The following is a 71,082-nucleotide window of genomic DNA, read 5'->3' on the forward strand; positions in this document are numbered from 1 at the left end:
GGCAGACGTGGTACAGCATTGCTACACAGCAGCACATTATTGCCTTGTGGCAGCAGACAGTGCAGTATGACTGGTAGACATCATCGACGTAGTCCTGGGTGCTCTTTTAACCGGGCGCCTGGGCAAACATGGGACTGACTCAGCCAGGTCATTTCCCTTGTTTCGTCTCGTGGCGATTCAGGCCTACCGGCAGTGCACTGTCTTTTAACCTGCAGCTAGCAGAAGACAGTGGCCAGTTGTCATACTGCACCATTTTCTGCCGAGCACCCAGGAGATGATGACGGCTAGCAGTCGTACTGCACAGTCTGCTGCCAGCAAGGTGTATAAAGATAGATGAAGTGGCTCAAAACAAGAAATAGACCAGATTTTTTTTGTATTCATTTTCTCCTCCCTCCCTTCCTCTGTGAAATCAATGGCCTGCCAAACCCAATTTTGAGTTCTATCCTTGAGGTTCTGAGTTCTATCCTTGAGGGGGCCATTCAGTTTCTCGCAAACCCACCCCCTTTGTTGATTTTAATTCCCTGTAAGCCAACCCTATAAGACATGTCATCAGTCGCCCCTCCCTCCATTAAAGCAACAGCAGACAATCGTTCCGTGCCTTTTTTCTGTGCAGACCCCATACCAAGGCAAGCATGGAGGCCTCTCAGATCACATTGGCAATTAGGAGCACATTAAACACCACACGCATTATCCAGCAGTATATGCAGCACCAGAACCTGGCAGAGCGATACCGGGCGAGTAGGCGACGTCAGCACCGTGACGTGAGTGATGAGGACATGGACACAGACTTCTCTGAAAGTATGGGCCCTGCCAATGCATGCATCATGGTGCTAATGGGGCAGGCTCATGCGGTGGAACGCCGATTCTAGGCTCGGGAATCAAGCACAGACTGGTGGGACTGCATAGTGTTGCAGGTCTGGGACAATTCCCAGCGGCTGTGAAACTTTCGCATGCGTAAGGGCACTTTCATGGAACTTTGTGACTTGCTTTCCCCTGCCCTGAAGCGCATGAATACCAAGATGAGAGCAGCCCTCACAGTTGAAAAGCGAGTGGCGGTAGCCCTGTGGAAGCTTGCAATGCCAGACAGCTACCGGTCAGTTGGGAATCAATTTGGAGTGGGCAAATCTACTGTGGGGGCTGCTGTGATGCAAGTAGCCCACGCAATCAAAGATCTGCTGATATCAAGGGTAGTGACCCTGGGAAATGTGCAGGTCATAGTGGATGGCTTTGCTGCAATGGGATTCCCTAACTGTGGTGGGGCCATAGAGGGAACCCATATCCCTATCTTGGCACCAGAGCACCAAGCCGGTGAGTACATAAACCGCAAGGGGTACTTTTCAATAGTGCTGCAAGCTCTGGTGGATCACAAGGGACGTTTCACCAACATCAACGTGGGATGGCCGGGAAAGGTACATGACGCTCGCATCTTCAGGAACTCTGGTCTGTTTCAAAAGCTGCAGGAAGGGACTTTATTCCCAGACCAGAAAATAATTGTTGGGGATGTTGAAATGCCTATAGTTATCCTTGGGGACCCAGCCTACCTCTTAATGCCATGGCTCATGAAGCCGTACACAGGCAGCCTGGACAGTAGTCAGGAGCTGTTCAACTACAGGCTGAGCAAGTGCAGAATGGTGGTAGAATGTGCATTTGGATGTTTAAAGGCGTGCTGGCGCAGTTTACTGACTCGCTTGGACCTCAGCGAAACCAATATTCCCACTGTTATTACTGCTTGCTGTGCGCTCCACAATATCTGTGAGAGTAAGGGGGAGACGTTTATGGCGGGGTGGGAGGTTGAGGCAAATCACCTGGCTGCTGGTTACGCGCAGCCAGACACCAGGGCGGTTAGAAGAGCACAGGAGGGCGCTGTGCGCATCAGAGAAGCTTTGAAAACCAGTTTCATGACTGGACAGGCTACGGTGTGAAAGTTCTGTTTGCTTCTCCTTGATGAAACCCCCCACCCCTTGGTTCACTCTACTTCCCTGTAAGCAAACCACCCTCCCCTCCTCCCTTCGATCACCACTTGCAGAGGCAATAAAGGCATTGGTGCTTCACATTCATGCATTCTTTATTCATTTATCACACCGCGTTTTTGGGCGTCTGGGTGTGGAGGCTATGGAACTTGGGGAGGAGGGCGGTTGGTTACACAGGGGCTGTAGTGGCAGTCTGTGCTCCAGCTGCCTTTGCTGCAGCTCAACCATACACTGGAGCATATTACTTTGATACTCCAGCAGCCTCAGCATTGAATCCTGCCTCCTCTCATCATGCTGCCACCACCTTTTAGCTTCAGCTCTCTCTTCAGCCCACCACTTACTCTCTTCAGCCCGCCACCTCTCCTCCCAGTCATTTTGTGCTTTCCTGCACTCTGACATGATTTGCCTCCACGCATTCGTCTGTGCTCTGTCAGTGTGGGCGGACAGCATGAGCTCAGAGAACATTTCATCTCGAGTGCGTTTTTTTCGCCTTCTAATCTTCGCTAGCCTCTGGGAAGGGGAAGATCCTGTGATCATTGAAACACATGGAGCTGGTGGAGAAAAAAAAAGGGACAGTGGTATTTAAAAAGACACATTTTATAGAACAATGGCTACACTCTTTCAGGGTAAACCTTGCTGTTAACATTACATACATAGCACATGTGCTTTCGTTACAAGGTCGCATTTTGCATCCCCCTCAACCCTCCCCCTCCCCGTGGCTAACAGCGGGGAACATTTCTGTTCAGCCACAGGCAAACAGCCCAGCAGGAACGGGCACCTCTGAGTATCCCCTGAAGAAAAGCACCCTATTTCAACCAGGTGACCATAAATGATATCACTCTCCTGAGGATAACACAGAGAGATAAAGAACGGATGTTGTTTGAACGCCAGCAAACATACACTGCAATGCTTTGTTCTACAATGATTCCCGAGTACGTGTTACTGGCCTGGAGTTGTAAAGTGTCCTACCATGGTGGGTGGAATAAGGCTGCCCTCCCCAGAAACCTTTTGCAAAGGCTTTGGGAGTACATCCAGGAGAGCCGCGAATGCCAGGGCAAATTAATCATTACACATGCTTGCTTTTAAACCATGTATAGTATTTTAAAAGGTACACTCACCGGAGGTCCCTTCTCCACCTGCCGGGTCCAGGAGGCAGCCTTGGGTGGGTTCGGGGGGTACTGGCTTCAGGTCCAGGATGAGAAACAGTTCCTGGCTGTCGGGAAAACCGGTTTCTCCGCTTGCTTGCTGTGAGCTATCTACAACCTCATCATCATCATCTTCTTCATCCCCAAAACCTGCTTCCGTATTGCCTCCATCTCCATTGAAGGAGTCAAACAACACGGCTGGGGTAGTGGTGGCTGAACCCCCTAAAATGGCACACAGCTCATCATAGAAGCGGCATATTTGGGGCTCTGACCCGAAGCGGCCATTCGCCTCTCTGGTTTTCTGGTAGGCTTGCCTCAGCTCCTTAAGTTTCATGCGGCACTGCTTCGGGTCCCTGTTATGGCCTCTGTCCTTCATGCCCTGGGAGATTTTGACAAAGGTTTTGGCATTTCGAAAACTGGAACGGAGTTCTGATAGCACGGATTCCTCTCCCCATACAGCGATCAGATCCCGTACCTCCCGTTCGGTCCATGCTGGAGCTCTTTTGCGATTCTGGGACTCCATCATGGTCACCTCTGCTGATGAGCTCTGCATGGTCATCTGCAGCTTGCCACGCTGGTCAAACAGGAAATGAGATTCAAAAGTTTGCGGGCCTTTTCCTGTCTACATGGCCAGTGCATCTGAGTTGAGAGTGCTGTCCAGAGCGGTCACAATGGAGCACTCTGGGATAGCTCCCGGAGGCCAATACCATCTAATTGTGTCCACAGTACCCCAAATTTGAGCCGGCAAGGCCGATTTAAGCGCTAATCCACTTGTCAGGGGTGGAGTAAGGAAATCGATTTTAAGAGCCCTTTAAGTCGAAAAAAGGGCTTAATCGTGTGGACGGGTGCAGGTTTACATCCATTTAACACTGCTAAATTCGACCTAAAGTCCTAGTGTAGACCAGGGCTTAGAAGAGAAAAATGGCTTCTGAATTTTCTGTATTTTGGGGAATTTACCTCACAAACAAAATTTATCAAGAGACAGCGGGCTCCAGAGAGTCACAGGAACAGCTCTGCAATCCACAAAGCTGAGTGAGGGGCCTAGATTCCCCATGCAATTCCCCTATGCTCAGCATCTCCAAATGGCTACCTTAGGCAGCTCCCTGCCTAGTATGCTGGCTTTTGTGTAACCTATTCTAAGACACTTACATTGCCCCATAACTCAGGCTTTCTGGCTCACAGTGTCATTCCAGTGATTTTCTAGGCAGCTAGTTTAGACGCAGTGACATTCAGCATTGTAATACCTAAATCCCTTCACGGATCTCACTCTTTGTCTCCAAATAAGAAGGAGAGAGCAAAGTCCTCCAGCATGCAGCAGCCTCATGAGGCCGGGGGCCCTGCCTGCTTTCCTGGTCCCAGATGGCCCCCAGGACTCCTAAGGGAAGGATGAGCTAGTGAGGGACACTGCAGTTAGGTTGATTATTTTGTGCTATGTGATCTGAACTCTCTTGGGCTTTATCTGGTGAAGTGAAAGAGCAATAGTGTGTTAGATTGTGCAAAGAGTCTGTCTCTGTGTGTGAAATGCTTCACAACTACTGCGTGCCTCCAGAGAGAGTTCAGCTGAAACCAGCATGCTCTCCCCTTGGCGTGGAGTTTGGGAGATGCGTGTTTAAGCACGCGACAGTCTGGAGGGTCAGCTCTACACCAGGGGATTAGGCAGTGGGTTTCACAGCTGAGATAGGGGTAGAGTCCCTAAAGAATGTGCCCAGGGACCCCAAGATTGGGGCAGTGGGTGGGCTGTTCCGGTCCCAGAGGCTTGACTTCTCTGCAGATCCTAGGGCTCAGATGCTTGCATTCCCCTTACAACAGTCCACTGGCACCTAACCAGGTCTGGGATACACACACACACACACACCCCCCAGTAAACAGAAACCTTCTCATGGCCCAGCATCCAAACATCCTTAACTCTGACCATGTGGGTTCTGGTGAATATTTCTACATGTCTGAAATATTAAATTCAAAGATATGAATGGAGAGATCTCCCCCTCAGGGCTGTCATATCCCTTTGCCTTGGGCTGAGGGAGGCTCTTTCCTGGATGCTTCTCCCTGTTTCTGTATTTAGGGAGAGGCTCTACCTCCAAGGCTGCCACCTCCTCCTTCCTTTGCCTTGGGGTGGGAAGGTTTCTATTAATGGTTCTTCCTGGGCAGGGGAGAGGTTGTCTCCTGTTCCACATCTTCCACCGTTCTCTGAGGGCAGGATGGAGCAGCTGGTGGCTTTAACCAGATACCTGTGGCCAGGAGCTGCACAGGCTGGGGAGTGACACATCCCAGTAAACCCCAAACTCTCCTCCTAGGGCAGGATATTCTCTATGGGGACAGATTTCCTGCTTCCATATTTATAAAGCATCCCCACTCTGAACTGACTTAGCACACAGAGAGCCATTTCACAACTGGAGTAGACCCCCACTAGACCCCACCCCCAGCTGGGGCACCTCAGATGCCCTAACACTGACCAACAATTAGCAGAGGACACTGGGTGCCACTCCCCTCCCCAGCCCAGTGTGGCCACCCACCCTGTCCCCAGCCCAGCTGGGCCAATCCCTCCAACTCCCCCGAACCCTGCTGCAACCTCCGCCTGCCCCCCCCCCCCGTCACAAAGCCTGTGTGTCCTCCCGCCCCCACAAAGCCTGTGTGTCCCCCCCAGGTGCACTGCAACTGCCAGGGGAGCAGGGCAAAGGCAGGTAAATCGATACTGCCCCACTGCAGCTACTGCTGTTCCCCCTCCCTCAAACCAAGAACCCCCCTGCAGTGAGCCAGATGCAGCCACGTGGGGGTGGGGAGCGCAGGATTGAGGCAGCCAGTAGCCCCCACCCCCATACGAACAAGTCAAGGCCCCTGCACCGGAGCCCGCCGCCTGCAGCCACGTGGCGCTGCAGGAGAAGTGGGATCAGCAGCACCCGGGGGATCCCGAAAGCGAAACCAAACCTCGCACAGGCGCAGTAACGAGCCTTTACAGCTTTTTTTAAAGCCGATTGGGGAACCGGGAGCCAATCGCGCTCTCGGGAGGGAAATTAAAACCCAACCCACCAAACAAGGCAGAAGCCCCGCCCCCAGGGGCCCGCCCCAGGTCACGCACCAGGCTCCTCCCAGGACAGAACCGGCCACATGAATTGCAGGAGAGAAGCTGAGCGAGGCCGGCCGGGGTCTGCCTGGGCCGCTCCTGCAGCAGGAACCGGGGGTTTCCCTTCCTGGCGCTGACTCGGCTGCTGCTGGGCGGGGAGCAGCCCACGGGGAACATTCCAGCCTGCAGGCGTCGCTGTGACATGGGCCCCTCGGGCCCTGTGGCGGGTGGGCGTCCCCCGAGGGCGATGCCCTTGAAGGACCAGAGTCTGAGTGTCTAAGGAGGGATAGTCAGGCTTGGCAGAAATCACTGAGATATATGTATAGAATATTAATGGATAGCATTACAGCTAGTTTTAAGCATTTTTTTCCTTATTTATTGAGTTAAATTTTGACAATTGCACAAAAATTTCGGTTTTAGCATTTCTTTCCAATTGTTCTCCATTTCAGTTTTCACAGTTGCGGGAAATTATGGAGGGATACGTCAATAGCGAGTCAGAGCACAGTGATCTAATGCCCCTAGACACCGAGATTCAAAAAGTTGAAGCTTTACAACCATGAAAACACAGATGGTCACATCTTTGCAGAGTCACTCTCCTTCAATCAAACTCGAATAAGTTCTCAAGCAGCCTTGTTCTTACTTTGCATATCTGTAATTATCATTTATTATCAATTGAAATATTTTTTCATTGGTCTGTGTGTAGACAGCAAAAGCAAGGTTTGCCAACATTTATGAATAAAAGCTCATCCTTCCAAGCCTTGTGATAATAAACTCAGAGGCTAAAAGCTTGGTTAAGCTGGAATCAGTGTTTTCAAGACCCAATTCTCATTTACACTAATGCTGCTTTGGCTCAGTGGAAAGGGGCTGCAGCATCAACTACTTTCATGATTTTATCACGAGTCTTGCAATATTTGGTATGTCTGATGAAGCCCCAGCTCCTGGAAGCATGTGAGGAGGTGAGACTCTCGGCTTTTGTTTTCTAAACAAAGGAAGCATCTAGCTTTCTTTGTTGCAGAGAAACACTTAAAAATTTCACCCCAGTGCAGTATAAACCTCTGAGACACCAAAAGGCAAATAAAATAATACGAATATTTACTATTTATTATTATTATTATTATTAAATCTCATAATTTGGGGGGGGGCTGGCCTGCTTAAGATTTTTAAAGTACTGTGCCAGTGAGAATTCACACCATAAATCTCTATCAGTTACCCAAGGGAAGCCCCTTAAATGAGTGCCATCATTTATCTAAAACAGTACAGTGAGCTGACAGGGAAATGGACAGAGAGGACAAGCTATGGGAATGCACATGGAGCCGGGCTGTAGGCCCCAAGCGGGACATGAGCGCAGTCCCCCCAGGCAATTCCGGGCCCCAGGGCAGAACAGTCAATGGGCCCGTGCTGGTACCCGCATGCACAAGCTGCGCCCACATGGATTCCATCCGCTGGATATTTGGGTAGTGCTGCACCTTTGCTGGCTGGTGCCCAGCGAGATGCCGGCTGCCCTGCGGGGGGCGCTCTTCCGGCATGGCCAGGGATTCCACATGCCCACCCGGCTGCCTTCGCCATAACCGATACCACCCCACACACCATAGGTGCTGGCTTTTGGTTGTGCTGGTGAGTGCCGCATCCCGGCTCCACTCCCTTCCCCAAGGCCAAGCCCCCACTTTGCCCCACTCCACCTCTTCCTGCCCCCGCTCTGCCCCCTCCCCCTAGATCCCCTTCCCCGAGTGACTCCTGCACACTGCTCACTCCTTTCTGCCCTCTCTTGCCTTAAGCGTGAGAAGTGTGTGTGTTTGGCCCAGCCTCCCCCCAAAACTGACAATTTTCAGCATATTTATACACAAACTTCCTTCATATTCTAGTTATTGAATGTGTGTCTATCATTGGTATCCTAACAATGTCATCATTATTAAAATAGAAACGAACGACATCATTACGTTATCATGAATTACAGCGTATTAAAATCCTTACACTCAGTTACAAGCTGTCTTCAGTAACACCCCTGTTGGCTGTGGGAAGAAGGTGGATGGGAGGCACAAGCAGTGGGGAGTCTTTCCCCTCTCCCTTCTTCTTTTCTCCCCTCCCTTCCTATCACTCTCCCTGCCCCTTTCCCTCCCTCTTATTTCTTCTCTAAGTCCTTGCTCCCTCCCCTTCCTGGTGTTTCCCATTCCTTGCTTCCCATCCATGTCCATTTACCCATCTCTCTCTGCTCCCCATCTCCTGGTGGCTCTGTCTAGTGCCCGCAGAGGAGGTTCCCCCTCCTCGGGTAGGAAGGGTGGCCTAGTGGTTCAGGCACAAGCTTGGGGCTCAAGGGGTGTCCTGGGTTTGGTTCTCTGCTCTGCCACTGACTCCCTGCTGAGTCTTGGGAAAGTCACTTCACCTCTGGGTGCCCTAGATCCCACCTGCCAAATGATGCTACTGCTGACCCTGCCTCCTAGGCTGAATCCCTTCATGGCTGTGTGGTGATGGGGGAAATGGAGATACCAAAGTGAGTAGATTTGGGCTGAATTTCTCCACAGCCTGAGAGTGACAGGCAGCTCCCTGCAGGGGGCACGGGAGAGGGAGGGGCTCAGGCCAGCTCCGCATACAGGGGGGTCAGGGTTTCAGTCCTGCACCTTCTTCTGCGGTCATGGACTTCTTCTTTCCCCCCACCCCGCCCAGCGTGGCTCCTGACGCGGGGTGTTTCCTTCCCCTAATGTGCCACTGCACCCTTCCAGCGCGTGCGCCGAGGAGCCCTGCAGCCTGCTGGGGCGATTTCAAAGGGCCCGGGGCAGCCAGCTGCCACCAGCACTACCAGGCATTGGCAGCAGCCGCGACTGGAGGCCCTGGATGTCAGGGGGTGGGTTCCTGTTTGTGGGTTGCTAAGCAGAGACAGACATCCCTCTGCATCCCAGATTTACGCACCTATTCATGAGAGGGGTGTGGCTCAGGACACCCCTTCCTCCCTTGTCGGCATCTCCCATTGGTTACCTTACATGGCTCCCCACCTACTGAGCTGGCTTTTTTGAATCCCACTGTAAGGTGCCTGTGTTGCCCATGCATTATCTCGGGAGTTTAGGCCCCTGACTCAGCTCTGAGGGTCACAGTGCTGCTGTTCCTGTGATTGTCTCACTGCATAAAAATTACTCACTGTGACGCTCATCATTGCAACACTCGAGTTCCTTCATGGATTGCCCCCTGTGTAATCAGTCACCTCTCCGCAGAGCACAGCTGAGCAATTCCTGATTGACACGGGTGTGCACAGGACAGAGACCCAGCACAGGCTGGAGAGTGACACATCACACAGTAAAATCCGAACTCTCTTCCAGGAGGTGCGACATTCCCTGTCGGGGTTGAGAGGACACAACCAAGTTGGGAAGCAAATCCCATGACGCTGCCCCCAGCAACTGCAGCTCGGACATTAAAGTGGAACAAACAAGAAGAATTGTTTGTAATGGTTTATTTACAGTAAGTAGCTGCAAAATAGCAAAGTAAAAGGAGCTAAGAAGGAGCTTTAATGACCGCAGGAGCCTGGCCAGGAGATCCCCAGCTACTGAGAACAGTTTTCTTAATGGCACTAAAATAGCACCAATGGCCAGGAATTAAGATAGGGAATTAATGAGTGACAGTCTCACTTTCAGCAACACGTCATAAATCTCCCCGTCCCGCCCACATTCCCTTTCTTTTCATACTGTCCTTTTCTATTCATTATTGTTCTAGCCTCACTTTGCAGCCCTGGTTATTTTCCTGTGTCTCTCCTCCCTGTCACAGATCATCCCCCTTGGCTGCTCTCTTCTTTCCCTGATTTTATCCCTTCCACAATTGCTGAGCCCAGGCTGGGAGACCCCAATGGGATCTAAGGACACATCTGCACAAACCGCTCCCTGCTGCTGCTGCTTCTCCCCAGCCCCCCAAACCCTGATTGATTCATGCTGGGTCCCTGCCCAGCCCCCACCTCTGCCTGTCCCCAGCCCGGCTGTTAGTTCTGCCCCCTGCCCAGCCCCCACCTCTGCCCCTCAGGGCCCCTCTGCCCCTCCTGCAGCCCCAGGGGTTCCTTCCCCTCCCCCTCCCGTGCCTGGGGCTGCAGGGAAGAAGGGGGAGGAGCTTCCAGGGGTCATAGAGAAAAGGCGCCACGGGCTGGGTAGATGGGAGTCCTCCAAGGTCATAGAGATTGGGGTCTGTGAGCCTAGAGAGGCTGATTTCCGGTTCCCCCCTCTGCTGTGGGTCTCAGGGACACAGTCGGAGCCGGGTTCCCCACCCCACCCAGAGCCAGGGGCGGATTCTCTCCCCAGGGACGGAGCCCGGTGGGAAAGTGAAGATCGCGGCCTCGGCACCAGCATCGATAAATGTCACCTGCCCCCGGCCACAGTCCAGACAAACCCGGATCCTGCTGGGGGCCCGGCTCAGGGGCAGGGGGGTCGCAGGGGAGGTGAGAGCCCGGAACTGATCCCCCCACCGCCCCACAGCCCAGATCCCCCCGTCAGGGCTACAGCTGATCTCTCCCTTCCTCCCCACAGACTCTCTGGCCACCCCCACAGCCCAGAATCGCCCACCCCCCACCTCCACCTCCCAGCGATGTCTCCCCGCGGTGAATCCCTCACAGCCCAGCACCCAGAGCTCAGTGTCAAATCTCCCAGGGTTGTCGGGCAGTCGCTGCCGCGTGTCTCCCCCTCTCACACTTTTCCCATCCTCAGACAGGACGAGTTGGGGATGAGCCGTGTCTGGATCCAGAGTCACATTCGCTGGGGAGAGAGAATCAGAGCGTGAGGGGCAGAGCTCGGCCCTGGGGGAGGGTTTGATGGCGTCAGTGACAGAATCTGCCCCAGTTGGGGAGTGACTCAGGGAATCTCCTTCCTCCAGGATTTACCCATTGATCTCAGCACCGGGCTGGGGAGAGTCACTCCCCTGACAGAGACGGGTCAGTGACAGTGAAAGAAGCAGCTGGGCCAGGCCTGGGACTCAGAATCTTTCCCCTCCTGCCCCCACCTCTGCCCGGGGAGGGGACTAGAGACTCTGGCAGCCCCAGCAGATGGTACAACTCAGTGAATATTGACAGCGCTTCCCCCCACCCCACCTTCACTCTCACTGTGTCCCAGCTGCCCCTGTGCTGGACTTTGCTGTGGGGCCTCCCCACTGCACCCGGCCTGCTCTGAAATGTCACAGCTCGGACAGCAACAGGCCACACGGTACCATAATTGAACCTGCCCAGAATGTCACTGCTCAGCAGCAGTCGCAGCACCCAAGTACATTAGCCTGGGGCAGGGAGTGAGGGGGCTAAACAAGGGAAGGGGGTTCATGGTGGAAGCTATGAATGTCGGCGGGGCCAGGACAGATTAAGGTTTTGTGAGGCCCTGGGCCACAGCAAGTGAAGGCCCCTTCCCACCCCTTCTGCCTGCAGAACCCCCACTCCCCACACTCCTGCTGGGGAAATGGGGCCGGGGTGCAGGGGCGTGCCCTGCTCTGACCACCTGGTGCTCCAGCTGCAGAGCAGGGCAAGACCCCGCACCCCGACGCCATTCTCTGGCTGGAGTTCTGGGCGGATGGAGTGGGGCAAGCCCCCCGAGCCCTGACCCCACTCTCTGGCAGGAGCACTGGGCAGGCAGAGCGGGTTGGGGCACAGAGGCGCCCATTTTTCTGGGGCTCCTGGGCATAGGCCACATTGGCCCAGTGGCAAATCCGCCACTAGGGAGGAGGTACGGAATAGGTGGCTGGTGGAAAGAGGGGGCGGGTCATGCCAGTAATGGGAAGGCTGACTTGACGTCCTGTTTACCAGAGACGGGACCATGCTGGGGTCATGGTGGATGGAGAGAGGAGAAAAGACACAAGCTCCCAGCGGTGATCACAGGAGCTTCCCAGACCTGTATAATGGAGCCAGGGGAGCCCCTGTCTGTGATCAAGGCTCAGGTCCTCTGCTTGAGACAGGAGCAAGGGTCTCACACAGACACAGTCCCTGCTCACCCAGTCAGTGTGGGGTCACTGCAGAGCTCCTGGCTTTCTTCATGGGGGAAAAGATGAAGGAAGAAACAAAGGGACACTGGAGATCAGACATCAGCACAGGGAGACAGAACAAACTCCCCCTGGAGAAGTGGCTGTGGAGGTGATTGTCCCACTGGTTCCGTACAAGGGGTGGCAGCGGCTGGCACAGATCTCTGCAGGGTGCAGTGCACATGCGAGCGGTGGAGGGGCAGCAAGCGTAGATGCAATATGCGATGGATTCAGTATGGTGTGGTAGGACATAGGCACAAACCTCACCTCACCTTGTGATGCGCCGTGAAATGAAGGGTGCTGGGGAGGTCTGCCCTGAACTATCACGTCCACTCCCATATACAAAGAAAAAGGGGCACATTGCCTCATGGGAACAGATATTTGGACATTGATAAAATATGATCTTCAATTACCTTCTTCTATAGGTGCCACCAATCTTCTCCACCCTAAAACCAGCAACATAATTAGAGAGGAGAGCAGATCTGAACACGTATTGCATAATCCAATATTGTACAAACTAATACACTGAGGGGAAAAGAAAGTTATAAGTTCATCAGAACCTCCACTAGACTGCATGAGTGTGTCTCTCCCAGGGTGGATCTTCACTGCAGTTAGTCCAGAATCTTACCTGGCCGTTGCCCCAACCTGTTTAATGCGCAAGCACAAAAACTCTGACTCAAGTTTGATGGTGCTTTGCACCCAGGTTAGCTGGCAAGACTTTGGGTAGAAGCTAGAGCCCAGGTATCACTTTACTTCAGGTTGGTTACATGCCTACTCTGCAGTGTGGAGGGAAGATAATCATCTCAGGTGCTGATAATCCACCAGGGCCTTCACACAATCCCTCCTGGGCCATAGTTTTTTGGCCATTACCTACTTTACTACTGTATTGCTTATCAATTTTTCAAATTAGCTTTTGGTGTGAAATTCATCTAGTTTAGTCTTTCCCCACATTTTATAAAGTTACATTAACAAACAAACCCCAAAAGAATGATGATGATGATGATGATAAAAAAGCAAACAAATAACTAAAAAGGTTTCCTATTGCAACAATTTTAAAATTTAAATTTAAAAGCAAACAACCCCACCACAATTAAACAAACAGCCACATGAGTCTAAAATGGTACAAAAAGTTTCATTTCAGAGGAAGGATAATGATACTTACTTATCTCGTTATCTCGTTTCTCTGAAAAGGAAAGAGAAAGAAATCGAATTTTTTTAGGCATTTCCCTTTTCTTATGTTTTATTTTTCTTTATCATCGATAGGACAGTAAAGGCTGAGAGAAATCAACATCTTCTTCAGGACATCAGACAAGAGAATCCAGTGGTCCCTTCTGGTCTCACACACATGTGACTCTATTACATCTCAGTTTTTCAAATTAGCTTTTGGTATGAAATCTCTCCGCTTTAGTGGTTCCCCGTATTTTATACAATCACACTAACCGTTCCACAAAAGAATAATAATAAAAAGCAAGTAAACAAAAAAAGGTTCCATATTACAACACAATTGTAGAAGTTAAATTTTACAGTGAACTCCACAACATTTTAACAAACTGCCCCATGAAGATCCAATTACAAAAAAAAAATCCTTTTCAGAGTGTGGATAATGACACTTATCAATTTCTCTATCTCGTTTGCCTAAAAATTAAACAGACAGACACATAATGTTTGTTAGGTGTTTTGCTTTTTTTATGGTTTATTTCTGTTTATCATCACTGTGACAGGTAAGACGGATTATTTCTATTCAATCTCTTCTTCAGGAAATCAGACAAGACCAGTGGTGCCCAAACTTTTCCGATCACTGCCCCCTTGCAGTAATGGAAGCTGTCTGCGCCCCCCCTTCCGTTACTGCACAGTTGACTCAGCAGAGGTGCTTGGGCTGAAGGGGGAGCTGGGGGCGGAACTGGGGATGGGGGAGGAGCTGGGGCTAGAGGCAGAGCTGGCCTGGGGGAGGGGAGGGAATTTGGTAGGAACTGACCTGGGGGTGGAGCAGGGGGAGGACTGGAACTGTGGCAGGAGCCGGAGCTTAGTGGGGGGCACGGGGCGAAGCGCAGCTGCAGATGGGATAGGATCTGGGCTGGGGGCAGAGCGGGGCTGGGTGGGGCTCCCTCCCCTCTCCCCATGAGGGCTGGCAGGGACCCTGCCTTGCACCTGTTCAGGGCTGGTTTAAGAGAGGGGATTTAAGGGCTGCAGGCAAAGGGGGGCTCCCGCGAAAAGATCTCCAGATTGCCAAAAGTGCAGATCTTTTTTCAGGGCCGCCTTAGCCCAGGGCTGTGGGCTGCAGCCACTGAAGCCCCTGCATTCCGGCCCAGCCTGGCGTTGGCGGGGAGGTGGCTCTGCACGCTGGCATGTCATTCCCCCCTCCGCTGGGCTGGAGCTGCGCATGCCGGGAAGCTCAGTCCCACAGGCTTCCTTGACTTGCAGACACCGTCCCCGCAGCTCCCATTGGCCAGGAATCACAGTCAATGGGAGCTATGTGGGGTGGTGCCTGCAGGCGAGCACAGGACAGAGCATGGAGCCACGTGCCCCCCCTCCCCAGGGCCTGCACCACCAAAGGGGAGCTGTCCCAGGTAAGCGCCCCGCACCACAACCTCCTGCCCCAGCCCTGAGCCCTCTCCTGCACCCTAACTCCCTCCCAGACCCCACACTCGCAACCTCCTGCCCTGAGCCCCTTCCCACGCCTTAACTCCCTCCCAGACCCCATCCCCACCCCAGCCCTGAGCCCCCTCCTGCATCCTAACTCCCTCCCACACCCCACACCCCCAACCTCCTGCCCTGAGCCCCCTCCTGCACCTTAACTCCCTCCCAGACCCCACACCCCCAACCTCCTGCCCTGAGCACCTTCCCACACTCCAGTCCCCTTGGTGCCAGCCTGGAGCCCGCTCCTGAATCTGAAAGCCCTCATCCCCAGCCACACCCTAGAGTCCACAACCCTAGTCAGAGCCCTCACCCTGCCCCAATCCACAGCCCCCTCCTGCACTCTGAATCCCTCATTTTTGGCCCTACCCCAGAGCCTAGGGGGCCCCACAAACTCTAATAGTCCCAGGCCCCCAGAAGAGTTAATTGCGGACCTGTGCCCACTTGAATTTCCTCCACGTGCCCCTAGGAGCCTGCCCCACAGTCTGAAGACCTCTGAACTAGAGGATCCAGTCATCCCTTCTGGTCTTAAACAGTAAGACTCTTTAACTGTATTGCTTATCAATTTTTCAAATTAACTTTTGGTGTGAAATTCATCCTCTCTAGTCTTTCCCCATGTTTTATAAAGTATATTAAAGTTGACCCCCGCCCCCACCCCCCACATCTTCCCAAAAGACTGATAATAATAACCAAGTAAGCAAACTAAAAGGCTTCGTACTGCAGCAATGTTAAGTTAAATTTAAAATCAAACACCTCCACCACTGCTACACAAATTCCCACGTTAGAATCCAAAGAGGTACAAGAAGTTTCTTGTCATAGGAAGGATAATGACACTTACTTATTTCTTTATCTCGTTTGTCTAAAAATGAGAGAGAAATAAATAGATATTTTTGTTAGGTGTTTCCCTTTCCTTATGTTTTATTTCTCTTTATCATCAATATAACAGTGAAGGCTGAGAGAAATCAACCTCCTTTTCAGGACATCAGAGAAGAGGATCCAGAGCTCTCTTCTGCTCTTAAACTCAGTGACTCTATTGCTTATCAGTTTTTCAAATTAGATTTTGGTGTGAAATCTACCCAATTTAGCACTTCCCCACATTATATACAATTACATTAAACCCCACAAGAAAGAATAATAATAAAAAGCAAGTAAGCAAACAAGGGCGTTTGTATTGCAACAAAATTGTAAAAGTTAAATTTAATATCAAATAACTCCAAACCATTTAAACAAACTCCCACATGAAGATCCAATTCCCGGCCCCTGCCAAAAAAAAAAATCCTTTTCAGAGTGTGGATAATGACACTTACCGATTTCTATATCTCGTTTGCCTAAAAATTAAACAGACACATAATGTTTGTTAGGTGTTTTGCTTTTTTTATGGTTTATTTCTCTTTATCATCACTGTGACAGGTAAGACGGATTATTTCTATTCAATCTCTTCTTCAGGAAATCAGACAAGACCAGTGGTGCCCAAACTTTTCCGATCACTGCCCCCTTGCAGTAATGGAAGCTGTCTGCGCCCCCCCTTCCATTACTGCACAGTTGACTCAGCAGAGGTGCTTGGGCTGAAGGGGGAGCTGGGGGCGGAACTGGGGATGGGGGAGGAGCTGGGGCAGGGGCAGAGCTGGCCTGGGGGAGGAGAGGGAATTTGGTAGGAACTGACCTGGGGGCGGAGCAGGGGGAGGACTGGAACTGTGGCAGGAGCCGGAGCTTAGTGGGGGGCACGGGGCGAAGCGCAGCTGCAGATGGGATAGGATCTGGGCTGGGGGCAGAGCGGGGCTGGGTGGGGCTCCCTCCCCTCTCCCCATGAGGGCTGGCAGGGACCCTGCCTTGCACCTGTTCAGGGCTGGTTTAAGAGAGGGGATTTAAGGGCTGCAGGCAAAGGGGGGCTCCTGCGAAAAGATCTCCAGATTGCCAAAAGTGCAGATCTTTTTTCAGGGCCGCCTTAGCCCAGGGCTGTGGGCTGCAGCCACTGAAGCCCCTGCATTCCGGCCCAGCCTGGCGTTGGCGGGGAGGTGGCTCTGCACGCTGGCATGTCATTCCCCCCTCCGCTGGGCTGGAGCTGCGCGTGCCGGGAAGCTCAGTCCCACAGGCTTCCTTGACTTGCAGACACCGTCCCCGCAGCTCCCATTGGCCAGGAATCACATTCAATGGGAGCTATGTGTGGTGGTGCCTGCAGGCGAGCACAGGACAGAGCATGGAGCCACGTGCCCCCCCTCCCCAGGGCCTGCACCACCAAAGGGGAGCTGTCCCAGGTAAGCGCCCCGCACCACAACCTCCTGCCCCAGCCCTGAGCCCTCTCCTGCACCCTAACTCCCTCCCAGACCCCACACTCGCAACCTCCTGCCCTGAGCCCCTTCCCACGCCTTAACTCCCTCCCAGACCCCATCCCCACCCCAGCCCTGAGCCCCCTCCTGCATCCTAACTCCCTCCCACACCCCACACCCCCAACCTCCTGCCCTGAGCCCCCTCCTGCACCTTAACTCCCTCCCAGACCCCACACCCCCAACCTCCTGCCCTGAGCACCTTCCCACACTCCAGTCCCCTTGGTGCCAGCCTGGAGCCCGCTCCTGAATCTGAAAGCCCTCATCCCCAGCCACACCCTAGAGTCCACAACCCTAGTCAGAGCCCTCACCCTGCCCCAATCCACAGCCCCCTCCTGCACTCTGAATCCCTCATTTTTGGCCCTACCCCAGAGCCTAGGGGGCCCCACAAACTCTAATAGTCCCAGGCCCCCAGAAGAGTTAATTGCGGACCTGTGCCCACTTGAATTTCCTCCACGTGCCCCTAGGAGCCTGCCCCACAGTCTGAAGACCTCTGAACTAGAGGATCCAGTCATCCCTTCTGGTCTTAAACAGTAAGACTCTTTAACTGTATTGCTTATCAATTTTTCAAATTAACTTTTGGTGTGAAATTCATCCTCTCTAGTCTTTCCCCATGTTTTATAAAGTATATTAAAGTTGACCCCCGCCCCCTCCCCCCACATCTTCCCAAAAGACTGATAATAATAACCAAGTAAGCAAACTAAAAGGCTTCGTACTGCAGCAATGTTAAGTTAAATTTAAAATCAAACACCTCCACCACTGCTACACAAATTCCCACGTTAGAATCCAAAGAGGTACAAGAAGTTTCTTGTCATAGGAAGGATAATGACACTTACTTATTTCTTTATCTCGTTTGTCTAAAAATGAGAGAGAAATAAATAGATATTTTTGTTAGGTGTTTCCCTTTCCTTATGTTTTATTTCTCTTTATCATCAATATAACAGTGAAGGCTGAGAGAAATCAACCTCCTTTTCAGGACATCAGAGAAGAGGATCCAGAGCTCTCTTCTGCTCTTAAACTCAGTGACTCTATTGCTTATCAGTTTTTCAAATTAGATTTTGGTGTGAAATCTACCCAATTTAGCACTTCCCCACATTATATACAATTACATTAAACCCCACAAGAAAGAATAATAATAAAAAGCAAGTAAGCAAACAAGGGCGTTTGTATTGCAACAAAATTGTAAAAGTTAAATTTAATATCAAATAACTCCAAACCATTTAAACAAACTCCCACATGAAGATCCAATTCCCGGCCCCTGCCAAAAAAAAAAATCCTTTTCAGAGTGTGGATAATGACACTTACCGATTTCTATATCTCGTTTGCCTAAAAATTAAACAGACACATAATGTTTGTTAGGTGTTTTGCTTTTTTTATGGTTTATTTCTCTTTATCATCACTGTGACAGGTAAGACGGATTATTTCTATTCAATCTCTTCTTCAGGAAATCAGACAAGACCAGTGGTGCCCAAACTTTTCCGATCACTGCCCCCTTGCAGTAATGGAAGCTGTCTGCGCCCCCCCTTCCATTACTGCACAGTTGACTCAGCAGAGGTGCTTGGGCTGAAGGGGGAGCTGGGGGCGGAACTGGGGATGGGGGAGGAGCTGGGGCAGGGGCAGAGCTGGCCTGGGGGAGGAGAGGGAATTTGGTAGGAACTGACCTGGGGGCGGAGCAGGGGGAGGACTGGAACTGTGGCAGGAGCCGGAGCTTAGTGGGGGGCACGGGGCGAAGCGCAGCTGCAGATGGGATAGGATCTGGGCTGGGGGCAGAGCGGGGCTGGGTGGGGCTCCCTCCCCTCTCCCCATGAGGGCTGGCAGGGACCCTGCCTTGCACCTGTTCAGGGCTGGTTTAAGAGAGGGGATTTAAGGGCTGCAGGCAAAGGGGGGCTCCTGCGAAAAGATCTCCGGACTGCCAAAAGTGCAGATCTTTTTTCAGGGCCGCCTTAGCCCAGGGCTGTGGGCTGCAGCCACTGAAGCCCCTGCATTCCGGCCCAGCCTGGCGTTGGCGGGGAGGCGGCTCTGCACGCTGGCATGTCATTCCCCCCTCCGCTGGGCTGGAGCTGCGCGTGCCTGGAAGCTCAGTCCCACAGGCTTCCTTGACTTGCAGACACCCCCACCCCCCGCAGCTCCCATTGGCCAGGAATCACATTCAATGGGAGCTATGTGTGGTGGTGCCTGCAGGCGAGCACAGGACAGAGCATGGAGCCACGTGCCCCCCCTCCCCAGGGCCTGCACCACCAAAGGGGAGCTGTCCCAGGTAAGCGCCCCGCACCACAACCTCCTGCCCCAGCCCTGAGCCCTCTCCTGCACCCTAACTCCCTCCCAGACCCCACACTCGCAACCTCCTGCCCTGAGCCCCTTCCCACGCCTTAACTCCCTCCCAGACCCCATCCCCACCCCAGCCCTGAGCCCCCTCCTGCATCCTAACTCCCTCCCACACCCCACACCCCCAACCTCCTGCCCTGAGCCCCCTCCTGCACCTTAACTCCCTCCCAGACCCCACACCCCCAACCTCCTGCCCTGAGCACCTTCCCACACTCCAGTCCCCTTGGTGCCAGCCTGGAGCCCGCTCCTGAATCTGAAAGCCCTCATCCCCAGCCACACCCTAGAGTCCACAACCCTAGTCAGAGCCCTCACCCTGCCCCAATCCACAGCCCCCTCCTGCACTCTGAATCCCTCATTTTTGGCCCTACCCCAGAGCCTAGGGGGCCCCACAAACTCTAATAGTCCCAGGCCCCCAGAAGAGTTAATTGCGGACCTGTGCCCACTTGAATTTCCTCCACGTGCCCCTAGGAGCCTGCCCCACAGTCTGAAGACCTCTGAACTAGAGGATCCAGTCATCCCTTCTGGTCTTAAACAGTAAGACTCTTTAACTGTATTGCTTATCAATTTTTCAAATTAACTTTTGGTGTGAAATTCATCCTCTCTAGTCTTTCCCCATGTTTTATAAAGTATATTAAAGTTGACCCCCGCCCCCTCCCCCCACATCTTCCCAAAAGACTGATAATAATAACCAAGTAAGCAAACTAAAAGGCTTCGTACTGCAGCAATGTTAAGTTAAATTTAAAATCAAACACCTCCACCACTGCTACACAAATTCCCACGTTAGAATCCAAAGAGGTACAAGAAGTTTCTTGTCATAGGAAGGATAATGACACTTACTTATTTCTTTATCTCGTTTGTCTAAAAATGAGAGAGAAATAAATAGATATTTTTGTTAGGTGTTTCCCTTTCCTTATGTTTTATTTCTCTTTATCATCAATATGACAGTGAAGGCTGAGAGAAATCAACCTCCTTTTCAGGACATCAGAGAAGAGGATCCAGAGCTCTCTTCTGCTCTTAAACTCAGTGACTCTATTGCTTATCAGTTTTTCAAATTAGATTTTGGTGTGAAATCTACCCAATTTAGCACTTCCCCACATTATATACAATTACATTAAACCCCACAAGAAAGAATAATAATAAAAAGCAAGTAAGCAAACAAGGGCGTTTGTATTGCAACAAAATTGTAAAAGTTAAATTTAATATCAAATAACTCCAAACCATTTAAACAAACTCCCACATGAAGATCCAATTCCCGGCCCCTGCCAAAAAAAAAAATCCTTTTCAGAGTGTGGATAATGACACTTACCGATTTCTATATCTCGTTTGCCTAAAAATTAAACAGACACATAATGTTTGTTAGGTGTTTTGCTTTTTTTATGGTTTATTTCTCTTTATCATCACTGTGACAGGTAAGACGGATTATTTCTATTCAATCTCTTCTTCAGGAAATCAGACAAGACCAGTGGTGCCCAAACTTTTCCGATCACTGCCCCCTTGCAGTAATGGAAGCTGTCTGCGCCCCCCCTTCCGTTACTGCACAGTTGACTCAGCAGAGGTGCTTGGGCTGAAGGGGGAGCTGGGGGCGGAACTGGGGATGGGGGAGGAGCTGGGGCTAGAGGCAGAGCTGGCCTGGGGGAGGGGAGGGAATTTGGTAGGAACTGACCTGGGGGTGGAGCAGGGGGAGGACTGGAACTGTGGCAGGAGCCGGAGCTTAGTGGGGGGCACGGGGCGAAGCGCAGCTGCAGATGGGATAGGATCTGGGCTGGGGGCAGAGCGGGGCTGGGTGGGGCTCCCTCCCCTCTCCCCATGAGGGCTGGCAGGGACCCTGCCTTGCACCTGTTCAGGGCTGGTTTAAGAGAGGGGATTTAAGGGCTGCAGGCAAAGGGGGGCTCCCGCGAAAAGATCTCCAGATTGCCAAAAGTGCAGATCTTTTTGCAGGGCCGCCTTAGCCCAGGGCTGTGGGCTGCAGCCACTGAAGCCCCTGCATTCCGGCCCAGCCTGGCGTTGGCGGGGAGGTGGCTCTGCACGCTGGCATGTCATTCCCCCCTCCGCTGGGCTGGAGCTGCGCGTGCCGGGAAGCTCAGTCCCACAGGCTTCCTTGACTTGCAGACACCGTCCCCGCAGCTCCCATTGGCCAGGAATCACAGTCAATGGGAGCTATGTGGGGTGGTGCCTGCAGGCGAGCACAGGACAGAGCATGGAGCCACGTGCCCCCCCTCCCCAGGGCCTGCACCACCAAAGGGGAGCTGTCCCAGGTAAGCGTCCCGCACCACAACCTCCTGCCCCAGCCCTGAGCCCTCTCCTGCACCCTAACTCCCTCCCAGACCCCACACTCGCAACCTCCTGCCCTGAGCCCCTTCCCACGCCTTAACTCCCTCCCAGACCCCATCCCCACCCCAGCCCTGAGCCCCCTCCTGCATCCTAACTCCCTCCCACACCCCACACCCCCAACCTTCTGCCCTGAGCCCCCTCCTGCACCTTAACTCCCTCCCAGACCCCACACCCCCAACCTCCTGCCCTGAGCACCTTCCCACACTCCAGTCCCCTTGGTGCCAGCCTGGAGCCCGCTCCTGAATCTGAAAGCCCTCATCCCCAGCCACACCCTAGAGTCCACAACCCTAGTCAGAGCCCTCACCCTGCCCCAATCCACAGCCCCCTCCTGCACTCTGAATCCCTCATTTTTGGCCCTACCCCAGAGCCTAGGGGGCCCCACAAACTCTAATAGTCCCAGGCCCCCAGAAGAGTTAATTGCGGACCTGTGCCCACTTGAATTTCCTCCACGTGCCCCTAGGAGCCTGCCCCACAGTCTGAAGACCTCTGAACTAGAGGATCCAGTCATCCCTTCTGGTCTTAAACAGTAAGACTCTTTAACTGTATTGCTTATCAATTTTTCAAATTAACTTTTGGTGTGAAATTCATCCTCTCTAGTCTTTCCCCATGTTTTATAAAGTATATTAAAGTTGACCCCCGCCCCCACCCCCCACATCTTCCCAAAAGACTGATAATAATAACCAAGTAAGCAAACTAAAAGGCTTCGTACTGCAGCAATGTTAAGTTAAATTTAAAATCAAACACCTCCACCACTGCTACACAAATTCCCACGTTAGAATCCAAAGAGGTACAAGAAGTTTCTTGTCATAGGAAGGATAATGACACTTACTTATTTCTTTATCTCGTTTGTCTAAAAATGAGAGAGAAATAAATAGATATTTTTGTTAGGTGTTTCCCTTTCCTTATGTTTTATTTCTCTTTATCATCAATATGACAGTGAAGGCTGAGAGAAATCAACCTCCTTTTCAGGACATCAGAGAAGAGGATCCAGAGCTCTCTTCTGCTCTTAAACTCAGTGACTCTATTGCTTATCAGTTTTTCAAATTAGATTTTGGTGTGAAATCTACCCAATTTAGCACTTCCCCACATTATATACAATTACATTAAACCCCACAAGAAAGAATAATAATAAAAAGCAAGTAAGCAAACAAGGGCGTTTGTATTGCAACAAAATTGTAAAAGTTAAATTTAATATCAAATAACTCCAAACCATTTAAACAAACTCCCACATGAAGATCCAATTCCCGGCCCCCGCCAAAAAAAAAATCCTTTTCAGAGTGTGGATAATGACACTTACCGATTTCTATATCTCGTTTGCCTAAAAATTAAACAGACACATAATGTTTGTTAGGTGTTTTGCTTTTTTTATGGTTTATTTCTCTTTATCATCACTGTGACAGGTAAGATGGATTATTTCTATTCAATCTCTTCTTCAGGAAATCAGACAAGACCAGTGGTGCCCAAACTTTTCCGATCACTCCCCCCTTGCAGTAATGAAATCTGTCGGCGCCCCCCCTTCCGTTACTGCACAGTTGACTCAGCAGAGGTGCTTGGGCTGAAGGGGGAGCTGGGGGCGGAACTGGGGATGGGGGAGGAGCTGGGGCTAGAGGCAGAGGTGGCCTGGGGGAGGGGAGGGAATTTGGTAGGAACTGACCTGGGGGCGGAGCAGGGGGAGGACTGGAACTGTGGCAGGAGCCGGAGCTTAGTGGGGGGGCAGGGGATGGAGAGCAGCTGCAGATGGGATAGGATCTGGGCTGGGGGCAGAGCGGGGCTGGGTGGGGCTCCCTCCCCTCTCCCCATGAGGGCTGGCAGGGACCCTGCCTTGCACCTGTTCAGGGCTGGTTTAAGAGAGGGGATTTAAGGGCTGCAGGCAAAGGGGGGCTCCTGCAAAAAGATCTCCAGACTGCCAAAAATGCAGATCTTTTTGCAGGGCCGCCTTAGCCCAGGGCTGTGGGCTGCAGCCACTGAAGCCCCTGCATTCCGGCCCAGCCTGGTGTTGGCGGGGAGGTGGCTCTGCACGCTGGCATGTCATTCCCCCCTCCGCTGGGCTGGAGCTGCGCGTGCCAGGAAGGTCAGTCCCACAGGCTTCCTTGACTTGCAGACACCCCCACCCCCCGCAGCTCCCATTGGCCAGGAATCACAGTCAATGGGAGCTATGTGGGGTGGTGCCTGCAGGCAAGCACAGGACAGAGCATGGAGCCACGTGCCCCCCCTCCCCAGGGCCTGCACCACCAAAGGGGAGCTGTCCCAGGTAAGCGCCCCGCACCACAACCTCCTGCCCCAGCCCTGAGCCCTCTCCTGCACCCTAACTCCCTCCCAGACCCCACACTTCCAACCTCCTGCCCTGAGCCCTCTCCCACACTCCAATCTCCTTGGCGCCAGCCTGGAGCCCCCTCCTGCATCTGAAAGCCCTCATCCCCAGCCACACCCTAGAGTCCACAACCCTAGTCAGAGCCCTCACCCCCTTCCACACCCACACCCTGCCCCAATCCACAGCCCCCTCCTGCACTCTGAATCCCTCATTTTTGGCCGTACCCCGGAGCCTAGGGGGCCCCACAAACTCTAATAGTCCCAGGCCCCCAGAAGAGTTAATTGCGGACCTGCACCCGCTTGAACATTCCTCCTAGGGGCCTGCCCCACAGTCTGAAGACCTCTGAACTAGAGGATCCAGTCATCCCTTCTGGGCTTAAACACTATGACTCTATAACTGTATTGCTTCTCAATTTTTCAAATTAACTTCTGGTGTGAAATTCATCCTCTCTAGTCTTTCCCCATGTTTTATAAAGCTATATTAAAGTTGACCCCCCCACACACACACACACCTTCCCAAAAGACTGATACTAATAGCAAAGTAAGCAAACTAAAAAGGCTTCCTACTGCAGCAATGTTAAGTTAAATTTAAAATCAAACACCTCCACCACTGCTACACAAACTCCCACGTTAGAATCCAAACTGGTACAAAAAGTTTCTTGTCATAGGAAGGACAACGACACTTATTTCTTTATCTCATTTGTCTAAAAATTAGAGAGAAATAAATAGATATTTTTGTTAGGTGTTTCCCTTTCCTTATGTTTTATTTCTCTTTATCATCAGTATGACAGTGAAGGCTGAGAGAAATCAACCTCCCTTTCAGGACATCAGAGAAGAGGATCCAGGGCTCTCTTCTGGTCTTAAACTCTGTGACTCTATTGCTTATCAGTTTTTCACATTAGATTTTGGTGTGAAATCTACCCAGTTTAGCGCTTCCCCACATTTTATACAATTACATTAAACCCCACAAGAAAGAATAATAATAAAAAGCAAGTAAACAAACAAGGGTTTCGTATTGCAACAAAATTGTAAAAGTTAAATTTAATATCAAACAACTCCAAACCATTTAAACAAACTCCCAGATGAAGATCCAATTATCAAAAAAAAAAAAAAAAAATCCTTTTCAGAGTGTGGATAATGACACTTACCAATTTCTATATCTCGTTTACCTAAAAATTAAAGAGAAATACCCATATTGTTGGTTAGGAGTTTCCCTTTTCTTATGTTTTATTTCTCTTTATCATCAATATGACAGTTAAGACTGAGAGATTATTTCTGTTCAAACTCCTCTTACGGAGATCAGACTAGACCAGTGGTGCTCAAACTTTTCCTGTCACACCCCCCACTTACTAGTAATGGAGTCAGTCTCTGCCCCCCCTTCCTCCTCCATTACACCACGGTTGGCTGAGTTCAGGAGCTTGGGCTGAAAGCAGAGCTGGGGATAAGGGAGGAGCTGGAAGTAGAGGTGGAGCTGTGCTGTGGGTGAGGAGGGATTGCGGGCAGAGTTGGGCTGGAGGCAGGGCAGGGGGCGGAGTGGAACTGTGGCTGGGGCAGGAGCTGGGCTAGTGGGCTGAGCATGGCAGGGGCTAGGGCAGGGCGGGGGGGGGGGAGTGGAGCTGCAGCTGGGGCCAGACCTGGGCTGGGGGTGGAGCAGGGGACCGAGCGAAGCTGGGGTGGGATCAGAGGTGGAATTGGGGCAGAGCAGGGATGGGTGGCACTACCTCCCCACCCCCAATGGGGGCTGGCCTGGGCCCTGCCACGCGCCTCCTCCCCCAAACATTCCTTCGTTCACTCCTAGCAGGGCATACCCCACAGCTTTTGGACCACTGGACAAGAGGATCCAGTCATCCTTTCTGGTCTTAAACTCTGTGATTCTATTATTACATTGCTTATCAATTTTTCAAATTAGCTTCTAGTGTGAAATTCATCCAGTTTAGTCTTTCCCCACAATTCATGAACTTTCATTTAAAACCCCCACACACACCATGAAAAGAATGATAACAACTATAATAAAAAGCTTGAAGCAAACAAATGAAAAAGGTTCTCTACTGCAAAGAGAAAAGGAGGACTTGTGGCACCTTAGAGACTAACAAATTTATTAGAGCATAAGCTTTCATGAGCTACATCGGATGCGTCCAATGAAGTGAGCTGTAGCTCACGAAAGCTTATGCGCTAATAAATTTGTTAGTCTCTAAGGTGCCACAAGGCCTCCTTTTCTTTTTGCGAATACAGACTAACACGGCTGCTACTCTGAAACCATTCTCTACTGCAACAATTTTAAAACTTAAATTTAAGAGCGAACACCTCCACCACAATTAAGCCAGCTCCCACATGAGTATTAAAATTTTCTTGTCAGAGGAAGGATAATGACACTTACCAATTTCTATATCTCTTTTGCCTAAAAATTAAACAGACAGACACATATTGTTTGTTAGGAGATTCCCTTGTCTTATGTTTCATTTCCCTTTATGATCAATACAATTACAGCTGAGAGATTATTATTTCTACTCAATCTCCTCTTAAGGAGGTTAGACTAAACGATCCATTCATCCCTTCTGGTCTTAAACTGGAAGAGAAGGTTCAAGCTCTGGAGCAACAGGTATCGACCCTGCGTTGAATAAGAGAAACTGAAGATTTCCTGGATAGACATCAGGATATGATTCTACAGTCACAATGTTCTGATGATTCAGAGCAGGCTGCGCAGCGGGGACAGGAGGACGGTGAAGAAATTTGGCAGCATGTGACCTCCAGAAGAAGAAAGGGGAGCATCCATGTACCAACAACGCAGATACAGGTAAGTAACCGTTTTCATGTTCTCTCCACAGGTACTAATGCGGAGAGTGGACTAGATGAGACATCTGAGGGAAGGGAACAGAAGGAGACTCCGCCGATTGGAAGGCATGAGATGCACTGTCCTAGGGTTGGGGGTTCCACGACCACCGCTCCCAAGAGAAGGAGGCGGGTGGTGGTGGTCAGGGACGCTCTCCTCAGGGGGACTGAGTCATCTATCTGCCGCCACGACCAGGAAAACCGAGAAGTCTGCTGCTCGCCAGGAGCTAGGATTCGCGATGTGACGGAGAGACTGCCGAGACTCATCAACCCCTCGGATCGCTACCCCTTCCTGCTTCTCCACATGGGCACCAATGGTACTGCCAAGAATGACCTTGAGCGGATCACTGCAGACTACATGGCTCTGGGAAGAAGGATAAAGGAGTTTGAGGTGCAAGTGGTCTTCTCGTCCATCCTCCCCGTGGAAGGAAAAGGCCTGGGTAGAGACCGTCAAATCGTGGACGTCAACGAATGGCTATGCAGGTGGTATCGGAGAGAAGGCTTTGGATTCTTTGACCATGGGATGGTGTTCCAAGAAGGAGGAGTGCTAGGCAGAGACGGGCTCCACCTAACGAAGAGAGGGAAGAGCATCTTTGCGAGCAGGCTGGCTAACCTAGTGAGGAGGGCTTTAAACTAGGTTCACCGGTGTAAGGAGACCAAAGCCCTGAGGTAAGTGGGGAAGTGGGACACCGGGAAGAAGCACGAGCAGGAGCACGCGAGAAGGCAGGGCTCCTGCCTCATACTGAGAAAGAGGGATGATCAGCGAGTTATCTCAAGTACCTATACACAAATGCAAGAAGCCTGGGAAACAAGCAGGGAGAACTGGAAGTCCTGCCACAGTCAAGGAATTATGATGTGATTGGAATAACAGAGACTTGGTGGGATAACTCACATGACTGGAGTACTGTCATGGATGGATATAAACTGTTCAGGAAGGACAGGCAGGGCAGAAAAGGTGGGGGAGTTGCACTGTATGTAAGGGAGCAGTATGACTGCTCAGAGCTCCGGTATGAAACTGCAGGAAAACCTGAGAGTCTCTGGATTAAGTTCAGAAGTGTGAGCAACAAGGGTGATGTCGTGGTGGGAGTCTGCTATAGACCACCGGACCAGGGGGATGAGGTTGATGAGGTTTTCTTCCAGCAACTCACGGAAGTTACTAGATCTCAGGCCCTGGTTCTCATGGGAGACTTCAATCACCCTGATATCTGCTGGGAGAGCAATACAGCGGTGCACAGACAATCCAGGAAGTTTTTGGAAAGTGTAGGGGACAATTTCCTGGTGCAAGTGCTGGAGGAACCAACTAGGGGCAGAGCTCTTCTTGACCTGCTGCTCACAAACCAGAAAGAATTAGTAGGGGAAGGAAAAGTGGATGGGAACCTGGGAGGCAGTGACCATGAGATGGTCGAGTTCAGGATCCTGACACAGGGAAGAAAGGAGAGCAGCAGAATACGGACCCTGGACTTCAGAAAAGCAGACTTTGACTCCCTCAGGGAACTGATGGGCAGGATCCCCTGGGAGAATAACATGAGGGGGAAAGGAGTCCAGGAGAGCTGGCTGTATTTTAAAGAATCCTTATTGAGGTTGCAGGGGCAAACCATCCCGATGTATAAAAAGAATAGTAAGTATGGCAGGCAACCAGCTTGGCTTAACAGTGAAATCCTTGCTGATCTTAAATACAAAAAAGAAGCTTACAAGAAGTGGAAGATTGGACAAATGACCAGGGAAGAGTATAAAAATATTGCTCGGGCATGCAGGAGTGAAATCAGGAAGGCCAAATCACACCTGGAGTTGCAGCTAGCAAGAGATGTTAAGAATAACAAGAAGGGTTTCTTCAGGTATGTTAGCAATAAGAAGAAAGTCAAGGAAAGTGTGGGCCCCTTACTGAATGAGGGAGGCAACCTAGTGACAGAGGATGTGGAAAAAGCTAATGTACTCAATGCTTTTTTTGCCTTTGTCTTCACGAACAAGGTCAGCTCCCAGACTGCTGCACTGGGCAGCACAGCATGGGGAGGAGGTGACCAGCTCTCTGTGGAGAAATAAGTGGTTCGGGACTATTTAGAAAAGCTGGACGAGCACAATCCATGGGGCCAGATGCGCTGCATCCAAGAATGCTAAAGGAGTTGGCGGATGTGACTGCAGAGCCATTGGCCATTATCTTTGAAAACTCATGGCGATCGGGGAAGTCCCGGACGACTGGAAAAAGGCTAATGTAGTGCCCATCTTTAAAAAAGGGAAGAAGGAGGATCCTGGGAACTACAGGCCGGTCAGCCTCACCTCAGTCCCTGGAAAATTCATGGAGCAGGTCCTCAAGGAATCAATTCTGAAGCACTTAGAGGAGAGGAAAGTGATCAGGAACAGTCAGCATGGTTTCACCAAGGGCAAGTCATACCTGACTAACCTAATTACCTTCTATGACGAGATAACTGGCTCTGTGGATGAGGGGAAAGCAGTGGACATGTTGTTCCTTGACTTTAGCAAAGCTTTTGACACGGTCTCCCACAGTATTCTTGTCAGCAAGTTAAAGAAGTATGGGCTGGATGAATGGACTATAAGGTGGATAGAAAGCTGGCTAGATTGTCGGGCTCAACGGGTAGTGATCAATGGCTCCATGTCTAGTTGGCAGCCAGTATCTAGCGGAGTGCCCCAAAGGTCGGTCCTCGGGCCGGTTTTGTTCAATATCTTCATAAATGATCTGGAGGATGGTGTGGATTGCACCCTCAGCAAGTTTGCAGATGACACTAAACTGGGAGGAGAGGTAGATACGCTGGAGGGTAGGGATAGGATACAGAGGGCCCTAGAAAAATTAGAGGATTGGGCCAAAAGAAATCTGATGAGGTTCAACAAGGACAAGTGCAGAGTCCTGCACTTAGGACGGAAGAATCCCATGCATCGCTACAGACTAGGGACCGAATGGCTAGGCAGCAGTTCTGCAGAAAAGGACCTAGCGGTTACAGTGGACGAGAAGCTGGATATGAGTCAACAGTGTGCCCTTGTTGCCAAGAAGGCCAAAGGCATTTTGGGATGTATATGTAGGGGCATTGCCAGCAGATCGAGGGACGTGATTGTTCCCCTCTATTCGACATTGGTGAGGCCTCATCTGGAGTACTGTGTCCAGTTTTGGGCCCCTCACTACAAGAAGGATGTGGAAAAATTGGAAAGAGTCCAGCGGAGAGCAACAAAAATGATTAGGGGACTGGAACATATGACTTATGAGGAAAGGCTGAGGGAACTGGGATTGTTTAGTCTGCGGAAGAGAAGAATGATGGGGGATTTGATAGCTGCTTTCAACTACCTGAAAGGTGGTTCCAAAGAGGATGGATCTAGACTGTTCTCAGTGGTAGCTGATGACAGAACAAGGAGTAATGTTCTCAAATTGCAGTGGGGGAGGTTTAGGTTGGATATTAGGAAAAACTGTTTCACTAGGAGGGTGGTGAAACACTGGAATGCGTTACCTAGGGAGGTGGTGGAATCTCCATCCTTAGAAGTTTTTAAGGTCAGGCTTGACAAAGCCCTGGCTGGGATGATTTAGTTGGGGATTGGTCCTGCTTTGAGCAGGGGGTTGGACTAGATGACCTCCTGAGGTCCCTTCCAACCCTGATATTCTATGATTCTATGATTCTGTGACTCTATTGCTTATCAATTTTTCACATGAGCTTTCGCTGTGAAATTAATCCATTTTAATCTTTCCCCACGTTTTATAAAATTACATTTCAAAACAAACCCCTATAAACCCTAACAAGAATTATAGTAATAATAAAAAGGAAGCAAACAAACTTAAAAGATTTCATATTGCAACAATTTTAAAAGTTACATTTGAAAACAAACACCTCCACCATAATTAAACAAACTGCCACATGAGGATCCAAATTGGTACAAAAATTTCTTATCAGAGGAAGGACAATCACACGTACGTATTTCTTTATCTCATTTGTCTAAAAAATTAAAGAGAAATAAATATATATTTTTGTTAGGCATTTACATTTTCTTATGTTTTATTTCTCTTTATCATCAATACAAGAGTAAAGGCTGAGAGAAATCAACATCCTCTTCCGGACATCAGATAAGAGGATCAGCTCCCTTCCGGTCTTAAACTCTGTGACTCTCTTGCTTATCAGTTTTTCAAATTAGACTTTGGTGTGAAATCTATCCAATTTAGTGCTTTCTCATATTTTATCAAGTTACTGTAATCCCCCAACCAAAAAGAAACAATTATAAAAAAAGCAAACATGTAAACAAACAAAATCAGGCTAAATATTGCAACAGAAGTGTAAAAGTTAAACTGAAAAGTGAACAATTCCACAACAATTAAACAAACTCCCACATGTCAGAAGACGGGAAATGACACTTACCAATTTCTATATCTCGTTTGCCTAAAAATTAAACAGAAATACACATATTGTATATTAGGAGTTTCCCTTTTCTTTTGTTTTATTTCTCATGATCATCAATATAATTAAGGTTTAGAAAGTATTTCTATTCAGCTTCCTCTTAAGGATGTCAGACTCGATGATCTGGTCATCTCTTCTGGTCATAAACTCTGTGATTCTATTAGAATAATAGAAGTCTAATCCCTCGCACTCGTGGCAGGACTAAATATTATCTAGACCACCACCACAGGTGTTTGTCTAACCTCCTCTTAAAAAACTCCAGTGAAGACGATTCTACATCCTCCTTTATTCCATTTATTCCCTACTCTTCCTGTTAGGAAGTTTTTCCAGCGTAAACCTCCCTCACTGCAATTTAAGCCCCTTGCTTCTTGTCCTATCCTGAGAGGTTAATGACAACAATTTACCTCCCTCCTCCTTGTAACAATTTTTGCATATACTTGAAAACTGTTATCATGTCCACCCGCAGTCTTCTCTTCTCCAGACTAAATAAACCCACCTCCCTGCCCCTCTCATTAAAAGAGGGCCAGAACTGAAAGACCTGCCCACAGGGTGGGGGCACTAAGTGTGTTAACCACTAGGCTACCTAACCCACCGATGACTCTATTACCCTCCTACAGGGGGATCCAATTGTGTACAAAAAATTTCTTCTGAGGGAAGAAAATGACACTTACCAATTTCTAGATCTCGTTTCACTAAAACGTAAACAGAAATACATATAACAAATTTTATGAGCTTTCCTTCCCTTATATGTTATTTCTCTTCATCATCAATACAAAGTTAAGGCTGGGTGATTATTTTTATTCAACGTCCTTTTTTCTATTGCTTCCCCAAAACCACAGGCCCACTAACATTTTGGTGTGAAGTTTATCTAGTTTAGATTTACCCCAAATTTTATAAAACTAGATTAACACACCCTGTCCTGGGGCACATCCCCTTCCTAGTGAGGAAGAGACGAAAACTCCTCTGGGCTCAAGTGACCTCATTCCTACAGGGCCTGCTCCACTTGGAAGAAATGATCTTCAAAGGGAGAGGTTGTCACAGGAGGGGGCAGCAACCAGGAGGAAGGCTGCTGGAACTCAGGGGAGCTGATTCGTGCACCAGAGCCAATCGGAGGAAGACAACTTACCTAGGGTATTCCGTGGGGCTGGGGAAGGGGAAGCTACGACCTTTGTTGGAAAAATTCCAAGCCCTAGTGGGCTGCCCTGTCCCTTCCACAAAGAAACAGGTGCCAACAGGTGCCAGGTCCCCTCCCCTGCTAATCCCCTGGGGCGCCCTGAGCTCCGTGGGGGCCCCCAAAGCCGGAGCCCAGGGCAGCTGCCTCTTTTGCCCCCCCCCATCAGCTGATGGGGGGAACAAAAAGTCAGCTGTGTGCAGGCCCAGCCAGTGGCCGGCTCTTACCAGAGCACTGCACTGGCCCGCGTCTGCCCACTTTCACCTCTGTTTCCATTGATATGGGGACTAAGGCCCAGACAGCTAAGCAACACCCATACTTATATCACTGAGCCTGCCCAGAGAGCAAACAGTCCTTTCCCCCTCACTGGGTAACAGTGCCGCATATCGCAGAAATTGAGGTACACACAGGTTTCATAAAAATATTGTAGAAAATTCCCACTTCAGCACACCTTCCTGAACAAGCCAGACCTCTATAGATTCTTTTGAAAGACTCTGAGACTGAGGGCTCATCTGCGATGAAAACTTACACCCCTCAGACATGTAGCTATGTCGACCCAACCCTCTATTTGGAAGGACTTTTAAGGGGAATGGTCTCTGGAAACATCCAAACAGGCCCTAAAATGGTCCATCCTATTACACTCTCCTCAGCCTGACAAACACAGAGAAGTAAAAATAAATAATAGAAAACAACAAATCTATATACAGTTGTGTGACTGTGGTCAAAAATTGTATTTGTGGAAAAAAGGAAATTGAAACTTACCAACTTCTTCAGTAAGTTTCCCTGAAAAGTACAGAAATAAATATAAATTATTCTCATTGCCTTGCTTCATGAAACAGAGTTAAAAGACTACATCCTATTGGTACAAAATTAATTAGAAGCATGGAGGGAAAAGTCCGATTTATTTGGAAATTGGGCTGGTATTCTTTATGGATGAAGTTCAGCAGGGCATGCACAGCTGTGTCTGAGTTATGTGAACGTGGATATGGTTTTTTTTTCCTAACTGAGGAACAAATGTGTTTATTTATTGATTTATGACAGGGGCATGTCTATACGGGCTATCACTGTAATGTCGACATGAATTACACTTTATTAGGAAAAAAAAAGAGATTAAGTACAAATATGAGAGGCTAGACTTTGCAGAATCTTCTCTCAAGTGGGACCGGAGAACTGGGAAGAGAGGGAGATGGAGGACCAAGCGGAACAGAGATGTATCTGCTATGATCCGATTCTCTGATTCGGTTCTATTGTCTGAGGCTCTCCTCCCTTCTGTTCTCTCCCTTGCACCTCTGTCCCCCCCGCCCCCATCAATAAATTCACAGGCAATTCTTCTTTATTTCAGACCAGATCAGCAGATCACATGTTCTTTTCATGTTAAATTCCTAAATTTCCCTTATTTATTTATGTATTAGAAAAAAACCTTTATTTCTAATATATTTCTCCCTCTGATATTTACCTTTCATTTTAAAGAGATAAACAGTGACGCCAATGCAACAAAGCAAAACCACCAGGATCACACTCAGAGCCACCATCCAGGGATTCATCCTTGGGAAAAAGAGATCTGAAAAACAAAACACCCAGGGCTTATCTTAGTTTGGAAGTCGTGACTAAAAACAGATTTTTTTTCCCATACAAATACATAAATAGTGCCCAGCAGGATTTGTGTGAGCTAAGAGTGAAAGAATGGACATGTCTACACTACACAAAAGACCAGAAATTGATTTTAAATATGGCTCCAATCAACACAGCTTTACCACCGATTTATCCTTGAAAACACAGCCCTGATTTGATTCATTGCTGTTCAGAGAGCCAAAGAGATCAGGGGCAAATTCTCTGCACATAAAACCCCAGTGATTCCAATAGGGTTCTACCAGAAAAGAATTTGGCCTTTAGCAGCAAGCAATATTCAGAAACTGCCAGATTAATTAGCATATTTTTGAAAAATCCACTGTTACCCCCTAATATTGGGAAAAACCATAATCACAATTTGTCCAAACACTTGTGCAGCAAATTAACAAATTTCAAATTGCTCTTCTTGTGTTCCCAGTGCAGTCATCTAAACAGGATGGAATTTTCAAATGTCCCTAGTGTCTTTTCCACACATGGTTTGTGCTCTGATTTAGTGAACCTGGGGCAACTCTCTTATGGGGTCATTCTTAAACTGGTTCAAGAGTTGACAACATATGAGGGTTGTACCAATTTAAATAAATTGATGCATAAAACCTTAAATCATAAATCAGTTTCATAGTGCTCTATCTCCATTTAGCTGAAGTTGATAAGGAATTGACTGCAGCTAAATCTATTTAAGGTACTCTGAAACTTATACAAGAAGTGTTCACACAAGTGGGTGGCATCGCTTAACTAGTTAATCAGTGCATCTTTTGTGTGTAGACAAGGGGTAAAATGAGTCCTTTTGTGGATCCAGAGCAAAGTGAATTAAGGAGCACAAGTCCCATTGAACATCAGTAAAAACAATATCACATGACTTAGGTGACATTTCACACAAGTAATGAAGTTGGTGAAGTGAACAGATCACGAAAGCCCTGCGTGGATACAAAATTGGTATCCGCATCCAGTCTGCAATCGCCCAAAATGATGAGGATATCTGTGGATATCCATCTGTGGGTTTAAAGGGCTCTACAGACCACAATCAAGCCAAAGTACAAAATTTATCACATTCAAAAAAATCATTAAGGTGAATTTAAGGTTACAGGAACCTACTGAATCAGTGGATTGAATGAAAGTTTCCTCTCAAAACCTGTATAGTCTGAATACTCACAATTAAGGGGCTCAAGTTGCCTCAACTGTGACCCTGGAAAAACACCAGCCTCCTATCTTCTATGTTTGTACGTGGATTATGAAATATTCACCACAGATGTTTCAGTTCTTTTCTTCCTATATTTTGTTTGGTTTCTAGTGGTGGTGAGTTCAGTGTGGGGTTTGGATGGTAACTCACCTGCTATATAAATGGCCGATTCCTTTTCTTGATTGAGAACGGTGTTCCTGATGCAACAGGACAAGTTTTCGTTTGAATGTTCTGTTACGATGAGAGCAATTTCTGTTTCAAACAGGCTGTTGTCTCCTTGGGATTTTGTTTCAGAGGGTGATGGTAAATGTCGTCCATTGAGACCTCTCCATAGCACCTCAGGCTCTGGGTACCAACCAATTGATCGACAAACCACCCGAATCCCTCCATCCTGGTGACCTACAACAGAGAGGAGAGGAGCAGAGCCCAGACCTAAGGGGAAAATATATAAGGGTGTTAATTTCATACATTAATTTATAAAGCAGAAGGGATGAGGGACAGTCTGGGGATACTTACTCACATGAGTATGCACTAATTCAAGCGGGTAGTCAGTAGAAGGGATAAATGAATACTGGAATGTCTGAAATCCCAGTGCTCAAGGACACACAAAAATGTGAACAAATATATAAAATAAGTTCACTGAGTCAGTGGGAGATATTGTTGGCTCAAGACAGGAGCACTTGAGTGCTGTGCACCTTTGGAGATATGACCACGTAGATACCTGAATAGGATCTGAACTTTTGAAACTCTGATAATTAGTGCATTAGATAGATAGATAGATATTTTAAAATCAAATTGGCTTCATGGTTACATTGTCAAAGCAGCTCAGTCTTCACTAAGAGTGGTAAATACATAATTTCCCCTTCTCACTAGGACACTGCAATCCATGTACATCATATGATTATGGTATGGGGCAAAAATTGGGGATCGGTCCTGCTTTGAACAGGGGGTTGGACTAGATGACCTCCTGAGGTCCCTTCTAACCCTGATATTCTAGGATTCTCTGATTATGATATAATTGTGTAGCATCTTGTACAAGATGTGTCAAATAAGGTGTCAATGGAAAAGTTATGATTTGCTGAATAAGATTATCCTATTTCAATGCATGTATCATTTTTGTATCTGGAGTTATGAATATTGACTATGCATCTGTATTTCAAATGTTATTGTTCTGGGTAACACCCAAAACTAGCCTTTCAGGTACAACAGTGAAGAAGCTAGACAGGGCTAAGGGCCCATCAACGCAAACAATGAGCCATGGAAAAGTCTTGTCCTCCCTAGGGGACACATCAGACAGCCTATGAATAATGGCTGCCATGACTCATCAAGAATGCAGGTGCATGTGACTAGATAACATGATACTGAATTCCTTTTTGGTACCTATATTTTTCCACAAACTGGGCTGGGAACAAAGGGGTTCCTGCCATATGAAAGAAACTGTAAAAGGTTGAAGTGACATCACCAATGGGCCTCACTTTAATAACACTGCATTTGATTTTAACTACACCCCTAAATAACAAGCAACCCATCAGAAGACCATAAAAGTCTGGCATTCCCACCTTAGCCACACATCCTAGAAATGACTGCATAGCAACTGGAAAGCCATATTTATCAAGAAGTCCTTTCCCTCTTAACTGAAGACACCTTTTGGGAGTCAATCAAGATTGGGCAAGAAAGTGCCTTGGCCATCCTGCAAATGTGTTTAATAACACGTTGGGAAAGTTTTCAGCATATTTTCCCAAATATGAAAGTGGCTGTTTGCTGAAATTTAGATACGCTGTGTTATTGTAAAATATTTCACAAGCAGGGAGTCACAGTTATTGTAATAGGAAAGACCACACAAAGCTAAAACTGAGACAAGGCACTGACCTGCTACCCGCAGTTCCAATACAGCTTCTTCATAAAAAGTATCATCTTGAACAAAACAGAGGTATTGTCCTTCATCAGAGGGTCTGATATTGAGAAGCCTCAAGTGAACATTTCCATCTGTGAGTCCGGCTTTCAGAAGCTCTGTCCTTCCCTGATACTCTGGCATCTGCCCTTCATACTGATCCTTCCCATCATGATACAGGTGCACAACAGTTAAAAAGTCAGAGCGGAACCATTTCACCTCCATGTTTGCGGCACTCCTCCGGGGGGACAGGTGACAGGGTAACACAGTTTCCTGACCCAGGATGGCAGTGACAGGGTCACGAGGTCCAATCACTGTGAACTTTGCTGGAAATCCACCAGGACAGCAACAATAACAAAAAGCAGGTCAGAGGAAAATGGCAATTTGATACGAAGGACACAGCCAAGAGGTTCCATTTCAGACAAACTTTCCAAAAACTTCAGCCAGAGACAGACACTTGGCATGGAACATTTCAGCCTGAATGGTTAAGAGAGAGCAGCACTCATGGGCAGTGGGACTGGGGCTCTGTTATAAGAACTCAGCCTGCATGTATGGCACAGCACACAGCACTGAGATGGGGCATGGAGCAGATAACAGGCAAGCTTGGCGCATGGCCCAGGCACAGATCATGGGACAGAGAGTGGGGAGCTGAGAATTGGTAGGTTCAGTGCATGACAGATGCACACAGTGCTGACATGGGGTGAGAAGCTGAAGACAGGTGTATTCAGCCCATGTCATAGTCACACATCAGAGAAACTGAGGAAGAGAGCTGAGAATGGACATGCTCAGTGTATAGTTGAGATAAACTTACTATTCAACATCCCATTTTTCTAAGTGCTCTCAAATTGACACGCTTACTGACATTGCCATGAAATTTGCTGGGACTCAGCAGGAATAAGAATAGGTTTGGTGAGCCATATTTGGTGTTCTTTCACCAAGGTGTTCCTGAGACATGGCCCTGTTGCTAGAGCCAATTTGGGGGCTATTATGGTTCAATACTTCACATGCTCAAGAGACCAAATATCCAAACTTCGTGAACATTATTGCGTAAAGACAAAACAGTGCACTACGGAGAGGAGACATCCATACTCTCCTCCGGGGAAGCAATTCTTATCTCATAGCATGCCCCCCCAAACCCACTTATACCGTGGCTGTTTACAAGTGAAAAAGCACTTTATACATCACCTGAGACCCAACCCATCAGTTCCTTAACTTGTTGTTCGGTACCTTCCTTAACCCTTTTTTTGGATACCACATTCCAAACCAGGTGGATGTAGAGGTACATCCCAACCAGTGCTAGGACACACCATTCATGGCTTTGATAGGCTTCCTATTTTCTATTGTGAATACTAACTTCAGAATTGTAAAGTGGGATATTCAATACTGGTGAACAGAATTGTGGGGAGAACATAAAACATTCAAGTTAACTTCCCAACTCTCTGCCTCTCTCTCCCGTATGTGTATTATGGGACTACTGTGCATACAATGCCTAATAATACAGTGTACACGACACCTAATATATATGGATTAGCTAACAGGCCCAATTAAAAAAAGTCACACGGCATCATTATATTCTGTTTTTTCTTTTGTTTTTGTGCACATTCGTCTCTAATTATGGCTCTGATCTATTTATTTTTTATTATTTTTTTTTTTTACATCTGAAACCCACTAAGTTATTTGATTTTCTTATTTCTTATTGTTATTATTAAACTCTTCAATAAGTGTCCATCAAATTCCCTGGGCATCTTTGACAATCTTTTAAAAATACTTGTGTGAAGAAACAGACCTGGGCACTATCCCAGGAGCAAATAAAATCACCCAGGAGCAACACAATCAGGGCAAAAATTAAATAATGAAGGCGCTGATCTTGCTGTGGGGTGAAGTTTATACACTGTGAGTAGTTACATTGACTTTGAGTGAAGCATGTTGTTAAGGCACTTCAGGGGCCTAAATTAATCCCCTAAGATACAGCAGACACAGTGCGGATTCCTACCTGATTCCATCTTGTGAACATAAGAAGTAAGGAAGAAAACAATAAAACCAGGGAGAGGAGAGCTGGCTCTGGAGCTGTGGCAGAATGAGAGAACCTTCATCTTCTTCACTGTAACTTGATCTAGAAAACAGGAAGAAGGAGGAAAAAACTTTCCATAGTGAGCATAACACTAACATTAAATTATTAACGTCAAACATTAAAGAGGGCACAGTAAATAAAAAAGGAACAAATGCATTGTTAAGTGAACTCTTTCATATTTGGAGTGAGAACAGCCATTGCATTAAAATTGAAAATGTGTTTCCTTTACTTGCCTGATTTTGTCCCATCTCTACAAAATCCACATTAAAAAAAAAGTCAGAGCAGTGTAAAAGTTGTTAGTAATTCCATCAATGGAGAAAAAAGTTTTAAGGGATGAGAAATTGTGTGTGTGTGAGAGAGAAACATTCTTGTTGGTTTTTTTTTTATCCATTTCCTTTCTTTCAACATATCAGAGGCAAAATGATTCAGTCCCATAAACAAAGTTATTAAGTAACAGGGACCACAGAGAAAGACACTTCCCATAAACTTGCATTTGCAAGAGTTTGTAACTTTACAAAACAGAAATATACAATAAGTTAATTCATAACAAATCTCCCTTTGAATGCACTGGGAGCAGGAGTAGGTCCATCCAGTTTTCTTGAATAAAATAGAGGAAAGAAATAAATTCTTAAATCAAATAACCAGAACAGTCTGGCATTACATTGCAATGAAAGCAGAGGGGAAAATAGCTCACATATCATTTTGAAGATATAGTTCAAATGCAAAGTTTGTATTCAGAGTAAGACACAGCTATCCTGGGATTATTGGATCATTTGGCAGTTAGTAATTCATGCAGTGAATAACTGTCTACTAGGAGCTATCAAGGGAGATGGTATTCGAGTGACAGAAGCTCACCTACCTGATACATCCTGGAAATAAGCTTTGGGACAGTTTTAAGCTCTCTCTGGTGTTCACAGGTTTCTAAAATCCTCGTCCATTCTCCTCTAGTTAGTTTACATTGTCAGTGACTATTTCAGTGATGAGACTAAAAAATCAATTCTTAATAAGAAATTACAGAAAGAGCTGAATCCTGGTCTTTTCTTCCATATTTCTGCCAAAACGGTGTTTATTTTTTGTTGGACACTGAAGAGAAATGTGTCTCTCTCGATGCCTTCGCTAAACTAGAAAGCAAAAGTAGAAAAGGAACTGGAAAGCTATGGTAATTTCAGTCCCTATCACACCCTCATTAAGATTTGGAGATAAGGATCCTTTCTAAAGAAGCCATCCTAGCGAGGCAGTGTTGATGGCAGCTGACTCAGACATACAAGTGCCCCAATCTGGCTGAAGGCAATGAGTATTTTGAAGAGGATCTGCTTCCTGCTTGTCGAGAACTGTTCAATACTGTCCTGATAATCATTATATTTTTCATCTCATGCTCTAAATGGAAACTTACCTTTTAATTACTTAAGCAACAAGCAACCTTTGTACTGCTAATCTGGAGTTTCCTGTAAATTGACTTTCTTTATTGCTGTAAGGCTGAAGGTTAAAGCCCAACCCATCTCTCTTCTCAGGTAGGATTCAAACAGGGATCAAACTGCGGTTAGCTGATTCTAATTTCTGATTGGTCAGCAGACATAGCACTCTCCTTGTGACAGGATCCCTGGGGTACAACGTGGATCCGAGGTACCACTGTGGTCCCTTAACTCTCCAGGCTGGGCTGTCCCTCACAATGCTTTGCTAGTGAAAAGCAGCAAACCCCTCTAGGAGCTGTCATCACTAGGAGCCCCACACCCAGCTAGATTGCCTGAATGCTCCCAGAGCCACTCACACATCACACAGAGAAAGACACCAGCCAATATCCCCCAGGTCCCCAGCCTCACACCCCAGAGCTGTACCATCTTGCCCAGGTCAGCGTAAATTTATAACCCAGTCTGACCCTCCCTCAGTGTGGAGAGGACATGCTCCAGTCTTTGTACCCGCTGAGATTTCCCAAGCACTTCAACCAAAACCCACTGTTTTAGGTAAAATATAAGATTTATTAACTACAGAAATATAGATTTTAAATTATTAGAAGTGATAGGCATGAAAGGTCAGAGACAGTTACCAAAGAAAATAAAAGATAAACCTACAATCAAAATCTTAAACTTTGTTACACTAAAAGAAAAGGAGGACTTGTGGCACCTTAGAGACTAACCAATTTATTTGAGCATAAGCTTTCGTGAGCTACAGCTCACTTCATCAGATGCATCCTTTTCCTTTTGCGAATACAGACTAACACGGCTGCAACTCTGAAATTTGTTACACTAGGCAGTATTTAGCTCAGACAATTTTCTCACCTCACTGAATGGAACAGTCCTTAATACACAGGCTTCACCTTTAAGCCTGGACCAGTCTCCACAGTTGAAGTCTTTGTCTTATCAGCATTTTTGTGGCTTCCAGCTTAGAAGGGGGTGGAGAAAGGCGAAAGCACGATGCAACAGTCCCCGCATTTTATATCCTTAGCCCATGTGCCTATAACACACTTGCTCAGACATGTCCTGGTGGGCTTTGCTGAGTCACTGGGTTGAGCAATCCCCCTGGTGTGGTCTTCTGCAACTGAGTCATAGGGTTGACCAGAGCTCCCTGAACAGTTCCTGAGTTACATGGCTATTTGCAGTAAACACCCAGACAGGCTGGAGAGGAACATGTCACAGGCTGGCCCATGTACCCGGACAGGTGGTTCAATGTGACTCTCTGTTTCACATGTAAGTTTAGCATTGCCAGTCAAGACTCTGGTATTCTGTTGGCACATGGAACAAACAGGAGTGTGACAAGACCCCTTGGAGCCAGCACCACATGAAGACACCCACGTGGGGATCTGGGATGTCAACCCGCCTTTCAGGAGCAAAACAATGAGTTCTGGGAAACATAAGGAGAAGCAAAAATACATTTTGTCCCCCATTTCCTGAGGAAACCCCGGGCAGGGTCTGGTGTGTTCAGGAAAACTTGGATCCTGGTTACAACTGAAAAGCAGCAGCTCTGCCAAAGACTGAAACCTGGGGAGACTCTCCAGGGAACTGGAAGTGAAGGGCAGTGCTGGGTTTACGATGGCACCACTGGCACCATGGAGCTGGGTCCATGCTCAGAAGAGGACCCAGCCTGTTCTGCTTGCACTGTGCCCTGAGACCCCACCAGCCCACAGGCTCCCCCTCAATCTCCCCCCACCCCTTGCTCCTCTCAGCCTGCCCACCAGCGAGAGGGCTCCTCTTCACTCCCTGGCCCCACCTGCCAGCTCCTCTCTGCCCCCTGGCCAGACCCCAGTGCACCTCCAGCTCTGGGTAGTCTCTGCTTCTCACCATCTGTGGGGCCCCACCTGTCTCCCCAGAGCTGAGCCACCTGGGACTGGTGCAGAAGCCTGGCCAGTCTCAGCCAGTTGTGGGGGGGCACAGTACTGGGGGCTTGGCTGGGCCCCTCCAGGCAAGTGGGTCCTGTGGGAGCCAAGTCAGGACAGTCCCTGGCCTGGCTGATCACGCCACTCCCGAGGGGCCGGAGCGATTCTCCACCCCAGAACTAGCCCTGGCTGCACGGCCAACAGCCTGGCAGACACAGTCCCCTCGCAGAGGGCCGGTGTGTGAGGCCAGGAGACAGGGTGTGGGGAGGGGGTCTCTGGAAGGTCAGGGGGCAGGGAAGATCTGTGTGTGTCGGGGCACTAGGGAGTGGGGGTTCTGTGCGGGGTGCTGGGCAGTTGTGGTGGGGCTGTGGGCAGGGGGGTGCTGGGCAGGGGTGGTGTTAGCTGGGGCGCTGTACATTTGTGGCAGGGTCGGAGTGTGTGTGATGGGCATAGCGGGTCCGGGGGGACTCTGGCCGTAGGGAAGGGGGGGGCATGTTCCAGTGTTGGGCGGGGGGGATGTGTGGCGTGGCATGGGCCCACCCCCAAGGGGAAGGGTCATGCTGGCAGCACAGGGCTAGGCAGGCCACTGTGCATCTGGCAACTGCTGGTGTGTAAATAGTGCCCTTGCACTGGGCTGGGCAGAGTGGGGCCGCCCCTGCCATACCATGCCCCTGGACAGCCCCTCACTCCGGGAACTGACCCCCCATGCCATGCTCCACTGCCCCCAGGGGGCCCCACAAATATGTTTGGCACCAGGCCCACAAAAGGTGAATCTGACCCTGGTGAAGGGCAATGGGGAGTGGCCAGGTGCAGGATGGCCTCAGTCTATGGCATGGGCAGCTACAGATTCCCGTAAGACAATTCCCAGAATGCCCAGAGCGGGGCTGAGCCCTGACTTCAGTCTGAACTGGGGGCACTCAGCTGCTGTCAGGATGGGGCCCTAAGTGTTTCCCTGTTTCCCAGCCAGGTTACTGTGGGCTGAGGCAAAGGGACAGGTGCTCAGTGCCGGGTCCTGTAGATATTCACAGCTCGTGTCAGTGAAGATGGGGATTGGTTGGTCTGTGGGGGTTTAACAATTGCAATGATCATTAAAACTCCAATAGATCTGAGTCATTTTTATCTTAAAATGACTGAGAAACCTTCACTAGCCCGTTCCCCAGAGAGGCCGGTAACCTGAATGTTAACAAACTTCTTTCGCAGGCTGGGCCCCATGGCACTGGAAGGTCCCATGACCTGATCTGGTGCCCCTTGAAATCAGAGGAAAGATTCCCAATCACTTCAAAGGCCTTTGGATCAACCCCTCAATGACTTCCTCAGTCACCATTCACCGCACCCCAGTAACCGAGTTCTCTGCAGACGAAGTGCAGGGGGGTTGGGGAGGTGAAATCCACCCCCATCCTGGGGCCAGGACACGGGGCCCCAGCACAGCACAGCCTGTCCACCCCCTAATGTCAGCCCCTCCCCCAGGCTGTGCCCTGGAGCACTGGCTGCAGCCCCTTTGAACCACTCCTTCTCTCTCCACTGTGGAATATCAGAGCTAATTTTGATTTCATTAGAAGTCTAGTTACAGGCCGCTGAGCTCACTTTGGGCTAATGGTGCACCAGCCCTGAGGCTCCCCTACTACAAGCTGAATTCACCAAAGAGCTGAACTGACTAAGAGCTGAAATCACTGAGCGTTGTGTTAAGTAGTGGGGGAGCCTGAAGATATATTGTGGAGCAGTTTGCGGGACGGCTGGAGTGCCTTGTGGACAGGCTGGTGGAGCAGTTCGTGGGACAGCGGGAGCTGCTTGTGGGCAGCGGAGTGGAGCTTAGCGAAGCAGTTCATGGGGCGGCGAGCGAGCGGAGCGGAGGCCTATGGAGCTGTGGGGCGCTCAGCTTCAGATCATGTAAGGTGCCTCTTACCCCTGTCCCATCTCCACCCAGGTTGGGAGGTAAAGCTCCGCAGATAAACTTTTGAACTCTGGGGCTGCCCTGACCAGGGACAGAGACTTTTGGGTCATTGGACTTTTGGGACTTTGGGTGATTTGGGGTTGCTGGACTCAAGAACCAAAGGGAAAGGGGCATGCTCCAATTTGCTTGGGGTGGGTTTTTTTACTCATGGATTGTGTTATGAATCCTGTTGGTGGTGTTTCCCCAACATAATGCCACATTGTTTCTCTCTGTTATTAAAAGGCTTTTTTCTACACTCAGACTATGTGCTTGCGAGAGGGGAAGTATTGCCTCTTGGAGGCGCCCAGCGGGGGTGGTATATATTTGTCCCAGGTCACTGGGTGGGGGCTCGAGCCGGTTTGCATTGTGTTATTGGAGTGGATCCCCTAGATATTGAACCCGGCCCTTGTTGCTGCCAACTCTGACGGGCAGAAGGGTTACATTAGTGACATCGACTCAGGGCTGTGAAAAATTGTGCCGAGTGCCACAGCGAGATGGACCTAATCCCCGGTGCAGACAATGGAATTCTGCCAATGACCTGGCTACGGCCTCTCAGAAACGGGGATTAACTAGAGCAATGGAAAAAACATTTCCATCAATGCAGGATGCATCTACACTATGACACCTCAGCGACCCAGCTGTAGCTCTGCTGTAGTAGTGTAGACATACCCTTATTCTTCCTGAGGCCTGGTCTACACCTAGAGCTTAGGTTGGCCTAGGTACAACGCTCCCAGCGCTGTGAAATCTTTCACACCCTGTGTGACGCAGTTAGGCCAATCTAACCCCTGAGGTAGACGCAGATAGGTCAAGGGAAGAATTCTTTGTTGCCCTAGCTAGTGCCAGAGGTGGATTTACTGCATTGATGAAAAACCCCTTCTATTGAGGTAGGAAGTGTCTACGCTACCCACTCATTTCTATTGGGATGAATGCACACTCCCCGGCTCTCCCTTTCCCAGGATCCAGCTGGTGTGGTGCCTCCAGCTTCTCCCCAAAACACCAGTTAGAATTAATTCTGTGTCCCTGCCACCCCCACAGCTGCCTGTCCTCAGACAGGCTGATAAGTCTGCCCCCCAACTCAACATACTTCTACCCCCAGCCCCTTCACCAATTGTGACTGTGCAGCCCCCACATCTGCCCCTCAGGGACCCTCTGCTCCTCCTGCAGCGCCAAGGCTGCAGGGAAGGAGGGGGAAGGAGCTTCCAGGGGTCATAGAACTAAGAGGCCAGAGAGTTGGGTAGACAGGAGTCCTCGAGGCTGTAGAGCTAGGATGACTGTGGCTAGACAAGCACAATCCCTTGGGCAATGAAATCGGCTTCTCCACCTCTGTCACTCAGTGCTCTCTATGGTTTGACAGTCCAGAGGCTGCACAGAGTGGAGATCAGAAGCAACTTCCAGGGTCACAGAGACAGCATGATAGAAAGTCCAGAGGCAGAGGTCATAGAGACTACACTGTGTGAGACTGGAGAGGCTGATCTCAGGAACCGCAGTGGGATGTTCCCCAGGCCCCATGTCTCAGGGACACAAGCAGAGCGGGGATCCCGATCACACCCAGAGCCAGCATCAGATTCTCTCCTCAGGGACGGAGCCCGGCGGGAAAGTGAAGATCAGGGCCTCGGCACCAGCACCGATAAATGTCACTTTCCCTGGGCCACAGTCTAGACAAACACAGATCCTGCTGGGGGCCCGGCTCAGGGGGTGTCACAGGGGAGGTGAGAGCCCGGAACTGACCCCAGTCCTGCTCCACAGCCCAGATCCCCTCCTTAGGGCTACAGCTGATCCCTCCCTTCCTGCTCACAGATTCTGGCCAGCCCCACAGCCCAGGCTCCCCAACCCCCAACCTCCCCCTCCCAGCAATGTCTCCCCAAGGTGAATCCCTCACAGCCCAGCACACACAGCACAGTGTCAAATCTCTCAGAGTTTTTGGGAAGATCCTGTGCGTCCCCATCTCACACTTCTCCAATCCTCAGACAGGACGAGCCAGGGATGAGCTGTGTCTGGAGCCAGAGTCACATCCGCTGAGGGAAGAGAGAATCAGAGAGTTAGGGGCAGAGCTCGGCCCTGGAGGAGGCTGGGGCCATTTCTCACTCTCCCCAGCAGCCCTGTTCTGGCTGGGACAGGCCTGGATCCCAGGGAGCTGCCTCTGTCCTGGGCACCTGAGACTGAGCAGAGATGTCACTGCAGTCCCTCAGCCTGGGTAACGGGACCCACTTCATTACTTTCTCATTTGCTTCCAGAAGCTTCAGCTCCCTGCTCCCCCTGCTGGGGTTTCTCCATTCCCAGCATCAGAGACATAGCAAGGATGGTGTCAGAAGCTTTTCTTGAGGTGGGAACAGAGGGGATGAGTACCAGCTTAAAAACCCAGCAAGAAATTCCATCCCCAAATGCAACCTCCACTCCCAGGCCAGGGAACAGAGAGGAAGGTGCAGCATTGGAGTAGAGTCGCTTAACACCAGAGTAGGAGGTGGCATTGGGTGAGGTAGCCCCATCCCCAACCCAGAGAGAAGGGAGGAGCTGGCAGCATCAGAGGGAGAGCATCTCCCCAGTCCAGGAAACAGCTCCAATGGGAGAGCCCAGCCCTGCCCAGAGGAAAGGCCGGATGTTGGAGAAGCGCGATGAGGAGTCTCTGGGTAAAGCAGAGGGATGTGTCAGCCCTCAGGGCAGAGAGCTCTGTTCAGGTGCTGCTCAGGGAGAGTTTCTGTTCAGCAGCGTGGGCAAGAACTCAGCCCTAAGGTTGGTATCCAGAGTGTTTTTGTGATGTCAGTTTGGGATCTCCCCAGGAGTGCTAGAACCTTGGTAGAAGTTGGGGGGCGGGGCACAAGGTCCTGCCGCCTATGGTCCTGCCCCCTCTGTGGCTTCACCCCACTCCTCTTCCCATTGAGACCCCGCCCCCTCACCAGGCTGGGAGCCTTGGCCTCTGTGGAGAGACCCAGTCCCTCCACCTGCTCTGGGCAGTGGTCCAGGGGGCCAGAGAACAGCCATCGGCCCATGTCCCTGCACTGCGCCACTCAGGGCAGGTGGAGGAACCAGGGCTCCCCACCGTGGCCTGGACTCCCTGGGTGGCAGCCCGGCTCTGGCTTCTGGCCTGGCCAGGGCCTCAGGGGAAGAGGAGCAGGGGTGGGGCCACTGAGAGGGGCTGGCACCAGGAAGAGGCTGGCACCACTGGCAGGGGCTGCACTAAGCATGGGATTGCTGATCAGCTACCCTGCCATGAAGCGCAGCCACGGCCTGCAATGCTCCATGCCTGCCCACGGCTTGCAGTTTGGGGGGGCAACATGGCCCCCTACCCCCAAACTATGCCAATGTTAAAAAGTGGGTAGGCCTGGCCCCTTGATCCCCCCTGTTCCAGTACCCCTGGATCACCTCACTGTTTAATATGTTATTTTTAGGGCTGTGTGCGCCATGGCCATTGACAGTTTGTTGGTAACTTTAGCTACAATCTCATGAAGATGTTTTCACTGGAATTTTCTTAAAATTTAAAGACAATCTCCACCTGCAAACTCACCCTGTCTGTGAGTTCCTAGAAATTTCCCTCTTTGTGTTTCCAGTGCAGATGGCAGAGTATCTAGTGGGGGAAAGGAGAAAAGAGATGAGATTTCAGGCTTTCATATTTATAACAGCGTCCCCACTCTGAACTCATAGAACTGTGTTTTAATTATAACAGAGAAACAGACTAAGACACACTCAGGTATTTAATATAAAAAGGTCTGAAACCTTCTATTTCCTCCCTCATTCAGGCATCTCCCAGCAATGGAAACAACATCTTTGCAGCCTTGGCTTCCAGGGAGAAACTACTCTTTTCTACTTCACTGAGCTCTGCTGACCAGCCCTTATATAGGAGCAAGCCCTCCATTCATTGGCTGCTAATGAGCACTTTTCTCATTGACTTGGGCTCCTCTGTGCAGCCTCCCCAGGGCTGCTTTCACTTCTCCTCCTCTGGAGTGGGGCCACCGCACCACTACAAAGATACTTAACATTCATAACACACAAAGGGGATTGGAAAATACCGACATCATTTGGATGTGTATAGCATGTCAGACATTGTAAGGGATAGTCAGAGCTTCCTAGGAGAAATCCCCCATGACCCGCCTATGCCCCGGAGAAGGGAACTGGCCAGCACTTTTCTATATGCGATGGCTAGTAGCAAATATCCCAATAGCTGGTGATGGGGCACTAGACGGGGAGGGCTCTGAGTTAGAGAGAAATCTTTCCCAGGTGTCTGGCTGTTGGATCTTGCCAAAATGCTCAGCATCCAACTGACCACCATATTTGGTGTTAGGAAGAAATTTTCCCCCAGGTCAGAGACTCTGGAGGTTTTGTGCCTTCTTAGGCAGTGTGGGGCACGGATCGCTTGCAGATGTTAAAAGTAAATGCTGGATTCTGTGTACCTTGAAGTCTTTAAATCATGATTTGAGGACTCCAGTAACTCAGCCAGAGGTTAGGGGTCAGTTGCAAGACTGGGTGGGCAAGGTTCTGTGTGCTGCAGTGTCCAGGAAGTGAGACTAGATGACCATTATGGTCCCTTCTGGCCTTAAAGTCGAGGAGTCTGAGTCATTTCTTACTCTAATAATAACTGGTTTCAGAGTAACAGCCATGTTAGTCTGTATTCGCAAAAAGAAAAGGAGGACTTGTGGCACCTTAGAGACTAACCAGTTTATTTGAGCATGAGCTTTCGTGAGCTACAGCTCACTTCATCGGATGCATACTGTGGAAACTGCAGCAGACTTTATATACACACAGAGATCATAAAACAATACCTCCTCCCACCCCACTGTCCTGTTGGTAATAGCTTATCTAAAGTGATCATCAAGTTGGGCCATTTCCACCACAAATCCAGGTTTTCTCACCCTCCACCCCCCCACACACAAACTCACTCTCCTGCTGGTAATAGCCCATCCAAAGTGACAACTCTCTACACAATGTGCATGATAATCAAGGTGGGCCATTTCCTGCACAAATCCAGGTTCTCTCACCCCCTCACCCCCCTCCAAAAAACACACACACAAACTCACTCTCCTGCTGGTAATAGCTCATCCAAAGTGACTACAATGTGCATGGTAATCAAGGTGGGCCATGTCTAGCACAAATCCAGGCTTTCTCACCCCCCCCCCACTTTTTTTTTTTCCGGGGGACACACACACAAACTCACTCTCCTGCTGGCAATAGCTCATCCAAACTGACCACTCTCCAAGTTTAAATCCAAGTTTAACCAGAACGTCTGGGGGGGCGGGGTAGGAAAAAACAAGGGGAAATAGGCTACCTTGCATAATGACTTAGCCACTCCCAGTCTCTATCCATTATCCAGCAGTATATGCAGCACCAGAACCTGGCAAAGCGAAACTGGGCGAGGAGGCGACGTCAGCGCGGTGACGAGAGTGATGAAGACATGGAAAAAGACTTCTCTCAAAGCACGGGCCCTGGCAGTGTGTGCAAAGCTAATGGGGCAGGTTCATGCAGTGGAACGCCGATTCTGGGCTCGGGAAACAAGCACAGACTGGTGGGACTGCATAGTGTTGCGGGTCTGGGACGATTCCCAGTGGCTGCGAAACTTTCACATGCGTAAGGGCACTTTCATGGAACTTTGTGACTTGCTTTCCCCTGCCCTGAGGCGCAAGAATATCAAGATGAGAGCAGTCCTCACAGTTGAAAAGCAAGTGGCAATAGCCCTGTGGAAGCTTGCAACACCACACAGCTAGCGGGCAGTCGGGAATCAATTTGGAATGGGTAAATCTACTGTGGGGGCTGCTGTGATGCAAGTAGCCAATGCAATCAAAGATCTGCTGCTATCAAGGGTAGTGACCCTGGGAAATGTGCAGGTCATAGTGGATGGCTTTGCTGCAATGGGATACCCTAACTGTGGTGGGGCCATAGACGGAACCCATATCCCTATCTTGGCACCGGAGCACCAAGCCGCCGAGTACATAAATCGCAAGGGGTACTTTTCAATAGTGCTGCAAGCTCTGGTAGATCACAAGGGACATTTCACCAACATCAACGTGGGATGGCCGGGAAAGGTACATGACGCTCGCATCTTCAGGAACTCTGGTCTGTTTCAAAAGCTGCAGGAAGGGACTTTATTCCCAGACCAGAAAATAACTGTTGGGGATGTTGAAATGCCTACAGTTATCCTTGGGGACCCAGCCTACCCCTTAATGCCATGGCTCATGAAGCCGTACACAGGCAGCCTGGACAGTAGTCAGGAGCTGTTCAACTACAGGCTGAGCAAGTGCAGAATGGTGGTAGAATGTGCATTTGGACGTTTAAAGGCGCGCTGGCGCAGTTTACTGACTCGCTTAGACCTCAGTGAAACCAATATTCCCACTGTTATTATTGCTTGCTGTGTGCTCCACAATATCTGTGAGAGTAAGGGGGAGACGTTTATGGCGGGGTGGGAGGTTGAGGCTGGTTACGCGCAGCCAGACACCAGGGCGGTTAGAAGAGCACAGGAGGGCGCGGTACGCATCAGAGAAGCTTTGAAAACCAGTTTCATGACTGGACAGGCTACGGTGTGAAAGTTCTGTTTGTTTCTCCTTGATGAAACCCCCCACCCCTTGGTTCACTCTACTTCCCTTAAGCTAACCACCCTCCCCTCCTCCCTTCAATCACCGCTAGCAGAGGCAATAAAGTCATTGTTGCTTCACATTCATGCATTCTTTATTCATTCATCACACAAATAGGGGGATGACTACCAAGGTAGCCCAGGAGGGGTGGTGGAGGAGGGAAGGAAAATGCCACACAGCACTTTAAAAGTTTACAACTTTAAAATTTATTGAATGACAGCCTTCTTTTTTTTGGGCAATCCTCTGTGGTGGAGTGGCTGGTTGGCCGGAGGCCCCCCCACCGCGTTCTTGGGCGTCTGGGTGTGAAGGCTATGGAACTTGGGGAGGAGGGCGGTTGGTTACACAGGGGCTGTAGTGGCAGTCTGTGCTCCAGCTGCCTTTGCTGCAGCTCAACCATACACTGGAGCATACTGGTTTGGTCCTCCAGCAGCCTCAGCATTGAATCCTGCCTCCTCTCATCACGCTGCCGCCACATTTGAGCTTCAGCCCTGTCTTCAGCCCGCCACTTACTCTCTTCAGCCCGCCACCTCTCCTCCCGGTCATTCTGTGCTTTCCTGCACTCTGACATTATTTGCCTCCACGAATTCGTCTGTGCTCTGTCAGTGTGGGAGGACAGCATGAGCTCGGAGAACATTTCATCTCGAGTGCGTTTTTTTTATTTTCTAAGCTTCACTAGCCTCTGGGAAGGAGAAGATCCTGTGATCATTGAAACACATGCAGCTGGTGGAGAAAAAAAAAGGGACAGCGGTATTTAAAAAGACACATTTTATAAAACAGTGACTACACTCTTTCAGGGTAAACCTTGCTGTTAACATTACATACATAGCACATGTGCTTTCATTACAAGGTCGCATTTTGCCTCCCCCCACCGCGTGGCTACCCCCTCAACCTTCCCCCCTCCCTGTGGCTAACTCTACAATGATTCCCGAGTACGTGTTACTGGCCTGGAGTGGTAAAGTGTCCTACCATGAAGGACGCAATAAGGCTGCCCTCCCCAGAAACCTTTTGCAAAGGCTTTGGGAGTACATCCAGGAGAGCCGCGAATGCCAGGGCAAAGTAATCCTTTCACATGCTTGCTTTTAAACCATGTATAGTATTTTAAAAGGTACACTCACCGGAGGTCCCTTCTCCGCCTGCTGGGTCCAGGAGGCAGCCTTGGGTGGGTTCGGGAGGTACTGGCTCCAGGTCCAGGGTGAGAAACAGTTCCTGGCTGTCGGGAAAACCGGTTTCTCCGCTTCCTTGCTGTGAGCTATCTACAACCTCATCATCATCATCTTCTTCGTCCCCAAAACCTGCTTCCGTATTGCCACCATCTCCATTGAAGGAGTCAAACAACACGGCTGGGGTAGTGGTGGCTGAACCCCCTAAAATGGCATGCAGCTCAACATAGAAGCGGCATGTTTGGGGTTCTGACCCAGAGCGGCCGTTCATCTCTCTGGTTTTCTGGTAGGCTTGCCTCAGCTCCTTCAGTTTCACGCGGCACTGCTTCGGGTCCCTGTTATGGCCTCTGTCCTTCATGCCCTGGGAGATTTTGACAAAGGTTTTGGCATTTCGAAAACTGGAACGGAGTTCTGATAGCACGGATTCCTCTCCCCATACAGCGATCAGATCCCGTACCTCCCGTTCGGTCCATGCTGGAGCTCTTTTGTGATTCTGGGACTCCATCATGGTCACCTCTGCTGATGAGCTCTGCATGGTCACCTGCAGCTTGCCACGCTGGCCAAACAGGAAATGAGATTCAAAAGTTCGCGGTTCTTTTCCTGTCTCCCTGGCCAGTGCATCTGAGTTGAGAGTGCTGTCCAGAGCGGTCACAATGGAGCACTCTGGGATAGCTCCCGGAGGCCAATACCGTCGAATTGTGTCCACAGTACCCCAAATTCGAGCCGGCAAGGCCGATTTAAGCGCTAATCCACTTGTCAGGGGTGGAGTAAGGAAATCGATTTTAAGAGCCCTTTAAGTCAAAATAAAGGGCTTCATCGTGTGGACGGGTGCAGGTTTACATCGATTTAATGCTGCTAAATTTGACCTAAAGTCCTAGTGTAGACCAGGGCTGTGTGAAGGAGCTGCCCCGACTCTGCTGCTGGGAATGTAGCAGCCCCAGCAGGGGGAGCAGGGAGATGCAGCAGGGGAGGAGGCAGAAAAGCAGCAAGATTGACCGGCGAACCCAAGGGGACTGTCTGTGACTCCACATTCAGGCTGTTCTAGTGATTGAGGGGTTTACACTTAATACATGGTAGTGAAATCTAAATATAGAACTCACAAGCAGAGTGGGGTTTGTACCCTGGTTTGTAACTGTTTGCCCTGAGGTTGGTCCTCATGTTCATGAGCTACTCTAGACAGCGTGACAGGAGAACTGGACCTGGCTGTCCCACATGCCAGCTGAGTGCTCTAACCACAGAGAGAGTAAAAGTTATAAGGCAGGTGACATCACAACCCATTCCCCCGCCCCTTTTATGTGGAGCGAGGCAGATGCCTACCTCATTCCAGCAAGAAACGCCAGATGCTGGGTTCCTGTCTCTGGGTGGCTAAGCAGCCCTCTGCAACCTCTCTGTGACAGGGGGAAGGGCTCAGGACACCCCTCCCCTTGTCAGCATCTCCTCTTGTCTAGCTTAGATGGCTCCCCGCCGAGTGAGCTGGCTTTTGTGAATCGCACTGTGAGGTGCCTCTGATGCCCATGTACTGTACAGGTAGTTTAGGCCCCTGACTTCGCTTTGTGGGGCACAGTGTCCCTCTAATTTTCTAGCTGCCTAAAAACTGGGCCCTGTGACGCTCAGCATTGCAACACCTGAGTCTCTTCATGGATTGTCTCCTGTGCAACCAGTCACCTCTCCGCAGAGCACAGCTGAGCAATTCCAGATTGACACGGGTGTGCACAGGACAGAGACAGAGCACAGGCTGGAAAGTGACACATCCCAGTAAAACCCAAACTCTCCTCCTAGAGGCGCGATATTCCCTGTGGGGACAGGGGGGACACAACCAAGTCAGGAAGCAAATCCCATGATATTGGCCCCAGCACCTGCAACTGGGACATTAAACTGAAACAAACAAGAAGAATTGTTTGTAATGGTTTATTTACAGTAAGTAACTAAAGGTGGTAAGTAAACAGAGCTGAGAAGGAGCCTTAATAACCACAGCCTGGCAAGGAGATCCCCAGCTACTGAGAACAGTTTTCTTAATGGCACTAAAATAGCACCAATGGCCAGGAATTAATAGGGAATTAATGAGTTACAGTCTCACTTTCGGTAACATGTCATAAATCTCTCCGTCCCGCTCACACTCCCTTTCCTTCTCCCTATTCCTTCATAGTCTCTTTTTCTACTCAGCATTTTTCTAGCCCTCACTTGTGATACCTGTTTATTTTCCTCTCCCACTCTCCTCTCCTCCCTCCCACAGATCATCCCCCTTGGCTGCTCCCTTCTTTCCCCTGATTTTATCCCTTCTCCTCCTGCTGCCCCAATGAGATCTAAGGACACAGATCTGTACAAAACGCTCCCTGCTGCTGCAGAGCTTCCAGCTTCTCCCAAAACCCTGATTGATTAATTCTGTGCCACCCTCACCTCTGCCTGTCCCCAACCCGACTGTTCGTTCTACCTTCTGCCCAGCCCCCATATCTGTCTCTCAGGGCCCTCCAGCAGCTCCAAGGGGCTCTTCCTCCTCCCCCTTCCATCCCTGAGGCTGCAGGGAGGGCAGGGAGGAGATTCTAGGGGTCATAGAGATGAGGAGCCAGAGGGTTGGGTAGCCAGAAGTCCTCTAAGGTCATAAAGACTAGGGCATGCGAGGATAGAAAGGCTGATTTTGGGGCCCCCAGTGGGATATTCCGCCCCCTGTCTCAGGGACACAGGCTGAGCCTGGATCCCCCCACCCCCAGCCAGAACCAGGGTCGGATTCTCTCCCCAGGGATGGAGCCTGGTGGGAAAGTGAAGATCGGGGCCCCATCACCAGCATCACTAAATGTCACCTGCCACCGGTCACAGTCCAGACAAACCCGGATCCTGCTGGGGACCTGGCTCAGGGGCAGAGGGGCCTCAGGGGAGGTGAGAGCCCGGAACTGCCCCCCGCACTGCCCCACAGCCCAGATCCCCTGCTCAGGGCTAAGGCTGATCCATCCCTTCCTCCTCACAGACTCTCTGGCCACCCCCACAGCCCAGAGTTCCCCATCCCCCACCTCCACCTCCCAGCAATGTGTCTCCACGGTGAATCCCTCACAGCCCAGCACACAGGCCCGAGAATCAAATCTCTCAGGGTTGTCGGGCAGATTCTGCCATGTGTCTCCCCATCTCACACTTTTCCCATCCTCAGACAGGACGAGTTGGGACTGAGCCGTGTCTGGATCCAGCGTCACATTCACTAGGAAAAGAGAGAATCAGAGCGTGAGGGGCAGAGCTCAGCCCTGGGGGAGGCTGGGGCCATTTCTCACACTCCCCAGCAGCCCCATCCTGGCTGGGACAGGCCTGGATCCCAGGGAGCTGCCTCTGACCTGGGCTCCTAAGACTGAGCAGGGATGTCACTGCACTTCCTCAGTCTTTTTCTCTTCAGCTGCCAGCTCCCTCTGCTGGGGCTGCTCCATTCCCAGCGGCAGAGACACAGCCAGGAAGGTGTCAGAAGTTTTTATTGAGGAGGGAACAGAGGAGGCAAGAACCAGCTTTAAACCCCAGAGGGAAGCTCCCTCCCCAGTGCAGAGACGGGTCCGTGATGGAGTGAAAGGATCTTTCCCCTCCTGCGCCCACCTCTCCCCAGGGAGGGGACTAGAGACTCTGGCAGCCCCAGCAGATGGTACAACTCAGTGAACATTGGCAGAGCCTCCCCGCACCCCACCTTCAATCTCACTGTGTCCCAGCTCCCCCTGTGCTGGACTTTGCTGTGGGGCCTCCCCACTGCACCCGGCCTGCTCTGAAATGTCACAGCTCGGACAGCAACAGGCCACACGCTACCAGGACTGAACCTGCCCAGAATGGCACTGCTCAGCAGCAATCACAGCACAAAGGTCCAGTAGCCTGGGGGAAGGAGGGGTCAGCACCACTGAAGGGGGTTCATGGTGGAACGAGGCAGAAGCAATGCGTGTGGGGGGAGCAGGGGCAAACTAGGGTTTTGTGAGGCCCTGGGCCAGAGCAAGTGGGGGCTTCTCCCGACCTCTTCTCCCTGAAGTCCGCCATCCCCCCCTGCGCTTCTTCCAGGGAAATGGGGTCAGGGCACAGGGGCTTGCCACACTCCGCCCACCTGGCGCTCCAGGCGGATAGCAGGGCAAGCCCCTGCACCCCCAACTTCACTCCCCGGCTGAAGTGCCAGGTGGGTGGAGTGGGGCAAGCCCTTGAGCTCTGACCCTGCTCCTTGGCAGGACTGCTGGGCAGGCAGAACAGGTTGGGGCCCAGAGGCGTCCATTTTTCTGGGGCCGCCCAATTGGCTGGGGCCCCTGGGCACAGGCCCTGTTAGCCCAGTGGCTAATCCGCCACTAGGAGGATGTGTGGAACAGGTGGCAGGTGGAAATAAGGAGAGGGTCATGCCAGTGATGTGGAGACTGAAGTGACGTCCTGTTTACCAGAGACAGGAACATACTTGGGCCATGGTGGATAGAGAGAGGAGAAAAGAGACAAGCTCACAGCTCTGATCATAGGAGCTTCCTACATCTTTATAATGGACCCAAGGGAACCCTTCTCTGTGATCAAGGCTTGAGGCTGGAGCAAGGGTCTCACACAGACACAGTCCCTGCTCACCCCATCAGTGTGGGGTCACTGCAGAGCTCCTGGCTTTCTTCAATGGGAAAAAGATGAAGGAAGAAACAGGGAGACACTGGAGATCAGCCATCAGCACAGGAAGATTAAACAAACTGCCCCTGGAGAAGTGGCTGTGGACTGGATCTGTACAATGAGTAGGAGCTGCGGTCTCAGATCTCTGCAGGGTGCAGCGCACATGCTGGCAGTGGAGGGGAAGGAAGAGTAGATGCAATATGATGTCGAGTCAGTATGGTGTGGTAGGACATAGGCACAAACCCTGCCTCATGATGCGCAGTGAAATGCCGGGTGCTGGGGAGGTCTGCCCTGAACGATCACATCAACCCCCACATTCGAGGAAAAAAGGGGCACATTGCCTCATGGGAACAGATATTTGGACATTGATAAAATATGATCTTAAATTACCTTCTTCTATAGGTGCCACAGATCTTCTCCACCCTAAAACCAGCCACATAATTAGAGATGAGAGCGGATCTGAACACGTATTGCATGATTCAATATTGTACAAACTAATGACTGATGGAAAAAGAAAGTTCTTCCAGACATATACTAAAATGTAAAGCATCAGAACCTCCATTAGGTTGCATGAGTGTCTCTCTCCCAGGGTGGATCTTCACTGCAGAGTTAGCCCAGGATCTTACTTGTCTGCTTCCCCAAACTGTTACTTGTGCAAGCCCAAAAACTCTGACTCAAGTTTGGTGGTGTTTTACACCCAGGCTAGCTGGCAAGACTTTGGGTACAGGCTATTGCCCAGGGTCCACTTTAATTCAGGTTGGTTACGTCCCACACTTTGCAGTGTGGAGGGAGGTTAATCATCTCAGGGGCTGATAGTTCACCAGAGCCTTCTGACAATTCCTCCTGGGCCATATTTTTTTGGCCACTACCCACTTTATTACTGTATTGCTTACCAATTTGTCAAATTAGCTTTTCGTGTGAAATTCATCCAGTCTAGTCTTTCCCCATATTTTATAAAGTTACATGAAAAAGCAACCACCCACATCCCCCAAAGGAATGACAGTAAAAAAGCAAACAAACAAAAAAGGGTTTCCAAGGGCAACAACTTTAAAAATTAAATTTAAAAGCAAACATCTCCACCACAATTAAACAAACTGCCACACAAAGATCGAATTTTGTTACAAAAACTTTCTTGTCAGAGCAAGGACAATGATACTTACTTATTTCTTTATCTCGTATGGCTAAAAATTAAACAGAAATAAATACATATTTTTGTTCGGCATTTCCCTTTTCTTATTTTTTAGCTTTCTTTATCACCAATATGACAGTGAAGGCTGAAAGACATCAAACTCATCCTCAAAATGTCAGACTAGAGGGCCCAGTGGTCCCTTCTGGTCTTAAACTCTGTGACTCTATGTGACTCTATTATCAGTTTTTCAAAATAGCTTTTGGTGTGAAATCTCTCCAATTTACCATTACCCCATATTTTACAGAATTACAGTAACCCTTCCCAGAATAATCATAAAAAGAAAGGAGAGAAACCAAAAGATGTCATATTGCAACAAAAGTGTAAACGTTAAATTTAAAATTGAACAACTCTACAAGAATGAAACAAGCTCCCACATGAGGATCCAATTTGATACCAAAAATAAATAAATGCTTGTCTGAGGAAGGACAATGACACTTACCAATTTCTATATCTCGTTTGTCTAAAAATTAAACAGAAATACATATAGTGTTTGTTAGAAGTGTCCCTTTACTTATATTTTATTTCTCTTTATCATCAATACTAATGTTAAGGCTGAGAGATTGTTTCTATTCAACCTCCTCTTCAGGACAGTAAGGTGAGAGGATCCAGTGGCCCTTTCTGGTTTTAAACTCTGTGACTCTATAATTAATTCCTTCTCAGTTTTTCATTGGTGTGAAATATGTCCACTTTAGTCTTTCCCCAGACAGTATAGAGTCACATTACAAAACAACCCGCCATCCTCCCCCAAAAGAATAATAATAATAATAAAATAATAATAATTAATAATAAATCATTCATAATAAAGCAACAAGCAAACAAACAAAAGGTTTCATATTGCAAGAACTTTAAAAGTTACATTTAAAAACGTTCTTGTCAGAGTAAGGACAATGATACTTACTTATTTCTTTATCTCGTAGGTCTAAAAATTAAACAGAAATAAATACATATTTTTGTTCAGCATTTCCCTTTTCTTAGTTTTCAGTTTTCTTTATCACCAGTATGACTGTGAAGGCTGAAAGACATCAAACTCATCCTCAAAATGTCAGACTAGAGGACCCAGTGGTCCCTTCTGGTCTTAAACTCTGTTACTCTATGACTCTATTGATCATCAATTTCTCATATTAACTTTTTGCAAGAAATTTATCCAGTTTAGTCTTTCCCTACATTTTGTTAAGTTACAATACCCCCCACAAAAGAATAATAATAAAAAGCAAGTAAGCAAACAAAAAAAAAGTTTAATATTGCAACAAAATTGTAAAAGTTAAATTTAAAAGCACACAACCCCACCACAATTAAACCAGCTCCCACATGAGGATCCAATTTGGTATTAAAATTTTCTTGTCAGAGAAAGGATAATGACACTTACCAATTTCTGTATCTCTTTTGCCTAAAAAGCAAACCGACAGACACATATTGTTTGTTAGGACTTCCCCTTTTCTTATGTTTTATTTCGCTTTCTCATCAATATGAAAATTAAGGCTGAGAGATATTTTTTTCTATTCAATCTCCGCTGGAGGAGGTCAGATTAGAGGAGCCAGTCATTTCTTCTGTTCTTAAACTGTGTGACTCTATGATTCTATGGCTTATCAATTTTTCATATTAGCTTTTGCTGTGAAATTCATTCAGTTTAGTCTTTCCCCACATTGATTAAAGTTACATTACAAAACAAACCCCTGTCTGCCCCCAAAATAATTCTAGTAATAATAAAAAGCAAGCAAACAAACATAAAAGATTTCATATTGCAACAATTTTGAAAGTTCCATTGGAAAACAAACTTCCACATGAGGATCCAAACTGGTACAAAAAGTTTCTTGTCAGAGGAAGGAGAATGACACTTACTTATTTCTTTATCTCGTAGGTCTAAAAATTAAAGAGAAATAATATATACATTTGTTAGGCGTTTCCCTTTTCTTAGGTTTTATTTCTCTTCTTCAGGACGTCAGACTAGAGAGGGACAAGTGGTTCCTTCTGGTCTTAAACTCTGTGACTCTATTGTTTATCAGTTTTTCAAATTAAATTTTGGTGTGAAATCTCTCCAATTTAGTGCCTCCTTCCCACATTTTATCACGTTACTGTAACCTCCCTCAACCAAAAAATAATAATAAATAAAAAAACAAACACGCAGACAAACAAAAACAGGTTAAATGTTGCAACTGAATTGTAAATGTTCAATTGAAAATCAAACAACTCCACAACAATTAAACAAACCCCCACATGAGGATCCAATTTCATACAAAAAATTTCTTGTCAGAGGAAGGATAATGACACTTACCAATTTCTATATTTCGTTTGCCTAAAAATGAAGCAGAAATACACAAATTGTTTGTTAGGTGTTTCCCTTTTCTTATGTTTTATTTCTCATTATCATCAATGTGATAAATAAGGCTTAGAAATTTTTTCTATTCCGCTGCCTCTTAAGGAGGTCAGACTAGATGATCTGGTCGTCTCTTCTGCTCATAAACTCTGTGATTCTATTAGAATCATAGAATCCTAGGACTGGAAGTCTAATCCCCTGCACTCGTGGCAGGACTAAATATTATCTAGACCATCCCCGACAGGTGTTTGTCTAACCTGCTCTTAAAAGTCTCCAAAGATGGAGATTCCACATCCTCCTTTATTCCATTTATTACTTACTCTGCCAGCTAGGAAGTTTTTCCTAATGTCTAACCTAAACCTTCCTCATGGCAATTTAAGCCCCTGCTTCTTGTCCTATCCTCAGAGGTTAATGACAACAATTTACTTCCCTCCTCCTTGTAACAACCTTTGATGTACTTGAAAACTGTTATCACGTCCCCCCTCAGCCTTCTCTTCTCCGAACTAAACAAATCCAATTACTCTATTGCTTACCAGTTAATCAAATTAGCTTTTTGTGTGAAACTTACCCAGGTTAGTCATTCCCCACATTTTATAAATTCATATTCCCTCCCCCCATGAGAATAATCATAAAAAACAAGTAAGCAACCAAAAAAAAAACAGGTTTAATAATGCAAAAATAAATAAAAAGGGTAAATTTAAAGCAAACAACGCCACAACAATTAATCAATCTGCCGACGATGGAGTACAGCAGTTTAGAACCATGCCCTTGGGACGACATGGGGCCGCTGCCACTTTCCAGCAGCCAATGGACAGAGTGCTGCGGCTGCAGGGATCCGACACGGCCACCTACACGGACGATATCATCATCTGCAGGGAGAGCTGGGACGAGCGTATGGAGCATGTCCCTGAGGTATCTGGGGCTCTCAAAGAGGCGGGTTTGACGGCCAACCCAACCAAGTGTCAGCTGCCCACCCAAGAAGTCACTTACCTAGGGTAGGATGTCAGGGGAGTGGGGGGAGGGGTGGGGGAGGGGGAGATACGACCTTTGGTACAAAAGTCTTAGTGGGCTGCCCCGTCCCTTTCACAAAGTAGCAAGTCCGGTGGTTTATGGGATTAGCAGGATACTATTGACAGTTCATCCCGAACTTTGCTACCATGGCTGCCCAGTTGACAGACCAGGTTAAGGACACTGCACCCACGTCAGGCATTGGGAGAAGAAGAACACCCTGTTCTCTATCCCAGCAGGAAGCTATTTCCACAGGAGGTAGCCTAATCAGTCATCAAGAAGGAGGCCCTGGAGGTGAAATGAGCCACTGATGCCCTTACTTGTAGGGTTAGCCCTTCCACCTAGTAACTGACTGTGCACCAATCCACTGGCTGCGCTCAGTGACAGGCCATAATCCAGGCATTATTCAGTGGCTTCACTCAATGAAGCCATACAGCTTTCGGGTGGTAAAAGCGTGGACTTCGTTTTCACAGGATGGTGGGGACATGAACTGGCCCCAGGACACCCCAGCCCAGGGTCTGAGAGGGAGGGTGGGCGAGGGAGTATACAAACCCCACATTGCGTCTCACGTGGTGAAAGGACAGTACTGGGCCCAGGTAGCCCCGCACATCCATCCCTGCAGAGCATGCTTCAATTGGAGAGAGGGCTGGAAAGGGAGCAACCCAGCTCAGACGGGAGAGGCTGGGGAGGAGGACAGACCTGCCCTGAAGCCTCCTGACAAAGGACGGACCGTATACTTAGCCCCATCAGGGCTGATGGTTTCATTGCCTTTTCTTTTTCTTTTCACCTTATTTTGGATTGGAACCGGGGGAGACCAGCAGTTGGTTGGAAGTGACCCAGGGAGGGCAACTCGGAAAACAACTTTGGGGACCAGACACTGTTGAACCTCCTAAGGCCCTGGCTCAGAGCCCAGAAGAGTGGGTGGGCCCAGGCTCCCCTTCCACTGCCCACCTCCCTGCCCTTCTGATTCAAAGAGGGTCAGGACTGCAAGATCTGCCCACTGGGAGGGGGCACTAAGTGTGCTAACCACTAGGTCACATAACCACCGATGACCCTATCACGCTCCTATAGGGGGATCCAATTGTGTACAAAAAATTTCTTCTCAGAAGGAAGAAAATGACACTTACCAATTTCTAGATCTCGTTTCACTAAAACATAAACAGAAATATGTTATAAATTTTTTTATGAGCTTTTCTTGCCTTATGTGTTATTTCTCATTATCATCAATACAAAGTTAAGGCTGGGTGATTATTTTTACTCAACTTCCTTGTTTCTATTGCTTCCCCATCAAAAGGGAAAGTTTATCTAATTTAGACTTACCCCAAATTTTATTAAACTTGTTTAACACACCCTGTCCTGGGGCACAGCCCCATCCCAGTCAGGAAAAGACGAAAACTCCTCTGGGCTCAAGTGGCCTCATTCCTGCAGGGCCAGCTCCATTTGGAGGAAATGATCTCAAAAGAGAGAGGTTGTCACAGGAAGGGGACCGCAACCAGCAAAAAGGCTGCTGAAACTCAGAGGAGCTGATTTCTGCAACAGAACCACTGGGAGGAAGAGAACGTGTGACCCTCTGCCACTCACAAGGGCCCTTCAGACCAGGTACAAACAGGGATGTGTGCAGAAATTTAAATTTGATCCCTTTTGGAGGGGCACATTCTGTACCCATCCCTGGAGCTCGCTCCCCCCACTGTTCTGGCCAGGGAAGGACTTTGCTCTTTCCCCTATGCCCACCTTGGCAGAGCACTCTTCCCTCCCACACAGGAGCTTGCTCTTTCCCCCACACCAGCAGGAGTTCGCTTTACCTTGCCTCCGCCCTGGCCCTGGCAGCAGGTTACTCTTCCCTGCCTCTGCAGCCCTGGGGTTGTAGAAGCTCTGTGCCCTCGATGATTATTTGGGGCCCCGTGCCTCTGCTTGACCCCCCTCCCCCCATGCATGACCCTGGGTACAAGCTGACTGCAGCAGGAGTGGCTGAAGATAAATCCTGTCATGGGGTTCAGCTGTTCTTAAACTTCTGTCATGAATTCACTTGATCGATGCTACACTCCCTGGTGACTGGACTTGCCATTATTTTCTCAGATGCTCCATCGGTATGTGGTCTAAGGCCCAGACAACTAAGCAGCACCCAGACTTATGTCTTCTAGCCTGCCCTGAGAGCAAACAGTCCTTTTACCCCAATGGATAGCAATGTCACATTAGAGGAAACTGAGGCACAAAAAATTCATTAAAATAATGCAGAAAATTCCCATTTCAGCACACCTTCATTGACAAGCCAGATCTCTATAGATTCTTCTCAAAGACTCTGAGACTGAGGCTGGTTTGCATTGAAAACTTACACTCCTCGTACACGTAGCTATGCTGACCTAACCCCCTAATTCAAAGGACTTTTAAGGGGAAAGGGTCTTTGGAAACATCCAAACAGGCCCTGAAATGGTCCAACCTGTTACACATACTAACCCTCCCCCACCCAACAAACACACAGAAATAAAAATAAATCAGAGAAACCAACAAGCGTATATGCAATTGTGTAACTTGGTCAAAGTCTGTATTTGTGGAAAAAAGGGAAATTGAAACTTACCAACTTCTTCAGTAAGTTTCGCTGAAAAGTACAGAAATAAATGTAAATTAATATCATCTCCTTGCTTCATTAAAAGTGTTTGAAGACGACTTCCTATAGGTACACAATTCATTAGGAAGGAAGTCTGATTGATTTGGAAATCAGGCAGATATTCTTTATGGATGAAGTTCAGCAGGTTAAGGATAGCTGTGCCTGAGTTATGTGACAGTGGGTATGATTTTTTAATTTCCTAACTGAGGAAGAAATGTGTTTCTTTACTGATTTACCACAAGGGCATTTCTACAGGGCCTCTCACTGTAATGTCCGGGTGCACTACACTTTATTAGCAGAAAAGAGATTTGAAGGACAAATATGAGAGGCTAGGCTTTGCAGAACCTTCTCTCAAGTGGGACCAGAGACAGACAGTGGTAATCTCCGGAGAACTAGCAGCAGAGGGAGATGAAGGACCAAGCAGAACACAGATGTATCTGCTATGATCCGATTCTCTGACTCAGTTCTATTGCCCAAGACTCTCCTCTCTCCTATTCCACTCCCCACTCCCTACACACACAGTCCTCTTCCGCTCTCCCCCCCACAGCCCTCCCCACCACCCTCTATCAATAAATTCACATGCATTCTTCTTCTTTATACAGGACAAGATCAGCAGATCACACCTTCTTTTAATATTAAATTCCTAAATTGCTCTAATTTATTTATTAGAACAAAATCTTTATTTACAGTATATTTCTTCCTCTGATATTTACCTTTCATTTTAAAGAGATAAACAGTGAGGCCAATGAAAGCAAACAAAACTACCAGGATCACACTCAAAGTCGCCATCAAGGGATTCACCCTCGGGAAAAAGAGATCTGAAAAACAAAACACCAGAACTTGTCTTAATTTGGCTGATTACAGTCAGATGTTTTGATTTCATACAAATACATAAATGGTGCCCAGCAGGATTTGTGCAAGACAAGAGTGAAAGAATGGCCATGTGTACACTACGCAAAAATGTGTAGACCGCTGGGTTTGCTCTGGCCCCTGCCTAAGGGCCAGAGCATACACACTCCAGGGAGGCCCTGTTCCTGCCTAAGGGCCGGAACCCCTGGACTATTTGGGGTTCAGCCCCATTACACCGGTTGGGATGCTAACATCAGTTTGCTAATTTCCCCTGAGACTAGGCAGCAATCCCAGTGGTATAGTGAGGCGGTGTGGCCTCCCTCCAATCCAGAGTGGGAGGGACGACCACCGCACCACTACACGAGGGTAAAATGAGTCCATTTGTGGATCTTGACCAAAGTGATGTAAGAAGCACAAGTCCAACTGAATGTCATTAGAAACAACATCACATGACGTAGGTGACGTTTCCCACAACAAGCAATGAACAGTGAGTTGGTGCAGCAACAAGATCACAAAGAGGCCACATGACAAAACTTACCACATTCAAAAAAATCACTGAGGTGAAGTTAAGGTTGCAGGATCATATTGTGTCAGTGGATTGAGTGAAAATTTCTCCTAAAAAATGCTGGAAGATTTTTGTGTGTGTGCATACATGCGTGCAGGCTAGTATCAGGAAAGTCAGACTTCACATTAAATTTACATGAAATCCCAAACTTTGATTTTCTGAATACTCACAACTAAGGGAATCAAATTACCTAAACTGTGATCCCGTAAATATACCAGTCTCCTATTTTCTGTGTTTGTACGTGGATTCTGAAATATCCACCACAGATGTTTCCGTTCTTTTCTTCCTATGTTTTGTTTGGTTTCTGGTGGTGGTGAGTTCAGTGTGGGGTTTGGATGGTGACTGACCTGCTATATAAACGGCTGATTCCTTGTCTTGATTGAGAACGGTGTTCCTGATGCAACAGGACAAGTTTTGGTTTGAATGTTCTGTTATAATGAGAGCAGTTTCTGTTTCAAACAGGTTGTTATCGCCACGGGATTTTGTTTCAGAGAGTGATGGTAAACGCTGCCCATTGAAATCTTTCCACAGCACCTCAGGCTCTGGGTACCAGCCAGCTGATCGACAAACCACCCGGATCCCTCCATCCTGGTGACCCTCCACAGAGATGAGAGGAGCAGAGCCCAGACCTAAGGGGAAAACACATAAAGGTGTCAATTCCATGAATTAATTTATAAAGCAGAAGGGATGAGGGACAGTTTGTGGATCCCTTACTCACACTAGAAAGCACTTGTTCATGGGGGTAGTCAGGAGAAGGGATAAATGAATACTGGATAAATGAGGGGATAAATGAATACTCAGTCTTGTCTAAGAGTGGTTAATATGTAGCTCCCCATCACCACCATCACCACTATAGAGTCTCAGCAAATAAGGCTGCATTTGATTTTAACTACACCCCTACATAACAACCAACCCATAAGAAGGCCATAAAAGTCTGGCAGCCCCACCTTAGCCACACATCCTAGAAACCACTGCAGAGCAATTGGAAGGCTTTATGTGTCCAGAAGGCCTTTCCCTCTTAATTAAAGACCCCTTTGGGAGTCAATCAAGACTGGGCAAGAAAGTGCCTTGCCCATCCTGAAAATGTGTTTAATAACACGTTGGGAAAGTTTTCAGCATATTTTCCCAAGTATGAAAGTGGCTGTTTGCTGAAAGTTAGATACACTGTGTTACTGCAAAATATTTCACAAGCAAGGAGTCACAGCTGTTGTGATAGGAAAGAACAAAGCCTGCAGACCACACACAGTTAAAACTGACACAAGGTACTGACCTGCTACCCGCAGTTCCAATACAGTTTCTTCATAAAAAGTACCATCTTGAACAAAGCAGTGGTATTGTCCTTCATCAGAGGGTCTGATATTGAGAATCCTCAAGGGAACATTTCCATCTGTGAGTCCGGCTTTCAAAAGCTCTGTCCTTCCCTCATACTCTGGCATCTGCCCTTCATACTGATCCTTCCCATCACGGTACAGGTGCACAAAGGATACAAATTCAGGTCGGAACCATCTCACCTCCATGTTTGCAGCGCTCATCCGGGGGGACAGGTGACAGGGGAACACAGCTTCCTGACCCAGGATGGCAGCGACAGGGTCAGGGGGTCCAATCACCGTGAATTTTGCTGGAAAATGCACCGGGACAGCAATAACAACAACAACAACCTTGGTGAGGCAGAGAACTGGGAATGGACATGCTCGGTGTATAGTTGAGACAAGCTATTCAAGTAGCCCCTTTTTCTAAGTGCTCTCAAATTGACACGCTTACTGACATTGGCATGAGATTTGCTGGTCCTCACCAGGAATAAGGGGAGGGTTGGTGGGCCATATCTGGTGTTCTTCCACCAAGGCGCTCCTGAGATCTAGGCCTATTGCTCTAGGCAACTGTTGAACTATTGTGGTTCAATACTTCATATGATCAAGAGACCAATTAACCAAACGTTGCCAAATGTATTGCCTAAGGACAAATCAGTACACTATGAAAAGGAGACATACATATCCTCCTTCTGGAAAGCAATCCTTACCTTGCAGTGTGCTCACCTTACACAGAAATTGTGCTTCAAAAATACACCACCAAAACCACTTATATTTATACCAGGGGTGTTTGCAAGTGAAAAAGCACTTTATCCATCACCCCCTCCAACCCCCCACTTCTTAATCTTGTTCTGTACGTTCCTTATTGCTGTTTCGGACAGAACATTCCAAACCAGGTGGGAGCACACGTACATCCCAGCCACTGCTAGGACATGCCATTCATGTCTCTTGGCTTTGATAGGCTTCTGATGTTCTATCGTGAACACTAACTTAACTTTAGCAAAGTTTGGTGGGATATTTGATGTGGGTGAACAGAATTGTTAGAAGAGCATAATACATTCCGTTAATTTCCCAGCACCATATGTAAAGAGAGAATTACTGTGCATATAATACCTAATAATAAGGTGGTGTATACTACACCTAACATATATGTATTAGCTAACAGGCCCAATAAAAAAAGTCACATGACATAGAATATCAGGGTTGGAAGGGACCTCAGGAGGTCATCTAGTCCAACCCCCTGCTCAAAGGGGGACCAATCCGCAATTTTTGCCCCAGGTCCCTAAATGGCCCCCTCATGGATTAAACTCACAACCCTGGGTTTAGCAGCCCAATGCTCAAACCACTGAGCTCCCTCCCCCAAATAGACTCCTAGTGGAATCAAAACGAGCTCCGATATTCCACAGTGGAGAGAGGAGGCGGCGCAATTGTCATGTAGGGCCCTCACCAGGGGCCCACACCATCAGGTATTGATACCTGTCCCCAGCCTCTCTCAGATATTCTAGTTCTTATTTCATTTTTGTGCACATGTGGGCCTCTAACTATGGCTCCGATCTCTGGATATCTCAGATCCTCTAAGATAATTTATGTACTTTATGAATTATTCTTGTTATTGTTAAACTCTTCAACAAGTGTCCAGTCAATGCTCTGGGCATCCTTGACAACCTTTTCAAGAGACTCGTGTGAAGAAACAGACCTGAGCCCTATCCCAGGAGCAAATAAAATAACCCCGCAGCAGCAACAGAATGAGAGCAAACAATGGATAATGAAGGTGCTGATCTTGTTGCGTGGTTACATTTACACACCGGGAGTAGTTACATTGACTCTGAGTGGAGCATGTTGTTCAGACACTTCAGGAGCCTCAATAAATTCTCTAAGAAACAGCAGCCACGGGGCGAATTCCTACCTGATCCCATCCTGTGAACAGAACAGGTAAGGAAGCAAATGATAATCCCAGGGAGAAGGGAGCTGTGGCAGGATGAGTAAACCTTCATCTGCACTGTAACTTGACCTAGACAACGGGAAGAAGGAGGAAAGAAAACTCATCTTAGTGAACATAACACTGAGACTAACAGGAAATCATTAAAGTCAAACATTAAAGAGGACACATTAAATAAGAAAGGAATAAATGCATTATTAAGTGAACTTTTTCATATTACGTAGTTAGAACAGCCATTTAAATAAACTGAATATGTGTTTCCTTTATGAGTCTGAATTTGTCCCATCCCTACAAAATCCACATTAAAAAAAGTCAGATCCGTGTAGAAGTTGGTAGTAATTCCATCAATGGAGAAAAAAGTTTTAAGGAATGAGAAACAGTGTGTGTTTGTCAGGTTTCAGAGAAGCAGCCGTGTTAGTCTGTATTCGCAAAAAGAAAAGGAGGACTTGTGGCACCTTAGAGACTAACAAATTTATTTGAGCATAAGCTTTCATGGGCTACAGCTCACTTCATCGGATGCATGTGTGTTTGTGTATGAGAGAGAAAGATTCTTTGTTTTTTACCCATTTCTTTTCTTTCAACATATCAGAGACAAAATGATTTAGTCCCATAAACAGAATTATCAAGTATCAGAGATAACAGAGAAAGAGGCTGCCCAAAAAGTTGGATTTGCAAGCATTTGTAACTTACTTTTCAAAACAGAAATCTACAATAAGTTAATTCATAGCCAGACTCCCTTTGAATGCATTGAGAGCAGGATCAGGTCCAGTTTTCCTGAATAAAATATAAAGAGGAAAGACAAAAAATTCTTACAACGAATAGCCACAATAGTCTGGTGTTAAATTCCAATGAAAGGGGAGGAAACAAAATCGCTCAGATAAAATTTGGAATATATAGTTCAAAAGCAAAGTTTATATTCAGAGTCAGATACATTTATCTGGGATTACTGGATCATTTTGCAGCTATTTATTCACTCAAAGACTAAATGTCTCCTAGGAGATATCTAAGAGCAGTGGAGAGAGTATTCAAGTGACAGAAGCTCACCTACCTGATGACTCCTGGAAATCAGCTTTGGGACAGTTTTGAGCTCTCCCTGGCATCTCCGGGTTTTCTACAATCCTCATGCATTCTCCTCTGGGTGGTTTACATTTTCAGTGATGATTTCAGGTTTCAGAGTAACAGCCGTGTTAGTCTGTATTCGCAAAAAGAAAAGGAGGACTTGTGGCACCTTAGAGACTAACCAATTTATTGGAGCATGAGCTTTCGTGAGCTACAGCTCACTTCATCGGATGCATACCGTGGAAACTGCAGAAGACGAAAGCTCATGCTCAAATAAACTGGTTAGTCTCTAAGGTGCCACAAGTACTCCTTTTCTTTTTGCATTCTATACACAGAGACCATGAAACAATACCTCCTCCCACCCCACTCTCCTGCTGGTAATAGCTTATCTAAAGTGATCACTCTCCTTACAATGTGTATGAGAAAACCTGGATTTGTGCTGGAAATGGCCCAACTTGATTATCATACACATTGTAAGGAGAGTGATCACTTTAGATAAGCTATTACCAGCAGGAGAGTGGGGTGGGAGGAGGTATTGTTTCATGGTCTCTGTGTATAGAATGCAAAAAGAAAAGGAGTACTTGTGGCACCTTAGAGACTAACCAGTTTATTTGAGCATGAGCTTTCGTCTTCTGCAGTTTCCACGGTATGCATCCGATGAAGTGAGCTGTAGCTCACGAAAGCTCATGCTCCAATAAATTGGTTAGTCTCTAAGGTGCCACAAGTCCTCCTTTTCTTTTTAGTGATGATTTCTGTTAGGCCAAATTAAGTGAGGAGAAATGACAGAGACAAGGAGCTGGATCCCAGGCTTTGCTTCCAAATATCTGCCAAAACGGTGTCTCTTTTTTGTCAAGACACTGAAGCGAGATGTGTCTCTCTCGATGCCTCCACCACACTAGAAAGCGAAAGTAGGAAAGGGAGGGGCACGCGGGGGGGGGGTTCCGTCCCTTCACCCCCACATTGCCCTTTGGGGTGAAGGATCCTCTCCCGGAGAAGTCCACCCAGGGGTCCCGTCTTGACTCAGATCTACCCAAGGGCCCCAGTTTGGCGGAAGCCCCGTGAGAATTTCGCAGAGACTCGGCTCCCTGCTCCGCGAGACCTGCTACCTGCGGGACCGGATTTCTGACGGCGCTGGGTTCACACGCATCAGGGGCCCCCCGGTCGCTCCACTTCTGCTGCAGCCCAGCGGCCGCGGCGCCGGCTCCGCTCTCCAGCCCCTTCCCCTAGGACCGGCCCCGGGGCTTCTCCTCCGCCCCCCACCCCGCCCACTCGCTCCTGCTCTCCGCTGGCCGGCTGAGGGCTCCTCTCGTCCCCCCCGCCCCCCCCCCCCGCCCGTCACTGGCAAGCAGCCTGCGGGGGGCCGGAAAGGAGCCCTCAGCCACTGCCCTGCCGCTCCTCCGGGCTGCCGGTGCCGCTTCGGGCTCCCCCGGGGTCAGGCAGCCCAAAGCCAGGGACTGTCACCCAGCCGCCCGGGGGGAGCGGAGCG

The 71,082-nt window shown here is 48.6% G+C and overlaps 2 protein-coding genes across 2 annotated transcripts; both read right to left on the bottom strand.

Moving 5' to 3' along the window:
- Positions 1 to 10,218: 10,218 nt before the first annotated feature.
- On the bottom strand, positions 10,219 to 39,258 carry LOC144274529 (butyrophilin subfamily 1 member A1-like). Its single transcript, XM_077833406.1, has 7 exons — positions 39,143 to 39,258; positions 37,128 to 37,475; positions 35,409 to 35,690; positions 33,909 to 34,013; positions 13,303 to 13,323; positions 12,554 to 12,586; positions 10,219 to 10,897 (listed from the first exon to the last, which is right to left on the bottom strand). Exons 1-7 carry the CDS (start codon positions 39,240 to 39,242, stop codon positions 10,383 to 10,385), a joined length of 1,404 nt encoding a protein of 467 aa, XP_077689532.1. The 5' UTR covers positions 39,243 to 39,258; the 3' UTR covers positions 10,219 to 10,382.
- A 14,827-nt stretch (positions 39,259 to 54,085) lies between these two features.
- LOC144274146 (butyrophilin subfamily 1 member A1-like) lies at positions 54,086 to 69,637 on the bottom strand. The gene is made up of 8 exons (XM_077832790.1): positions 69,586 to 69,637; positions 68,505 to 68,609; positions 66,562 to 66,909; positions 65,639 to 65,920; positions 64,591 to 64,695; positions 63,848 to 63,868; positions 57,152 to 57,184; positions 54,086 to 55,364 (listed from the first exon to the last, which is right to left on the bottom strand). Exons 1-8 carry the CDS (start codon positions 69,635 to 69,637, stop codon positions 54,847 to 54,849), a joined length of 1,464 nt encoding a protein of 487 aa, XP_077688916.1. The 3' UTR covers positions 54,086 to 54,846.
- Between the last annotated feature and the right edge of the window lie 1,445 nt (positions 69,638 to 71,082).

The sequence above is a fragment of the Eretmochelys imbricata genome, chromosome 14 (genome assembly GCF_965152235.1).
Source record: "Eretmochelys imbricata isolate rEreImb1 chromosome 14, rEreImb1.hap1, whole genome shotgun sequence".
NCBI classification, from domain to species: domain Eukaryota; kingdom Metazoa; phylum Chordata; order Testudines; family Cheloniidae; genus Eretmochelys; species Eretmochelys imbricata.

Bases quoted from the DNA above. Each gene is read 5' to 3' on its own strand.
- LOC144274146 (XM_077832790.1), bottom strand. From the start codon at position 69,637: ATGCCAGGGAGAGCTCAAAACTGTCCCAAAGCTGATTTCCAGGAGTCA. The intron at 68,610-69,585 runs GTAGGTGAGCTT...CCCGTTGTCTAG, and splicing joins TGATTTCCAGGAGTCATCAG to GTCAAGTTACAGTGCAGATG. The intron at 57,185-63,847 runs GTAAGTTTCAAT...GGCTGGTTTTAG, and splicing joins GAAACTTACTGAAGAAGTTG to GGTGGAGAAGATCTGTGGCA.
- LOC144274529 (XM_077833406.1), bottom strand. From the start codon at position 39,242: ATGAAGGTTCTCTCATTCTGCCACAGCTCCAGAGCCAGCTCTCCTCTC. The intron at 37,476-39,142 runs GTAGGAATCCGC...GTGGATTTCCAG, and splicing joins TGTTCACAAGATGGAATCAG to CAAAGTTCACAGTGATTGGA. The intron at 34,014-35,408 runs GTGAGTTACCAT...TTTGTTTTTCAG, and splicing joins ATCGGCCATTTATATAGCAG to ATCTCTTTTTCCCAAGGATG.